The following is a 59,837-nucleotide window of genomic DNA, read 5'->3' as shown; positions in this document are numbered from 1 at the left end:
GTGCAGGGAGTTGACCAACTCGATGAGGGCGGGTGTCCGCCGCACTGGCAGCAGTCCCCTGAAGCCAGTGCATTGGCCGCCAGCCGGTCATGAGGTGGGCATGTGAGGGCCCCGGGGCAGCCCCGCCCCGCCATGTCCACTGGCAAGAAGGGGTGGCCGAGGCGTCCCTTTCCAACTTTCCAACGTGGGGAGGATGCGATCACACAGACAGAAAACCTCTGCAGATGTTTATTCTACTTCAAGTACAAAACCTACCAGTTCCACGTTCCAATGGATAGGGATATAGTACTCTGCACTATAAAATACAATTTACAGAAAATTCTATCAAGTAAACCTAAAGAAACACACCTGATTTTTACATTTGTGTAAGTTAGAAAAATTTGTGTTGTATGTAAAAAAACCTTCTCATCCTATTAGATGTTGGAACTCAACACCGCTTGACTTTGCCTTAACCTGGGCCTCTGGCTCACGGCACCAGCCTCCCAGACGGCTCGCCCTGGACGCCGCCCAGCCCACCGTCCCCGGGAGAAGGAAAGCTGGAGCAAGGCACAGTGAGCAACCGACTCCGAAGAACAAAAAAGACGCTCTAATTTACATTTGCAAAAGTAAGTTTATGAAAATATAAAAAAATTATCAAAGTGTATTTGTACAGTCAAATAAATTAGCAAGGTTTTCTCTTTCTCACACTTCAGAACTTGAAAAATACATAGCAAGAAGCAGTGCACTGCCTCACAGTGGATGCTTTCTACTTGCTAGTTATGGAACTAGTATCACTATTTTCCATCTCAGAGTTTATACAAATATTGTTTTGTTTTCAAAGACAAACTTTAAAATTTACCCCCTGACAAATATAACGGTTTAGAGCTAGTGCACTTTTCCTGGGACGGAGGAAGAACTGTGCAGAAGGTGAAGTTCAACAAACAAAATGTTCCTGATTACTAAGATAAAAGAAACCCCCCTTCAAAGTACACTTAATTGGTATATTTTCTTACCTTTAGGCTGGTAAAATTGAAACCCTTTTCAATAAATTGTTATTTAAAATGCAACAATTTGTACTCAAACAGATGTTGCTTTTAATCATGTTTTTGAAAAAAAGAAAATGTAAGGTGATATATAAAAAACTGAGCACAACTAAGAAACAACGTATTGTTTCCCGGTTGAAATTTCTAATCAAATCTGTTTAGGAAAAAGGACGTTCACCAAGCACACTGCCCTCCAGAGAGGCGGCGAAACCCGCAGAAACAGCTTTTGGAAACCTAGAAATACAGATGAGGTGTCAGCAAAGGTATGGCTCTCAGGTCCACAGAATTCCCTTAAAATTTACCAGAATCAAGTTATTGGAAAAGATAACTTTATAATCTGAAAAAGCAATATGCTTTTGTAGACACTTTCCCATTTCAGTAATTTTAAATGGAAAAATTAAGAGTTATGTTTCTTTAAAAAAGCATCAGAATTGTAAAGACGTGAAATTTTGTAGGAAACCATCATACACAAAATTACAGTAATTTTTGAAGTCCAGAATATTCTATTCTTCATCTATGTTCATAGCTATTTCAAAAACAATTTGTTCAGCACATTTTATGAACTTGGCTTTTAAAAGGAAGTGCCCAGCTGCGACCAGGCCTAGGTGTGGGCAGCGGGGTCAGTGACCCGCGGGGCCAGGGCCTCGGCCTTTGGGTCCCGAGTGCTCTCCTTGCTTTTGCTGCGGTCCTTGCGGTCTCCGCCTCGCTCATGCTCCCGGCCCTTGTCACGGTCCCGGTCTCTACTGCGAGACCTATCCCGGTCCCGCCTCCGGTCCCTGTCCCTGTCCCTGTCCCGGTCCCGGTCCCTGTTCCGGCTGCGCTCCCGGCTCCGGTCCCACTCCCGCTCTCGGTCTCTGTTTGCATTGCGCTCTCGGCAGGAGTCCTTCTCACGGTGTCTGTCCCACTCGCGGCCCCGGTCCCAGTCCCGCTCCCGGCTCCAGTTCCTGCTGCGCTCGCGCTCCCAGGGCTTCCCGTGCTCCCGCTCCCGACGTCGGTCCTCGAAGGTGCGGCCCTGCCGGCTCTCGGGCTGGACCTCAGGCTCATCCAACAGCTTCTCTTTGGGCCCGGTCTGGTTTCTGTACTCCGCGCCTTTGGATGGGGCCCACTGCGCCTCGGCCTCGGGGGCTGGTCCTGGTCCGGGAGCCCCAGAGGGCAGGTTGGGGGTTGGGCCCGCCTCGTCCCACCGGTCCTTGCGGTGCTGGGGCGGGTGGCTGGGCAACTCCAGCAGGGGTCTGGGCACCGGCTTCACTTGAGGGGGCTGGCCCTGGAAGTGGAACCGGGGAGGGACAGGCTCACTCTTGTCAGGAAAAGGCACAGGCCCCCTTGGCCCACCAAACTGAAGGGGTGCTGGGGCCCTCTGATTCGAAAATCTGGGTGGCGAGTTCACCCTTTGCTCTTCAAACTGCTGAGGCTGAAGTCCCCTGGGTCCTGGCATGAAATTTGGTGCTTGGCCTCTGGGTCCATCAAACTGATTAGGATGGGGACCCCGGGTGCTTTCAAACTGACTAGAATGCGGCCCTCTTGGACCCACAAAATGGCCAGGGGGTGGTCCCCTCTGACCCCCAAACTGAGACGGAGGAGGGCCGCCTCGGGGCCCTTTAAACGGGGCCAGCAGAGGCCTCCGTGGGCCTCCAAACTGGAAGGGGCCTGCACCTCTGCTTCCCACCAACGGGCCTTGTTCTGGTCCTTCAAACTGGGCAGGAGGCCCAGCCGTGTCATTGTACGGGGCGTCCTGGAATTCCCTTTTTTCCCCATGCAGATCCTTGCGTTCTTCAAATTGGGGTGGTGCTGCTCCTCTGGGTCCACCAGGGTGAGAGGGTGAGGGGCCCCTGTTGTCCCCGTAGGGAGGTGGCCCATGTGGCCCTGAGAATAAGGAAGGGATGGGCCCCTTCTGAGCTCCAAATCTGGCCGGCGGAGGCCCTCTTGCTCCATCGTTGTTAGAAATGATACTGTCTTCTGAAAACGGAGCCACGGGTCCCCGCGGTCCGGGGAAGCTGGGGCCATGAAGTCCCAATGTTCCAAAAGTGCGGGGTGCAGGCTCACGCTGGCCCTGTAACTGGGGCAGGGGGGTCCCTTTCTGTCCAGGTGGGGGGAATGGGTTGGCCCCCTCTCCAGGTCTGCACTGTGGGTCTCTGTCTCCTTCAGTTTCAACAGCCGAACGGTCACTTTTTTCAGCAAACAGGGCATTTCTTGGATCCTCATATGGGGACGAGCTGAAGGATTTGTCCTGAGATGCAAAAGCTGGGCTTGAAAATGGGTCCCTCCCTGCAGGAGAACTGAAATTGTGCCCCTCACCTGGCACAGAGAAGTTGGGCTGGAAGGCGGTGCTGGGCGGCGTGGGCAGCAGCACCTTTCGGGCAGGCCGGGCCAGGCCTGGACCGCCTGTCATGGGAGGGCTGCTGTCGGTGGCCGGCGGGCCCTGGCTTTCTGAGGGCTCACCTGGGAGGCCATCCTGCTTGGCTGGCAGGGTGGCCCCGTCACCTGGAGCCCAGGGTGGAGGGGTGGGCTCCTTTTCCTCCGGGGCAGGTACAGGCCCCTGACTAGTAGTGGCCACTTCACTGGGTGCTTCTCTGGTGGGCAGGGCATTGGGTGTGCTGCTAGCCGGGGCCTTCGAGAAGCTCTCACTCTCACTGCTCTCCGCGGCCAGGCGCCGGGCCTGCCGGGGATCCCGACTGTGTCTTGGGTCAGAGCCAGGGCCTGGCCCCTGACTGGTGGGGGGCACGGCTGGCCTGCCGGCAGCCTGCTGCTCTTGGGGGAACAGCTCAGCCTTGGGTAGTGAGGACTTTGGAGGCGGCGACATCAGCGCATCCGACACTGAGAAGTGGGCCATGGAGACCCCGACGGCGGCCCGCTGCTGCCTGAGCGCCTCCTCCTGCTCCTCCACTTGTCTTTTCTGCTCCTCGATCTGCTTGCTGAGCTCCTCTATCATCTTCTGCTGCTCCATCAGAGAGGGAGCAGACACGTCAGCTGCGAACCCAGCCGGCCTCTCCGTGGAGCTCCTGACGTCTGCACACATCCTGTTGGGCAGGTCGTCGATGGCCACTTTGGCTTCTTCCAAAATCGTCTCGTCCTCTGGGTCATAGGCCACCTCCTCCCGCTCGGTGGTCTCGGAGGCCTTTTCCATGTCGTGCCTTTTCCCTCGGTCCCCGAGCTGTGTGTCAAAGGCCCTGTCAGGACCGTATTCTTCTTCAGGGTCATAGGGTCTGTCGTCTTCCTCTTCCTCTATAACTTTCTCTTTGGAGAGCTGACCAAACTGCTGGACAATGGGGTCCAGAAGGGGCACTGCTGGCAGCTCGCACTCAGCCTTGGCCTTGGCGTCTGGGCGGGAGGTGGAGGCCGACTCCACAGACTCCGTGGCCGGAGGGTCGAGTGATCTCTTCTTCCCAAACAGCGTCTGCAGGATGTGCTCCAGCGGCGAAGCGGATTTCGAGGCAGAGGAGGCAGCGCCCGTGACCACTGCCGGCGCCGCTGGCACGGTGACGGCGTTGGCGGCTCCTGGCTTGAGGGAGGACAGCATCTGCAGCACCGAGGACGAAGCTGGTGGTTCTGGCAGAGGGGGTGGGGGTGGGGGAGACCCTGGGGGGGTGGTGCTGACAGCTGTGTCCCCAGAGCTGTGCTGATACTTGGGGGGTTTCTTCTCAGCTTGTGAGGCCGGAGGCACTTTGGGGTAGACTGCCACGTCCGCCTCCTCCGGCGCCTGCAGTCGGGCCCGCTTCTCCTCTGTCTTGTCTAAGTCTCCAGCATTCGAAGGACGTTTCATTTTTTGACAGATCACTAACCCAAGGATTATGTTTGGCCGTGGTGACTCAAGACCTGAAAAACAAAATATATGTGCAAATTTTAGAATCTAAATTCCACTCTGTCCTTCAGAGGTGAACTTTATTAAGGGCGGTAGTGGGGAATGTTTTCATAGGCAGAAGGCAGAAATTCTGTGCAAGATAAAATCAAGTGTTTGAAGGACTTACTGCAAAAGACAGAGAACACACAGGTGAGCTGTCTGCTGGGGAGCAATTTACCCCCAGATCCCAAACCCCAAACCAAGGGCCCAACTCACAAGTAAATTCACCCCAAGTGTCAGAATTTATGTTACAGATTTAAACTTATACATAACCCTTAGGCAGCAGCGCGGTAAAGGGTTGGCCCTGTGCCGATGGCACCATCGCTAACCAACCACAGGGAACAGAGCTCGAATGAGTCCGTATAGCTGTTGAACAAATCTTGGCTCTTGCTACACACCCTCCTGGCCTTGAACTCAGGAGTTTCATTACCTACATTAAGCTAAAGGTACTAATATTAAACATTTGATTAGGGACCAGTTCTATAACTCAGATATGTGATCAATAAAATTATAGTGATCAATGCAGTCCACTCCATTAGGTAACTCCATTGATAGCCGATGTGAAAATTACACGGAACGGGGAAAATGCTGCTGACCGAATGGCTAAAATAAGTGTTCTTGCAGGTTTAGAGAGACATTCCACGAGCACCAACTGATCAAGAGCTGTCCAACGCTCAGGCTTCGTAAACACAGGGCTTGGCGCTTAAACCCAGTGCTGAGGCCTCCAGCAAGCTGGTGCAGAGAAAGCACACCGGCGCTGTAGGCACAGCAGGTAAGTCATTCCTTCTTAAGAAAGGCTTATGCCAAACATTCCAAGTTGTGGCATGTTATTTCAGAGATACTAATATTTTATAATAACCCCTCCCCCCCATTCAGAGTAAATCCAGACTACCACAAGGAAACAAAAAAAGTCCAACTCATAAAGCAGTAATTTAGGGAGAAATGCCGCCACACATTAAGTTTGTTTCATGATAGCAGAATATAATTAAAAGTAATCAAAATGTACAAATTCAATTTATAATTTAACACTACCGTGGTACATATTCATGTTACAGTCTTACTTACTAAACAAGAAATCAAGTATTGTTTTTCCTATTGTATGACTTTAAAGACGATCACAGATCACTTCATTATGTAGTTCCGCTAATCTTCCTACATTCCGACAGAGACCGGTTGACAGGCTAGGCCCACGAGGGTGGTGGAGGTGCCCCCTGGCCCCAGGAGCAGGCATGCCAGGGCTGAGTGACCCAGCACAGACAGACTAACAATGCTGTGCTGCCCTCCCTGCTGCTCAGGCTGCCGTGTGAGCTGAGGTGCCCGCTGAAGACCTAACTCCCAGGACCTCACCCCACCTTCGTGAGAGAAATGGCTTCAGAGAACAGCCGTGTGTCGGGGAAAGAACGAGCTGGACAGAGGGAACAGGGCTGGAAGGTTAGGCAGACTAGAGTGTGAGTGTCAGTAGGCGTGTCAGTCTGTTTTATAATTAACATGAATCAAGATTATTTTAACTTCTCTGTTTTCATAGGCAGAATGTACTTATTGAATGTTTCACAGCTTATTCAGACCCAGTTTTGGGGTACAGTCAACTTCAATAGGCTGTTCTGGCCTGTCTGGACAATGGCCCCAGAGCTGCAGAGCGGGGGCACGTGCAGACACTCACGGAACCCACCAGGGGAGAGCCCTGGAAGCCTTGTCTCTAGGGAACCTGGCAGAACTAAAGGACTGTGCCTGGCCCCACGGGTGGTGGTGTGGGCAGGGCTGGGAGCCTCAGTGTGGGGAAGTCCCCGTGGCAGTCCACAGCATTGGACTGGTCACCAGCAGAGGCGCTGTGCCACCTCACAGGGAACAGCTCAACTTCTCAAGTGCCAACAGCAGGCTCGCGGCACCCATGAAGCTCCAGGTCAGAAAGCTGTGCTGGGAAGTCGCTGTGCTTCACCCAGGAAGCCATGGTCTCCAGCCCAGTGATGTGTACCCCACCAACTAAAATGTCTAATGGCTGAATATGCTTTCTACAGAAATAGCACATCCCACTCTTAAGAAAATGGTTTAGACTAACCTGTTGTCCTATTCAAAGGTAAGGTTATGGTAATATTTCTTAATATTTACATTCAGAAACAGGAAGTGGCCTAGAGATGGGCATCTAACAGCAGACAGACTGACTGCCTCATCTCAGTGCCCACACCTGCACGCAATCGAACAGCTCCAGAGTTGGGTGGGCATTAGTTTTGAATTTCCTCACTAATCCTCTCCAAGATGTGAAGTTTAAACTGGGCTCTCAAAATGTATACTCTTGTTTTGAAGCCGTCAAATCTTATCTGATTCACATGTTCATGTTACAGCTGCAAGAACGTTTGCAATGTAACTAGTTCTTTGGAAATATGATGCACAGGAACAGAAAATAAAGTTCACTGATCTGCACTGGGCCTTAGGGGCAATCTTTACCGAGACGGGTGCTCTCAGGGAGGTCACCCACTGCTGGGAGGTGGCAGCAGGCCAGCTCTCCCCACCCGAATGCCCCCCTCACGCAGCCCACTGTTGGAACATCCCCCCGAGAGAAGAGTGGGTGCTGAGAAGGTGCAGAACAGGGACCATGCTGGCTGCAGTGAGGAGATGGAGGGCTCCAGCCCAGGGCACAGGGGATCCGTCTCCACTGTCAGAAGCAGAAGCTGCTCTTACCCACCTCCCTGCTGAGGGTTGTGGAGGCTTCAATTCCTAAGTTGGATGGAAACACTGGGCAGTGGGGGTGGGGAGGGGGCTGCTAACTGGGCCATCCTGCATTCCCAGACAAGGAGTCCTGGCACCCGGGACCCTCCTCTGCAGGGCCAGAGCAACACTGATCTCAGACTGTACTGTGTGCATGGAGATAAGCCTGCTTAGCTGCTCGGATCCGTTCCCAGAGTGGTCATGGGAGGGGCAACCTCAGCTCAGCGTTAACATCAGATCACCCAACAGCACAGAGGAGGAAACCAGGAAGCCCAGGGACTGGGACATCTAGAGGCAGGTGCCACCGGACTTCCCGAGTCCAGACCAAACCAGGATCCATGTCTAGCTGTGTCAGCCACAGGATGCAAGAGGTGAAGTGGCAAGGAAGGAAGATGCCCTGGGGCCCCACATACCTCCAGCCTGGCACACCATGACAAGCTTAATTTTAATAACTGGCTCCTTAACCCCCAAACTATCAAAATGTTGCTTTTTAACCCTAAATCTGCCGGGCACACATCCCCCTCCATTGAAAATGAAAACCCTGTTATGGTCTGAATTTGTCCCAACACTATTCCCCCACCTGCTAGACAGAAAGTGTGGGAGTTACGCAGTGACCATCCTTAGTGTGACTGGATAGAAAAGACTAGGCACATACAGGGGTGGTGGGGTACCTGCCCCAGTCTACACGCAAGCACACACACACATGCACACACAGAATTCACACGACCTGTACAAAGCCGCTGGGCTCAGCATGCCTGAGTGTTGTCCATCTCCATCCAGGTGGCCCAAGCAGCACAGCCTGCACACCTGAGGCTGAAGGACGGAGTAAGTCATGTCGGCTTATGAAAAGCAAAGTGGGGACTCTGCCTCCATCAGTGCACCTACGACAGGCACAGAGAGCTACTACGTGTTCAGATTCAAACAAACAACAACCAGTTTCCATGAAATATACTTTATTGATTTCAGAGGAGAAACTAATACATTCGATACTACATTTGTCTCGGATCACAGTGCACATCTAGATACACACACAAAGAAATGCTTACCTGACGTTAAGTCACAGCATGTCCAGCTCGTTGAGAAAGCAGTGAAAACGGAGGACAGGGAAACACTATGGCTGTGAGTCTCTAAGGAAGGGTCCTCTCCGTGGAGTACTCGGAGGCAGTCCCTCCCCTCTGCCAGCACACACCTACACCTTAGGCACCAGGCTGCGCAACAGCCATTGCAAAGTGGAACCTGAGGCCTTGCCTGTCACTTGTGAGGGCGGAGTCCCAGCCTAGGTCCAGTCCTGCTGGGCTGCACAGGAACCGTACAAGACAAGCATCCAATCTGACGGGTCTTCCTTCACAAAGAAGCCCCAGGAGGTGCAGACCACCTGACCCTTGTCCCCAGTGGCGAAGCTCTCAGAGCCAGGGGCAGGGCTGAGCTAGCACCCGTAGTGGATGACTTCCAGCTGGACCAAAGGGCCCCGACTTTACAGCTGTCCTCTGAAATAACGCTGCCACATTAGGAAAATGCCACCGTCACACGAGACCGCCTGAGGACAAGTCTAAAGTACGCAAGGGTGAGAGCATCCTGGAACCTGAGCAGGCTGCTCACAGGGCTGGCGGGCGGCCAAGGGGCTGTGGACACAGCTCCCAGGTCTGTTGTCCAGAGCATGGCCGAGACAGGAGGCCCTATGAGAGGGTGGCCAGTGTGGACTTAACTAGATCTGAACTCGGTGTTGGGGCCGCCAGCATCTTCACTGGCTTCTTAAGTGTGGACAGCAAGAGCTCGTCACTCCACTGGGCTCCCAAGGTCAGGGGAGGGAGGACCCTGCACCTTCTATGTGGTGTGCGAGTTGGTCTCTCTGCAATTTCTCCACCCCCACAGCAGGCGGGCCCCACCCAGGCCTGTGCTTCTCGTCCTAAAGAGAACTGAGAGGGATAGAGTGCAAGGCCTCAGGACAGCCACCCTGGCTCGACACCTAATTGGGTGTGACCTCAGGTGAGTGACAACTGTGACAGCACAGGGCTGCAGTGGGGTCAAGGGTGCTCTGGTCAGGCCATGGGGCCAGTGCTTGCCGGGTGGCACGTGGTCACACCTGCTGGCTGCTCTGCTGAGGGACGTCACCACCACTTTGAGACTGGGCCTGTGCCTTCGAAGGATGCTCTGCAGAGATTAGCTCAGTGAGGACAGGGACCACCACGACAGGAGAAGCATCTCCACCCAACCGCCCACTGCAGGTGCACATACATACCAGACACACAGACACACGCACACAGGACACACACACGATACACACACCATGGAACAGGACACTGCAGCTGGAGTGAGCCATGTCACACTAGAAACACACGAAACAGGCAGGTAGACCCTGCCTGGAAGCGGGTTTTAGGTGATGTGAAGGGTATAAAATATATACATAGATATTAATGTATATATAAAAAATTTTACCAAAATAAAAAAATAACAGACTAAATTAAACAGGCTTGCATTAAGAAGCCCTTAAATTAGCCCTAGCCGGTTTTGCTCAGTGGATAGAGCATCAGCCTGCGGACTGAAGGGTTCCAGGTTCGATTCCGGTCAAGGGCATGTACCTTGGTTGCGGGCACATCCCCAGTAGGGAGTGTGCAGGAGGCAGCTGATCCATGTTTCTCTCTCATCAATGTTTCTAACTCTCTCTCTCCCTTTCCCTTCCTCTCTATAAAAAAATCAATAAAATATATATTTTTAAAAAAGCCCTTAAATCTTTAAGAGCTTACGGGCAAAACATGGTTAGTCTCTAAAGCCCTCGTCACTGTTTGTTCTTTATTATGGACGAAAAGCTGCGGGTCCTTTGGATGTCCCCCAGGGAGTGTCCAAGCCCAGGAGTGTCAGGTCCACCCGGCCCATCCCTAGTGTGTCTGGTGGTCAGCGCCCCAAACGAGGTGTTACTCAGGCTCCTCGGCCAAGTCAGTCTGCAGATGGGCAATGGGAGCTCAAAGCAGCACATGAGGCTGATGAGGGGAGTAGGCCCAGGCCCTGCTAACCCACCTCTGTACACAAAAAGGGCTCTGCACTAGGAGGGCTGTCGTGCTGCCCAGCTACATGCCCACTGGACCCGCATAGCGTGGCACCCGTGACTGACCGGAGGCTCCTCACAGGTGTCTGAGAAGTCAGCTTCTTTCTCTCACCTTCAGGGACACAGGATGCCGCCCTTCATGGTCATCAGGGAGCTCGCCAGCCGCTTCACCAAGGTTCTTTCTGCCACCCACCGCCAGGTGACATCTTTTTATCCCCAAGGAGTAGGAGAGGACACCCCGAGTGCCTGGCTTTTAAAATGTATTCAGCACGAAGAGAGCTTGATGATTTGTGTCAGTAAGTACTGAACCTTGGGTTACTGACACCAATAACCCCTTTGTGGACACAATTCTGAAATCAGGGCACAGTGAGCCACCTTGTGTTAAGTGTGTGCTCCAGCCAGGACTGGAAATGCCTGTGGGAGTGGGGCGACAGTCAGGGCCCAGCTAGCATAGGTGTGGTGTGAGTGCGGCATGTGGCTGCGGTGGGAGCACTCGCCAAGGCCTGGTGACGGGGCCAAGGCACGAAGGTGCCACGGTCTAGGCAGCCCCAGTGATGGTCAGAGGGTTCAGCCACCGCCTCTAGGACAAAGCCCTTCAAAGAGTATCACCATGTCTCGTCATCTTCTCGGCACTGTTAATCTTGGGGGACTTCACGGCCAAGGAGACGCGTCAATTTGGGCATCTTTCACCAGCTTCTTCTCAGGTTACAGAGCTGAACCCCCACAGACCATGTCCCTTTGGAATCACCCTCAACCCTCTGACAAGTCTGACTTTTTAAAGGTTAATTTGTAAGAAATCATTTAAAAGCAGCACTTTATAAGGAAGGAGTAAACACAAAGTATTTTGCAAAAGATGAAATAACTTATTAAAAATTAAACCTTGAACAGATTTTTAAGTATTTCTCAAATTTTTCTCCTTCACTACCTGTTCTTGTATCTCTTGGAAATGACTCCCTGACAGAGGCAGAGAGAGCCTCAGAGCGGCACCTGCTCACGTCCGGAGTGGGGTGTCCACAGAAAGCCGTGGGGGAGGCGGGAGTGCCCAGCGCGGTGAAGTGTTGCCTCTCCACCTCCCCCCTCCTGTCCTGTCCAGGCTCCTGGGCACCTGATCCGTCCAACGACCAAGGCCATGCAAGTGAAAGGCTGGGGGAATGCTGAGGGCTTTTCCCTTCACGAAACTTTTCTAAGACCATTTATGCCAATAATAAGGGTACTTCTGGTGCCACCCCCAAGCCTAGAGCTGCATTCTCCAGCTCAATGTGGCTTCATGTGACTGCTAGTTTCTGCTGCCAGACAGACAGTGGGGGGAGCAGTTACAACCACTGTGACAGCTCAGTAGGACTCGGTGCCAGGGCAAGGGGATGTGTGTGACCAGAGGTGCTTACCTGGTCCCTCAAAGGGCAAGAGCTTGGATGGAACAGGGTCCTCAGAGCTCAGTGGGATCAAGTAGAGGTCCTTGATGTGCCTACTGTTGTTAGCAACAACGCCAAAGCGGCCGCGGCTGCTAAAATAGGAGTAGAGAGATATATAGGCCACCTCCTCCTCCTCCGTGGCGGGATGGAAGCGGATCAGACACAGCTCCTGCAACACAAACAGGACAGGGAGCATTGGCCTGCGGTGCCGAAAACAGCATCGATCTGAACAAGAGAGACGCGGTTCTGACTTTGATTTCAGTCCTGTTAGCAATCGAGTGGCAGACAGAGCACAGGCTCAGGGACTCACAGCCGCGGGTCCTCGGAATAGCACCCACCTGTGGAGTTCTCATACCCAAGACAATCCATGAGCAGGGTGAGGTGATGAGCTACAGAACTCCCTGTGCCTATCCAACAGGAGGGCTAAGCTAGACTGGAGGGGGCCTGAACCTCTGTGAACCTGAGAAAAACGACCGCCCGGCCCCAAGAGCATTGTCCATGCAGACATGGCTGTGGCTAATCTCGGGTGCACAGAGGAAAGCCAGTCAACTCCTCCTGTGGCAAGGACAACGGAACAGAGCGGCTGCTCACTAACAATGACCTGCACGCACCCATGGTAGGTCAGTATCAAAACCTCAGCACTATAGCACTCCCACCCACCCGGACTCATCCAGCTCGAAACTTCACTTTGAAGGTCCACCTGGAAATACTTAGGAAGCTGACATTTCATATTAACCCATCGGGATGAGAAGTGAGGACAGAGCTGTGTTTGAACGGGCACCTTCTTCGGTGGTGCAATGAGCAGTACCTTAGACACAGAGGATTTGAGTTTGCCGACATAGTCCCACACAGTCCTGGGTGCGATCCGTCCACCAATGTGAATAGTGTCGGGCAGGTCCTAAACAAAACGCACTTTGTGTCAGTGACAGGTAAACGGCACTCAGAGGCTGATACAGTCATTTCAGGGCCCCAAGCTAGCGAGTCAAGGTTCCAAAGAAAAGGGTAGTAACTGTACCAAATGCTACAGGATTACGAGTTACCAAACCCATGGTGGGGGGTGATGATAGCCTTGTGCCAAACATGCCCGTTAGCTTTATGAAGACAGACTGCAGGACTGACTCCAGTGTCTCCAGAAATGCCTCCTGTCCAGGGCTCTGTTCACTGTTGTGTCACTGCACACCAAGGCAGGTCACACACTCTGAGTAAATGCCCAAGCTGAACAGAGGGAGGAGAAAGACCAACTGGGCTTCTTCACGGAAGCCAGGAGGCCCAATTTCTCATTGGAATTTGTGTCCAAGCGGCTCAACCTGTGGACTCGTCCATCAGTCCCCGCTGTAACTTCAGAGGTGCTCAATCACTGATGGCAGACTGTCCCACAGGATCAGAACGCCTGTGAGAGGTGTCCGCGCGCGCGCGCGCACACACACACACACACACACACACACACTCTCACTCTCTCTCTCTCACTTTCTCTTGGCTCTAACCTCACTGAGATAATCAAAACATCCAGAGACGGGGTAAGCCTTAGTGACAAACTTTGCTACACTCTGCATGTTAATAAATCCTTTCCAAATGGTGCTGAGTCGAGACAGAAAGAGGGTTGTATCTCCTTCTGGAGGGGACCGAGACGCCACAGTGCTGCAAAACAAAACCAGAGAAAAGGAGTAAAGCTCTTTGCACAAAGAACGTCCAAAGTGCGAAGATTTTACATATTACAAAAGTAAAAGTGAGTTCGGGCAGGTTTCAGTAGCTTACTTTTTCAAATTAACTACTTTAATCATTATGATGTAAACAGATATTCTGGTCAAAGAAAAACAAACTGAATATGAATAGGCCACAAAACCAGATGGCCACAAATTCAAATTTTCAAGATTTATACTTCTAAATGGTGTTAGGCACCTTAAATGTGGGCCATTGAGTGCTTTACACAACCCCCCGAGCGGCGGTGTTGCTGGATGATTGCAAAGCTGAGGACTGAGTCGCTCTTCCTGCCCCTCCCGTTACTCTACGAGAGAACACACGTGGAGACCGCACCTGACGCTTGGGGACGGCGGGACCGACAGCAGGTATCTGGGCTCGGGGGATGAGGATGGCTTGGCTAGTATGGACTTGGGCACCAGCACCGTGGTCACAGCAGGCTTGAGGACTTCTTGTTGTGGCTCTGCCGGGTGGGTGCTGCCTGGGAGGGCTGCTGCAGGAGTCATGGCTGTGCTCGCTGCGCTTTGTGCGGTCCTGGGGTCTCGGCCAGACATGGTGACAGTGGTGAGCACCGTGCCCCCACAGGAGGCTGGGCAAGAAGGCCCTTCCAGGGCAGAGGGCTCAGGCAGGCCGTCTCCTGGAGCCCCGGGGAAGTACCTCCTTTCCGAGAGAGCCTGGGACGCACTCTCTGGGTCTGGCTCAGAGGTGTTTTCAGGGAGACTTTCTGGCACCGCCTCATCTGCTGAGCTAAAAGCTGGCTCACAGGCAGAGCCGTCGTACTTGGATTTTGACTCTTCTTTCTTAGCAGGAGCTGACAATTTTTGTCTTTTTGGAGCTGGTTCATCTTCTGATGATGGAACCTGACCTGTAGCACAAGAGAGGCTTGGTTTGAGGGCACAGCCTGCCCCCAAGTAAATGACCATTTTTCAAGGATAAAGGAGCAATGTTCTAAAGGCAGGCGCCGACCTCACACGCTCCAAAGACCATCCGGCTGCGTCATGTTTTAAACTTGGGCTGAATACAATTGCTATACGAGGGTCAGCAATGTTAAACAAAAGCCTCCTGCACCTGCTTACCTGTACAAATCTTGCAGTTCAGGTCAAAGAGGTGGGCGCGGTGCTGGCCCGTCGTGTCCTTTAACATGCTGCTGAAGAGGTCCAGAGGGGGTGCAGCGCTTTTCTCGGGAACAGCACGTACTGACTCCTGCTCCTAAGAGGAAAAGAAGGGACACGGCGTGGGTCACCGCTTCCCAATCCGGCATGGGATAGGAAACCGAGCACAAACCACTGAGACAAGGCGACTGCATAACCCTAACCCACATCCTTACATCGGAGTCTGACACTGGGGGGGAGTCTTCCATGTCGGGAATGGCCTCCTGCCTGACGGCTGTCTTTTTACTTTCCTGATGCAATCTCGCTCTGGGCTCCATCACCTAAGAGAGAAGACAGCCTTAGTGAGCGCCCGCCTGCTCCCAGTGCAGCCTTTACTTCCGGGCAAGGCCAGCTGCTCGGGCTTCTGGCAGCCGCTCCCCAGCACTCACAGGCTTTGTCGGTCTCTCTTTCCACGTGGAAAGCTCTTTAGACACAAGTTCTTCTGGCTTCATTCTCACAAGTTTGGCCAAAGAGATTTCTTCACGCAGAACACGATGGAAGAGACCCTGTGAACAAACATTTTCATTCACTGGTTCAGGACAGCTGAGTGAGTGTCTCTAAGACCCAAGGAAGAGCATGGAGGAGACAGAGCAGGTGGAGTCCCTGCCCAGAGGCTGGTGACACAGGCCAAAGCACCGGACCCAGCACAGCAGGGGCCTCATGGTGTGCAGCCCCCTAAGAGCTCATGGGAGCTAACATGCCCAGAAAACATCGGCACTGGGCCTGTACAGCTGACCTGAGGCCCACGCTGCACCAACTGCTAAAGAGACCTCAGAGGCAATAGATCAACTCCAAAAGGTAATGTTAGGACTAAAAGTGAGAAGAGACCGCTCTGCCAGGGCTTAACAGGCAAGATGGGAAGTCAGAGCTTCCCTGTGACACTGCTTCTGAGCACAGGTGAGAGTTTAAGAGGTGGAGAAGTGGGCAACCATAAGCCCAGTGCAGGAAGCAGGAGCCACACCAGGCCAGAGTCCAGCCCGCTCTAACCCGTGGGAACAGCACTGCCCTCCCACGGCTGCTGTGAGAACCAAGTGCCCCCACCCAGGTGTGCACAGCACCTGTCCGAACAGTGAGCACAGCAGAGATCATCTAAGGCACTGGTCGGCAAACTAGGGCTCGCGAGCCACATGCGGCTCTTTGGCCCCTTGAATGTGGCTCGGCGTTAGAACCACGTCTTCAAAATAGACTCACCCAGGCCGAAAACTGACTTCTGCGCATGGGCCACGAAGTTTCAATCGCACTGTATGTGCGCGCCCACACGTGGTATTTTGTGGAAGAGCCACACTCAAGGGGCCAAAGAGCCGCGTGTGGCTCGCGGTTTGCCGACCACTGGTCTAAGGGAACCATGAGGATAGGCTGGCTCAGCTGATGGGGAATGACAATAATGCCCAAATATGGAGCTACCCACAAACTACCATAAGGAATTTAAATTTATTCTGGAATCAATGAAATGACGAGAAAGCAATTTTACAGCCACATTTAAGAGATGAATCTGGTGAACTACAGATGGACTTCAGGGAGCCAGTGAGGAAGCTAAGGGCTGCAGCTAAGGAAAGGAAGGAAGGAAGGAGGCAGCACTATTCCCTACACCGATGGCCAGTGTCGAAGGGAACAAAAATGCCTGTTAGCTTCCACAGAAAGGGCAGGAATGTTTCACAACGCCATGTATGGTTTAATGACGTGTCACTCAACTTGAGCCCAGAGGACACGTGCACTCTGCGGCAGGACGCCCAGCCCTGAACCATGGGCACACACCTGGTTCTTGGGGTCCTTGAGGTTGAACATGATGCTGCGGTACTTGCTCTTGTAGCGATTGTCAGTGACGTGGAAGAGGTTGAACATCTCTTTCTCGATGTGGAGTGCAACCTTCCCGACCTCGTTCTCTGTCATCATGAGGTCGTCGCTGTCACTGGCTCTAGAAGAGACAGAACTGTGTAAACCCTGAGCTTGCACTTCACTCAACAGCGGCAATATTCCACTTTAACAGATAATCAAGCACAACAGCCCACCTTTTCCACAAAATTTCCTTCAAGGAGCGCCTTATATTTTGCCGAATCTGTGAATTTGGCTGTGATGGGGTGGTGCTCGAGGCCCCCAGGCGTCCTGGGGCTGGAGAGGCCAAGGGAACAGATGTCACCATGGGCTTCCTGGCGGCTCCCCCCGAGGCAGAGGAGCCTGGCAGCTTTTTGGAAGTAGATGTGGTGGCACCAGGCACCAGCCCTGCCTGCTTGGTGGCAGGAACACTGCCTGAGGGGGCAGGCGAGGGCCATGGCCTCTTGGGTATAGTGCCCTTGAAGCCTGAGGGCAACTTCCTGATGGCTGGCTTGGGCACATTTGTGAAAGGAGGGGACTTCTTTGGAAGGAGACTCCGGGCTGCAGGCTGCCTGCTGCCCACAGCAGGGCCTGGAGCAGCCACTTTCTTCGGCATCGCAGCTGCCGTGTTCTCCGCCTGCCGGTCTTCCTTCATGGCTGCAAAGAACACACAACGTTAGTGAGGCAGGAGGGCACGCAGTGCACTATCAGGTGACATGAAAAGCACACTCGGCCTCAAACTAGCAAAACTTACCAGGCCCCAGCTGAGGTATTGGAAATATTGAGGGGAACCCTATGTAAAGTATATAATTTTTTTTTTTTAATCCTCACCTGAGGATATTTTTCCATTGATTTTTAAGAGAGTGGAAGAGAGAAAGGCAGAGAGTAATATCGATGTGAGAGAAACACATTGATTGGTTGCCTCCTGCATAAACCCCCGACCAGGGCAGAGCCTGCAATCGAGGTACATGCCCTTGACAGGAATCAAACCCAGGATCCTTCAGTTCGCAGGCCGACGCTCTATCCACGGACCCAAACCAGCTAGGGCCAAAGTATGTGAGTCTAACTCTAACCACTAAGCCGTACACACCTGAAACCAATACAAAGAAAACATGCCCCCCCCCCCACCCCAAATCATTTACCTTAAAATCCTACTAAGTATGAAAATTAAGGGATGGGTGGTGGGGGGGTGGTCACCAGACCTTATTGTATGAGACACTGATTTAGGGAAAAGGGTTGTAAAAGTAATTATCAAATTCAGAAATGGAGTGTAATTAAGGCCTCTGGCAATATTTATGATCGTGACCATACTTTATTTCAGAAAGAAATGCTTTACTGGCCCTCGCCGGTTTGGCTCAGTGGATAGAGCGTCAGCTTTCAGACTGAAGGATTCTGGGTTCGATTCCAGTCAAGGGCACAGGCCTGAGTTGCAGGCTTAATTCTCAGCAGGGGACGTGCAGGAGGCAGCCAATCAATGATTCTCTCTCATCATTGATATTTCTTTCTCCCTCTCCCTTCCTCTCTGACAATGATTTACTGTGAAATCAATAAAAATATATTTTAAAACAGTAGATTCAGAAGAGCACTTTCACTAAGAACTTGAGTACAATTTCTTTGTAAACATGACTTTAAAAAAATCTCTTCAGGATTGGTCACAGACTGCCTCCGGGCCCTTGAGGCTATGGAAGGAGTATTAAGAGTCCTTTGGGGGGAGGTTACCCACAAGTGTTCATTATTCTTTTGGACAAAAGTCAATACAATGCCATTTATAAAACACAGGAAAGTTGGCAGAAATCTGTAACATGGGAAGACTTATCACTCTTATACTAAGGTGACAAGAACAGATTGTGCTCTGATATAAACATTCTCATTTAAAACTACCAGTTTGTGCCCTGGCTGGTTTGGCTCAGTGGATAAAGCGTCGGCCTGTGGACTGAAAGGTCCCAGGTTCGATTCTAGTCGGGGGGGGGCACATGCCCGGGTTGTGGGCCCGGTCCCCAGTGCAGGAGGCAGCCAATCAATGATTATCTCTAATCATTGATGTTTCTTCTATCTCTCCCTTCTTCTCTGAAATGAATAAAAATATTATATTTAAATAAATAAATCTACCAGTTATATTTGATTATTGGTAAGACCGTAAATTAGCACTTTTAACCCAAACAAGAATTGTAGACAAAAGCTCAAAACATATCAAAACCCTTCAACTTGAACAAAAATTTTGACACCAGCACTTTTTATTTTAAAGAGAGCATGCTAAAGTATGGATTACATTAATCCTGTCAGGCCTTCATACTTCAGATTTTAGGGAAACAAGACAATTCTAAGACAGATGCCGAGCCCCTCAGTCCCAGGGGTGTGCAGCTGACCAAAGCCAGGTCGGCAGGTTTACAGATGGCCCTTGCTCCACACACACGCAGAATGGCGAGAACAGGTGGGCCCAGTAAGCGAGCCAGGACACCGACCAGGTCACGAGGGACCGATGTAAAAGGCGCCTCCTGTAGGTGTTTTTCTCAGACTACTGGCGCAGCAGCAGCAGTGAGCCTCTAAGACTCCCATACGTGCAAATGGGGCAGGGCTTCCATAGATGATGCTCTAGTGAGCTGTCAATCTTACCCAGGGATTAAAAATCAATCACCAGTCAGCCACCACGGCTCCTTCTAACTCCCAGCAAACCAGGGAGACGGTCTGAAATCGGGTGAGAGGCGAGACCCTTTCTCCAGGTGCCGCCCTCCCAGGTGTTCATGCTCCAGGGCCCAGGCAGACACCACCACCAGCTGTGGCCGCCCTGGCAGAGAGCCAGAGCCACCACCCGAGCACTTCCCGCCTGCAGCAGCAGGTGAGGCCAGTTCAGCAATGGGCTTTGCTAAAGGCACGCGGGGACCTCAAGTTCCTTCCACTTGGTAGTATGAATGAAATCACCCAATTTTACAGTTTGTGCAGCAGCACCACCAGGACCCAAAAGCTAGGACAGTGTTACAAGTCCCTTGTTTCTATCATAAGTTCTGACTTTAAATCCCATATTTTCCTCCCAAAGCCCTCACACCCCCTGCCTACCCCAGCCTAAGGTGGCTGTGCACCAGACCCCCAAGCTTGCTGGGGCTCCAGGCCTCAGCCAGCCCGCTTCTCCACCTGCCCTGCTTGTCATTACCCATGCCTACTGTCACCAAGGCTCACCTCTAAAGGCTTCCGTGCTTTGGGAACTGCGTTTCTAAATAAAGCACACTCCCAAGTCTGATAGAATGAGAAATGGGACAAGAACGAAGATAAAAGCATTTCTACGTGTCACTTCATCAGACTGAGTCCACATACCCCAGGAGGAGGCCACTTGGGAATTCATTTTTACCAGTTTGGATGCGGCTAAGGTTTGCAGCACCTTGCCTGCAGGATCACTCAAGCTCAGGTTCAATAACAGGGGGGGAAGCCGCAGGGGGGAGGGGCTGTAGCACTGAGGAGCCCGTGCTGCCTGGGTGTCTAAAGCACTGCCTGGCAGAGAGAGGTCACCGAGCACCAGGCAGGGAAGTCAGCTATCAGCAGTCACGGAGGAATGAACTGCTGACGATGAAAACTGGGACCTGAAACCAGTTCAGTCACTGCCTTTGACAAACTTATATCTTGCTGAGTATTCTAGTAGCACACTTTTAACAAACTCTAAAGGCCTGGCCGAGGTACATCCAAACACCTGAAGAGGATGCCTGACTGGAACACAGGACCCCCGCATGATGGGGCCTGGAACAAACCTTGTGGGACATTCTGTTTCATGCGACAAACTCGTATTAACTTCAAAAGCTCTGGGTCTGTCTCCAGATCAGAATCTAAGATCTGTACTTCTGGTCTAGCTAGCCTGTTTTTTCTCATTCAGGGAAAACCCACTGAGAGGTTACTTTTAAAACATCTCCCACACACAATTAAAATGACCTGTCACCCAAGAGTGTTAACAAGTAAACACAATCTACTTAAAAAGTAGGGGGTGACGTTCCTTAACCATCATGCTATTTCATAAAATTAGTTCCTTTTGTCTCTTGAAAGTCAACCTTCACCATCCTTTATCTGACCCCCTAAGAGCATAAACAGGTACCACTTAATTACTGGTAAAATGTCTGAAACTGGTGGACTCCAACAAGTTGGCCACTAATCTCTTCTACTTTGAAGAGACATATTTACAACCTGCAAAAACTTCCATGCAGCAACTGCTACACATTGGCACACGTGGCCCCACTGAAAGCTGGACTTGGGACATTCTGGAACGACAGTGGCTCTAGTGCAGTGCAGGAACATTCTCAGTGGCAGAAACACTGTTTTTGAGTAGAGCCAAAATCAAATTTGCAAAACCACCTAAATTAATTTCTACGTTGTGTATATCTTTTTGGAAGGGCAGGGAATATTCTGATAACCAATGAGGAAGAACCCATTCTAGAAAAGCAGCAGCACACCCCATGCTGGGGTGGTTTCAGGGGACGGCAGACGCCCCCATGAGCTGCTGAACTCCCTGCTGATCTGCAGTGGCAAGGTTGGCAGTATCAGGAGTGATTGCAGTGTGGGCAGAGGTGGCCCTGGGAGTGTGCCAGTCTGGGCTGTCCTGGCAGTTAAGGCGCCTTTAGCTCCCACTCTGGGGGCCTGCTTGTCCCGAGCTCCAGGCCAGGCTGACTTGGGGAGCCAGACACCTTAGCAGCTGTAGGAGACAGGGCTGCCCTGTTTCTACCTGCTGGCCACGTGTGATGTGAACGGAAGGCTGGGGTGAGGCCTAGTGTAGAACTAAGCAGGTTGGTGTTCCCAGGGACCGGTAATCAGCAACTCTCTAATTGGCTCATTTCCCAGTAAGCATGGAGCGAGGGGCCTCATCACACTGCAAGGCAGGCTGTGGGGCATTGCTGGCCTCTGGGTGGCACTGGCGGGCCTCAATGAAGGAAGACCGGAGGACACAGGTCTCCACCAGCACTGCTGCTGTCTCCTGCATGGAGACTGCAGACATCCAAATGAAATTATAGCAGGACTGCAAGTAAATATGCGGGTACACCCAACCAGCACAGGCACAGGGCCTGGTGAGAAGCCTTCAGAGCAATTGCATAATGCTATATATACCTCCTCCTCCTCCTCAATGTGCCAATATAATCCCCCCAAAATGATTGTCACACTGCTACCCAGATGGGCCTGCTTCTTAGTGACTGGCTGTTAAGAGCCAAAGAAATTAAGTGAGCATGTGGTGTGACAGTGAGCCAACCTTATAACAGGTGCAGGGAAGCAAATGGAGGCCCTGGCAGGGGTGTCCCCTCTATGGAGCTGCCCACTGACTCAGCACCCTACTCCACACCATCACTACCCATTGGGTCCCACAGCCACTCGGCAGTCAGACTGAGGCAGCTACCACTGTAAGAGCCGTCTCTGTAACAGAGCCAGAGTGGGGCCCGGAGGACACAGTGGAACAAGTGTGGATGTGAATTCTGTTCGTGGTGACTTCAGCTCTAGTTTCAGCTCAGCAGGGCCCAGGTATAATTACATTTCTCACTGCAACTTGGGTTTCCTGTTAAGATTCTTCCCCAAAATCAAGTAACAGCAAATCGTTTTGCTTTTATGCATTTGCTTAAATATTTTGAATTTTTCAATAAGTACTGATTTGCTTTTGTTAGAAAAAACAAATTCCTAGAGAACACGAGTGTAAGCCACCTCCCAGCTGCTGCTCAGACTGGAGACGGTTTATCATTAGGATGTCTCTAAAGAGGTCTGAATGGCTGTGGTTTGGGCCACAAATCTTTCTAGTTGACTTGTCTGATGTCCTATTTGGGTGATTTACACCTTATATGGAGAGCTGCCTAGACCTCTTCAAAGAAACTTGCCCAAAACCAAGTATGTATCTGGAGGTTAATGCCCTTCTTCATTTTAAGTCTCACATACAGGGTTTTGCAAATTCACGTTGGATTGACAGCATATGCAAGAACTGACCCAATTATCCTTCACCACTAACACTAGAATAATGTGATCAAGGCCTCGTGGGGAGCCGGGCGTGTAATCAAGAGGACGGGGCAGCCAGCCTGGCGGGGGGCAGTGGCCTAGGGAGCGCAGCTGCTGCTTTCCCGCCACCTCACACTGTCACCTGGCAGTCTCCTCACTTGAATAAGGCTACAGTTTAACCAACATCTGTGCCCAACTTGTTTACTACTTCAACCAATATGATGGGGGCAGGGGCATGAGACCTTCCCTGTGAACTCCAGGTCACAAAGGGTCACCTGAGTGGACACCCAGGGCAGGCGGGTGGCCGTGCAGATGCAGCGGCTAGACAGCAGTTACCTTGGCGCTCTTCCTGCCGAGCTCCTCCGGGTCCACCTGTGCAATTACAGATGCTCTTTCATTTAAACAAATGAAAGTGGCAAAACTTCTTATCCATCTTCTAAGTTTACGTCTTTAATTCTCAGAAGCTAAGAATATAACTATGTGCACAGTTTTGTGCCATGCAAAAACATCAAGAATAGTATTTTATGATTTTATACAAATAGACCCACAACTTGTGTAGCACACTGGAAGACCTGCAGCATCTTCTTCAAAGGGATACTTGGGCTCTAACACTGATGATGCCACCAGAGTGGCAAGCAGTATCAGATGGGCCCAAAGCTCCAAAAGGTCATAGGTCACTGAAGAGCAGGTGGAGGGATCAGGACACACCCTGAGCTGGAACTTTTAGCACCCCTCCCTCCCTTGGGGCTCCAGCACAGGGTGCTGCTGAGGGCTTTCATCTCAAATGTTTACGTTTATGTACATGAAACCTTTCCCCGATATAATTACCTGAATAGTTGGGTATTTTAATGTTATAAAAGTACAACACTGTAAAATACCAAAAGAATGTCACTGACAACCAAGAAAATTGCGGCTGTATGGAGAGCATTAAAAACAGTTGTCCAGCTAAATCCTTCATCAGTACAAGCTTTGGTTTTTCCTCTAAAGGGGGTGGGGGGTGGCTGGGGGGGAGGAGAGGTGGGGGAGAAATTGGTTCATATGGACGAAGTCTGGTTTGTCCCAGCCTCATTTTATTGCTACTGACAATCCTGGAAGAGACAGGTAAAAATGGCTCACGCAGCTGATAAAACAAAAGACCCCCCTGTCCCCGCTTTAAATGTCTACAAAATATACTTGGGTTCTAGAATCCCCCACATATTTTATTACAGGAAACTTGTTTCCTCTGATGATTTGTGATATATGCTCCTGGAGCCCACGCCATTAGTCACCCTCGTGAGAGTCCGTGTTCTCCATCCACTTCTCCACAGCTCGTGGACGATCTGCATGGCCACACAGGGACTGGGGGAAATGCTGTATCTGGGCAACATGCTTAACCAACCATCCGGATTTGGGTGTCCTGGTTCTCTTAGGGTTTTCCATTTTAATTCTCAAAGCTAGATGAAACTGTAGAAATCTCGTATTTCATTCAAAATTTGTTCAGATCCCGTGTTTTAAGTCACCTAATGAGACATTTAAGGAGCCCAAAATACTAGAATATGAATACCAGAATCCCACTTCCATATTCTAATAAACCTGGGGCATTTTACAAAAGAAAAAAAAAAGTTAAGCTCTCTCCATGCCTTAACAATAATGGAAGGCGAACCAATAGTAGAAATGAAGAGAAAAAAATAAAACTGTAGAAGCACAAACATGATTGATTTGGGGGAGAAATTAAACAATTGTTTCCACAAGCACAGAAAACCTCAAAAACAATTTAAATAAAAAATTAATCAGGAATGAGTGTATGTTAATTGCATTACCCTGAGAGCACGAAGGACCTACTGATATTTTCATGATGAGGAAGAGCAAACTTCGATGTGGTATCGGAGGGTCCCACACCATGTTCACGGACAGTTGTCCCTGCATCCACAATCCAGGTCGGCACAAGGACGGGAGAGGGAAGCGCGGAGCACTGCCAGGAGCAGCATACTGGCTCTCTGGGCTACATGAGGCTCCACATGCCCAGGCCAGTGTCCCAGCATCAGGTGCACCTGAATCTCACCATCCCAACACAGAAAAGCCCATTCGGAAGCCGGCCAGGGAGGCAGGTGGGGGGGTCCTCATGGGGCTGCAGGGTTGTGTGTGTGCTATAGCAACTGTGAAAGGATCATCTGGGTCAGAGGTAGACACAACTGCTACTCACCCGGACTGAAGTCAGTATTTTTCCAATGACCCTTTTACTGTCCCTCCCAATCATTTTTTGGGAAGATGACATTTCTGGGATAACAAAAAACAAAAAACGATCAAAAGCAACTCAAAAATGTCCCCCATGCACTCAATCAATTCTGGATATCCATCAGTTTTAACTCTGGCGTAGCAGTGTGCTAGGAAGGGTTAGTCATTAGTTTGTTTCAACTTTCTGTCAACTAAAGCCTATGAAGCTTCAGGGAGGAGCTGATATGGAAAGAGGAGGTGGAGAAGAAAAGAAAACCCAGTCTGTGAGCAGAGAAATGGGCCCCTGGTGTACTTCCCCTCCCCCAATTCCTTTCTTCTCTCAGGGTCACAGTGAGATTAGAGTCCAGGGAGAGAGCCATCCTGTCCTCACAACTCCGCACAGGTGCCTCAGAGCAGCTTTCCAGCTCTAGTCAACAGATGGAAACCAGTCACCAGGACCTTGGTAGATGTGCCCGTGTTTCCTGAGTCTGCGTCCTGTATCCTGTAATCCACTTAGAGCACAGTACACAGGACTCCAAAGTCACGGCTCCCATCAGTTCACACATAAGTGATGCATGTTTTTAGGTACGCTCTCAGCCTCTATAAAAGTGCTACTTCACAGGTGTGCTATAACTTGATGAAAATTTGAGCATGAAATTCTTAAACAATCTAAAATATATCAACTCATTTTAATACAGGTTAACTGTACTTAACAATGTATTCCTAAAATAAAAAATTTAGTATTACTTTGCAATTTACTTAGGTATTAAGGCCATTACTGTCTCAAAGCGAGCACTGAGTTACACATTTTCTAACTATACTAGCCCAGCGCCTACCTACAGGTACCCTCCCTCGGTGACCGTTAAAAGGTGACTAAAAGGAGAAAGCAGAACAGCTCTATAATCTTGGAATTCAGGCCTTTTTAACCTTTCAGTGCTTGAAAAAAGGGCATAAAACAGTATAAAAGACAGCACAAATAAAAATAACCTTAGTAATATAGTAAGATGTACCCTGCAGATCAATTTAATTTTGGTTAGGCTGAAAAACAACAAACAAAAGGTCCTAGTGCATAAGCAAATCTGGGATTTCCAAGACGTACTGGCAGTACCTCAACTCATTTTTTGGGGGTGGGGAGGCTTGACTTACAGTCCAGCATCCAGAGAAGTCTGGAGGCCCCTGGTGGAGTCTGCTTTAGGAGACACCTCGCCCACTTACCTGACACACACGACGCTCGGTGCGTGAGACCAGGAGTGTGTATATGTGGATATGTAATGTGTACTGAACATGAAAAATTTCTCTCAGCTCAGAAATCGTACTTTAGTTGACTATCAGTGCAACATCAATTTGCAGAAAGAGCTCCCAGCACACAAAGGAAGTGATGATCACACGTGCTAAAGGGCAGTGTGGAAACCTGCACAGCTAACAGAGCTGTGATAATGATGCACCTGTAGTGTGGATGGTGATGAACTTGGGAGTGCCGGGCAAGAGTACCTACTCATTGGACTTTGTTGGCAACAATACCAAATACTTACCAATGTATGATAATGAAAACAGATTAGACCTCAATTGCCAGGTGCCACATTCAACACTGAGGTTTGCAGAGCTTTGTGGCAAACAGGCTAAGCGGAGCCCCTGGGGCTCCCGGGTATTTGCTTCCATCCCTGGAGATGCAGCTTTGAGCTTGGCTACACCTCCTAGTTCTGGACAGTCCTGAGTGGACAGACATCCAGAAAGACAGGGAAGGGTCCAGAAGCCACCCCTAGGTGATACATACATTTATACAACAGTGACGGCCACAGGGCAGCAGTCTGTTCTGGCTTTACTGCATTGTAATTGTGGTCGCTCGCCCAGGATGGCGTGCTGCTCTCGCAAGTCGTTTCCTTCACAAGGACCTCAGTCCGAGCAGGGGCCACCACTGCCTTCTTCATGGCATTCTCTTTCTTGTCTGGAGCAGGTCTCTTGGGCACAGAAGAGACTTTAATGCCTGCCTGGATAATCAGTAAAACCCCAATTATTAAGGAGGTCAAAAGTTAACCTTCATTCACTTCCCTTTCTCAATGAAAGTGAGAACATGCTTAAGGTCACTCACGCTCCCACCCCACCCTGCGCCTGGGCACCACGCCTGCTCAGCACCAGGCCTCAGCAGGACTCACCACCAGCTGAGCCATCAGCATTCCACCGTAATGGCTGGGAAGGGCTTCAACTTCTGAGTGACATGAGGCCCAACACAGAATAACTGTCCTCCAGCTGAGGTGTGAGGCAGCCAGGTAATACAGAACAAGTCCCTTGAGCAGGTCTGGTGAAGAGGCCAGAGCCAAGTGGGAAGGGCCACTATGAGAGTGTGCCTGCCCACAACACAGTAGGAGAGGGCGACGCTGGGCAAAAGGCCGGGACCCACACGCCCATGCTCTCCAGCAGGCATCCTGCGCCATCACTCTTACTGGACACAGCAGTCGATTCAAAATTACCAGCCTTAAAAATCAGGCCATCTAGCCCAGCCAGTGTGGCTCAGTGGTTGAGTGTCCATCTATGAACCAGGAGGTCATGGTTCGATTCCCGGTCAGGGCACATGCAGGAGGCAGTTGATTGATGATTCTCTCATCATCTATTTCTATCCCTCTCTCCCTCTCCCTTCCTCTCTAAAATAAAAAAAAAAAAAAAAAGAAAGAAAGAAAAATCAGGCCATCTAGCCTTGGCAGGTGTTTCTCAGTGGTTAGAGCATCCGCCTGAACTAAAGGGTCTCGGGTTTGATTCCTGGTCAAGGGCATGTACCTCGGTTTTGGGTTTGCTCCCCTTCTCCAGTTGGGGTGCGTGTGGGAGGCAACAGTCATGTCTCTCTCACATCAATGTTTTTCTCTCCCTCCCTCCCTCTCACTCTCTTTAAAAGCAATGGGAAAAATACCCTCAGGTAAGGAATTAACAAAAGTAAATAAATAAAAGTTAGGCCATCTAAACGCTAAATAAGCATTCAACTATGTCAAGAAAACGCTCACAAGTGCAATGGGGCCATCCCACAGCCATGCCAACCAAAGCGAACTCCAGGAGGGCATGCAAGTGGGAGTCAAGTGCCTGTGATTCTCGAAACACCCTGACTCTTGACAAGTCACATGTGTCTCAAAGCCAGACCACCTGAGAGCCAGGTCTCACAGTGAGACAGTCTCGCCTCAGAGCCCACTCCCCAGCCCTGCTGGCTGTCTGTGACGTCGCTTCCCACATGGGCTCCAATGGTCACCAATACTTCTTGGGAGATGGCTGGCTTAGGAATAGCAGCCAGCTAGCTGCCAGGGTTTGCTTTACTGTGTCCATATTAGTCAATCCCTCAGCTAGAGGGCAGAGAAAAGAAAATGTGAGAATATATACTCACAGGTAATTCTGACAACAGGACTGGTGGAAAAGGTGGAGGACAACAGAAGAGGGGATGGCACCTGACTTCCATCTATGCCGCTTCCCCTATACTCTACAAACAAGCCAGCGAGTCTGGAACATGGGTACACTTAGGCTTTGACTGTTCCAATGGGGGTGGTGGTCTTGGTCAGCTTACCTGAGCGCCACATCTGGGAAGAACAAGCGTTTCTGGCTTGGTCTTGGTCTTGGTCTTTTCTTTGGGTTTTTGTTTTGGCTCCTTCCCTGCACTCAGGAACTTCATGGTGGCAGCAGCATGTTTCAGAATGCAGTCACTACTGCAGTAGACAGAGTCGGGCTGCGCCACGCTAGAGCACCCAGGCCCAATACACTTTGCGGCAGCAGGAGACTCTGTGACCTGCAGAACAGAACATGTGCCTTCAGACTTACCAATTCAAGCAGTTAAGGTACTTTGTAAAACCGCTATTTCTAGTACTGAGGGGACTGTTTTTAATCAAGAGATACTAACAGTATGTTTAATGTGAATAAAACTTATGTTTTACTTACTCAAAGCACAGGAATCGACTTCCCTGTGTAAAACATGCACCTTCTGCCTGCATGCCACTCGTGGAGAACACAACTCTGTCCCTTGCACATGTGCTTTCACATCCACAATTAGGTTCCCGCATACGGGATTTTTTTTAGAGGTAACTAAGATGCTTTTGGATTAATTGAAAGGGTCTGATTCAATCAGGCGAAAATGCTTCACAGAGAAACTGGGCCTGTTACAGGAGAGGAGACAGTGCTGCTCCTTCTGAAGAAAGTGGCCCTGTTGTGAGGGCCATCAGTGGCTGGCTCTGAGGGTGAGGGTGCAGGTGAGAGCCAAGACACCCAGTTAGGTTTGAATCCCAGATAAATACCTTTTTAGTATAAGCATGCTACAAAAACCACACAGGACACCTTCACAGACATGAAAGCTTCTGGACGTGTATCTTCACCCGCCCGGCCTGAGACGCTGGCCTCCATCGGCCCCTGAGATACAGCCTAGGACAACCCTGGGCAGAGGGCCTTAGCCAGGCCCATTTCTGACCCGTGGAAACTGAGCTAAGAAGTACGTGTTTGCTGAAACCGGTTTGGCTCAGTGGATAGAGCGTCGGTCTGCGGACTGAATGGTCCCAGGTTCGATTCCGGTCAAGGGCATGTACATTGGTTGCGGGCACATCCCCGGTGGGGGGTGGGCAGGAGGCAGCTGGTCGATGTTTCTCACTCATCGATGTTTCTAGCTCTCTATCCCTCTCCCTTCCTCTCTGTAAAAAAAATCAATAAAATATATTAAAAAAAAAAAAAAAAAAAAAAGGAAGTACGTGTTTTCCTGCCAAGTCTGTAGTTGTGGCGCTAGAAGCCTGACGTATCATAAGCTGAGTACGTCTGACGGTCAAGACCAAACATACAAACACATCCCTCAAATGTTCTTGAGCAAAATCTTATGTCTCACATTAAAGTACTTGAGATAATAGTTTTTCTTCTACTGAAGCCAAGTTTCACTCAAGATAAAAATTAAACGTACATAGTCTCAAACACACTGACACTAAAGACATGAAATTAACCCTTTGCACTCGCTTGCTTTTTTCTCGATTCCTTTATTCTACTCGGGATTTAATTTTTTAAATACCCCAGATTTTACAAAGCGCGGCAGTAGAATAAAAATCTGGAGTTTCTTTTCATACAAACTTATTTATTTGGATTTTTTAATATTTCAAATTATTGATACATTCAATACAATTCGACATACGAGCTGCTACTGATGCTAACCGTGTCGAGTCACACTCGACATCCGAGTGCAAAAGGTTAAGATGGCTTTTCCCACTTAATTTACATTTCTGTTAACTCTTCCTAATGACTAATGTTTCCATTGAGTACCTGCAGTACCTCACAATAGCTGTACTGAAGGCTCCAGTTCTCACTAACACAGTGCGGGGTGTGAAGGCAGAGACCCTTTCGACATGGTCATCTCACAGCCTTCTGCCTACCGGATACCTGCAGGACAGGCGGGGCACAACCAGCGGGGGCGCCCTCCCACCAGCCCAGCTGACCACACCAGGGCGGCTGGTGAAGGGTGGCTGGGACTCAGGAAAACTGGGAGTGAAAACATGCCCTGAGCAGGGCAATCATGAGAGCCCAAGACAGCTCTCCACAGCGGAAGCTGACAATCCATGGAAAACATGACGAAGAATCACAGCCCTAAAAACCAGCTGGAAAGAAGGACAGAGCAAACAGAGCTGTGGACAAGAACCAGACACTGGGCTGGGGGCTGTCCTGGCTGAGGTAACTTAAAACCCTAGTGGTCAGGGAAAGCTGCCACCGCCCCCCTCAGCATCTCCAGTGGGTAGGTTTCAGAGCACTATTTCTTGCTCTCTTGCTCTCAGCCACCAACATGTCACCCAGGCTGAGGAAGACCTGAAAACTTTGGGGCCATGGGGGCCACGGCCACAGCCACATTGGCGAGCACAGGAAGCACCCGGGAGGCCGAGGTAATGCAGGTGGCTTGCATCATCACAGGATCCACTTTGACAAATACCACCTAATAGGTGCAAGGCATCAGCACCTAAAGAGAACCCAAGCTTCTGCCTGTCAACCTTAGTCAACTGTGCGCCTTGGTCAGTGAGCAGACACACAAATGCTGCCAAACACAAGACAGGAGCTGCTCCTATTACTGACGTGGTGCGATCAGGCTACCAGAGCCTGGGAAAGGGGAGGCTCCCACAGCAGCCTGTCATGGTGGAGGCCAAGTGCTTCAGGAGAGCTGAGGAGAAGACTAAGGGTGTTAGCAGAGGCTGTGTCCTGCTAGCTTGAAGCCACACAGAAGGAAGTTCATTAAATGCTCACGAGTGCTTTTGGGGGGGCCGGGGGGGAGACCCCAAGTTCTATCAAGATGGTGCCAGTTAAGACGAGGGCACACTCACTTCAGTAACTCCAAGATGATTGTGAATTTGTTACATAAGACTCCATAAAGAACACTTAGGGAAAGACTCATTTTTAACAAGCCAGTCCATCAGTTCATTTAAGGAAAACGGTGAGTCAGCAGTAACAGTCTATGAGCTGGACGCGGAGTCCCACAGGGGCAGGGATGGGGAGGCTCACAAAGCACAAAACACAACCGCTTTCCTCCCAGCCCACCCCCATCAGACACGACGCTGCTTCTGGGGAAGCCTAAATTATTCCAAAAGAACCAAACTCCTCCCTCTTGATGTTTGTCAGCACAAGTCAGATCATCACTGAGCCAGGAGGCAATACTTACAGGCTGGAATATCTTGAGTTTTTTCTTGCCACTTGGATTTGCAGCCTTCTCAATTCTCCCCTTTATTCCTTGGTCTTCACTGGATTTCTGCTCTATGGTCCCAATACTCGTACAGTCAGTGCTGTCAGTGTCTGCAGGTTGCAGCCTTGCTTCCTGCTGGTCGGTGGTTTCTGAGTTAGGTTCGTCCTGCACCTGCAGAATGGTGCAGTTGGGGCAGATGTAATCTTCCCCGTTCCTTTCCAGGAGCCTTCCACGAGCCTCAGAAATGCCCACACAATCGCCATGAAACCATTCTTCACATCGGTCACAGCAAATCATAAATCTGAAATTGGAAAATAACCAGGAATGGAAACAGAGATACATACTCAATTTTAGACAAATTGGTTTCAACATTGTTAAAGAAATGCAAACGTACAGAAAAGTAGAGACAGGATAAAAACACAATACATTCTCAACATTCAAGCAAGTTCACTCAATCTTGTTTTGAGTAGAGCATTTTAACTAAAGGGTTCCTGGTATCCCCCCACCTCAGCTCAGTACTGTCTCCCCAAAAGAGCAACGCCTTTCTCCCACCCAAAGAACCAGACCACAGCTCCCCTACCACCACCAGAGCAGTGCCACCTGAGAGCGATCTCTGGGATGACAGTGGGTGGCAGGTAGTTTAGCCTTTGCCGCCTTGCACTCTGGCCGCTGACTGCACGTGGCTAGTGTGACCAAGGCAGTGAAGAGCCCCAAGTGGCTTACGGCGACCACAGTGCATGCAATGTATGGCTCCAGAGTCCCTTTAACAATGACTTGTTCATGTTTCAACGCACAAGTTGCTCCTTCAGCCCAGCTCCATAACCCTAAATCCGCCGCTTTTCTCACATGGATTTCCCTGAAGCCCGGGGCAGCCAGCACCCTCCGTGCCCATGGCCTACCTGTTGTTGTGAGGCTGACGGCATATGCAATAGAGAGCATTGGGGTCATACACCTCACACTCGGGCTTGTGCTTGACTGAGCTTCCAGGGTCCTCCTCTTTGACTCCCGGGGCCGTCCGCCCTTCTGACTTCCCCTCTCTGTCACTGCTAGCTGCCTGTTCAGCTGCGGGCTCTTGCTGGCCGGGTGGGGAGCTCTCCATGGCATCGGCCACCTCCACGTCCACAGCTTCTGCCGGGCCCTCTTCCCGGCGCTTCTTTCTCAGGCGACTCTGGACTCCTCTCAAGGTCCTATCAGCTGGCTCCTGTTCACGCTTTCTTCGTAGGCGATTCTGAAGTTCTTTCAAGGTCAATCCATCGCTATCACTATCGGAGGTGTCGTCCTCACCATCATCTCCTTTGGTCTTTGCAGATGAGGCTGGTCGTCCCTTACTGCCCGTGGGGCCAACCTTGGGCCCACTTTTACTGTCAGAGGAGCTCTCGACGCTCCCCTCAGAAGCGGTTTCGACATCTGTGACTGGGCAAGAGGTTGGCTCACTAGGGTCCTCAGGGGAGATAGGCACCGTCTTCCTCCCTCTGCGCCGGACTGTTGTGAGAAACTCCTCCACCCTCTCAGTCCGCTTTGGCTGCCGCCCACTGCGTCGCAAGGAGAGGCTCTGCTGCTGCTGGGGCTGCTGATCCACAGAGTCTAACTCCGCGTCCCCAGCGCCCTCTCGTTTGGCAATGGTGGTCCTTCGAAACCCCCACGTTTTCCTAAACTCTTTACTGGTGGGTTTGATGACCTTGGGGGTTTCCTCATGGCTCGGGTCACCTTTCTCATCCATACCTAATGGGGAAATGCAACCAAACCACAACCAACGTTAATGAGGCCACATTCCTTGGCGAGTGAGCAGTGAGGCACTGAGCTAGAGGAGACGGCCTTCATCTCACAGGAGGGAGACACCCACGTGACCACAGGAAAGGATCAACTTCCTACCCATGAACAGTGAAGGTGGGCGTTTAAGTGTAAAAAAAAAAAGTCATTTAGACTAGTGCTTCTTCAAGTGTGAGACATGAACTAATTCGAGGCGATTTTTGAAGAAAATTCTAATTGTTATACATCTAATATTACGAAGAAAAAACAGCTAGCAAATCTGTAACTTGGCCATTTAACTGGTGAGGACAAGGTCTTATAAAGCAGGTAGTGGGGAAATCTCAAACGAGCCACAGTCCTGGGCAGCAAGGACATGACCAGAACAGTGTTTGCTGCGATGAGAGGAGGCTGCCATCCCTCCCAGTCAGGCGGACTCTGCCTGCAGGGCACAGTGGATGGAACGCTGTGCCAGTCCTGGGCCCAGCAGGTGAGAATACTGGCTGCTCCTGTCCTGGGCTTTGGAGCCCTGAGCAGTCACATAAGAAGTCCGACCACCTGGCTGGAGAGACCCCATGGAGAGGCTGTGTGCTGGACCTGCACCACAGCCCAGATGAGCTCTGACTTAGTAGATACAAAAGGACGAGTTCTAGGGGTAGTTGTTATGCAGCAACAGATGACTGGGACACTTAGGAAATACTGAACCTTGGCTACCTTGAATGTGTATTTCTTCTCCCTTTCCCCTTTCCATCTAATACAATTACTGAAGGGTCATGCTTGTGAAAACGTTATTCCTATTTGAAAATAATAAAACCCAAAGAACACAGTATGTACCTTAAGAATTATTTTCCGAACTGTCCAGGCTTCAATCACATGTAAATGCTAGTGATGACTCAGACTTGACACCACGTTCCATCCTAGGGGAAAGACTGGTATAGAATGAAGACCTTCAAAACATAAAATATATAAAACTCAAAACCATATACAACTTGACTCCTTTCTACTTCCCACTAAATGCTGTCATCCCATTTCCTGTCCAGCTCCGCACACCCTTCACTCTAGAACTTGGCCTCATGCTCCCACCACTCAGAAGCTTGCAGGAGTGGCTGTGTCATTAGCATGTGTGCCATGGAGGACCACACCACTTCTGTAGTCACAGCCGAACTAAATTGGGGTCCTTCTGGAACTTCCAACAGAGAGTGCTCTGGCTGGTGACCTTGAGCAAGTCACAGAAATTGGCTGCATCCAGGAGGCAATGCTGACCTCATAATGCTGTGAGCTTCAATGTAAGAAACAGCACTCACGCTCCTGAGAACAGGGCTGCGCTCCTTCCATGTGCCGTGTTAGAGCTGTTATTACTAACCACACTAGTTACAACTGTTTGCCCATCTGGCCTAGAAATCTGACTCTTAGGATAAGTGTTCTACTCTTGCAAATCTACTTGTAGCAAACCTGAGGGCCACCTTAAAAGAGGATCAAGCCCTCATTTCATACACCATTCTCAATTCCTACCAAAGACATGAGGGATCTGAACCAGCCTTTGCCCACAAGAAGTGCAGGTAGCCCCAGGCCCTCCATTTCAGAGGGTCTGGGACTGGGCCTACGAAGCGCCCGCAGGGCTGGGAAAGGAGCCCGATCCCCACCTGCAGGGGGTGGTTTCCTGCAGGAGGAATTCTCCTCTGCAAGTACACTTCACCACAGAGTGAACGTATGGCGTCAAGTTCTATGCACTAATAAAATAACCAACGGGAAAATAATTGCTCTGAATAAAATTGTTATTTTTTCCAGTTTGAGCTAATGTGTGTATGGTGTGTTTTTTGTGAGTAGTCTTTTACATTTAAAAAAATATATATTTTATTGATTTTTTTAATGGAGAGGAAGGGAGAGGGATAGAGAGTTAGAAACATCGATGAGAGAGAAGCATCGATCAGCTGCCTCCTGCACACCCCCTACTGGGGATGTGCCCGCAACCAAGGTACATGCCCTTGACCGGAATCGAACCTGGGACCCTTCAGTCCACAGGCCGACGCTCTATCCACTGAGCCAAACCAGTTAGGGCGTCTTTTACATTTTTATAAGCTGAATGTGGGCACCAAAACACCTGTAAGTTATCTTTTTCAGTTGAATGCACACAAAAGTTTAGAAAAGGTGAAAAGAACAATTCTAAACATCATTCCATATTCACCTAAAAACTTCCCAGCTAAAGTTTAGGATGTTTGAAACATTTATAAATGTTACATTGTATCACCTTCTTTACATAGAATTCCACTTTAGAAATAGAAAACACAACTTCAAACTTTTAAGGATGATACGTTACCCACCGGACACTGAATGCTGGGACACCTCCAGAAGTCCTGAATTCAAAAAAAACCAGTCTGACCGTTGCAAGCACTTGGTCTAAGCAAACAGCCAGGCCTCAAATACTGCTGCCGCCAGCCACTGCTCACTGACGACTACACAGATTATCGTGAGACCATTCACAAGAGTGAGCTCCTAAAAGAAAGAAGATGGTTTATAAGTCTTAACTATAAATTAAACTAATTTAAAAAAAATTTAAAAACCTAACACCCCCCCCCCCGCCCCCCAAAACACACACCACAGTTCCCTTCCTTCAAGGACTTCTAGAGAAAATACTGTGACCACACAGGGACCAGGACAGGTGTGGAGCTGCCTGTAGGAGAAAACGGGCCCTGGTGGGGTGGGATGGAGAGGGCCACAACCAGTAATCAGGTGTCAGCTATTACCCAATCAATCCTATTTCTCAATAAACTCAACAGAGAGAGAAACAAAATATGAAAAGGCTGAACAACAAAATTAAATAATTATTTAAAAATCCTTAATTCTACATCTACACCATCATTTTAGTTAAAAAACCTGAGAAAGATTTTAAGACTTTATAATCAAGGATCAGAGTGGTACAGGTCATGTATTATATTAAAAACATCTCTCTTCCTACACTCTTTCGAATGAACGAACAGCCTCACTTGGTCTAAGCCCCACCAAACGTGCCTCAGTTCCCTGAGGGACCCTAAGTACTCTTTTGACACATTTCACAGTCTCACCCCAACCTAGGGGACCCACCTCACCTCGTTTCCTCCTAGCCTCACTCCAACTGCCTCCTGTAACTGTGGTCTCCTTAGTGACTCAGAACAAAGACAAACATTCTGATGTTCCTCCTTTTAAAGCAACAGTGACCATTTCACCCCATTAGTAAAATATGTCACCACAGCCACCAAATCTCTTAAATGTGGTGGTAAACTGGTCTCAAAATGAGGCTACAGTGGTTCAGAAACTTTACTTCTCAGAATAAACTGGAAATAAACCTTACTTGTATATTTCAAAACCCCAAGAACAAAATTTAAGATGTTCTCAGGAATGAAAAAAAATTTTAATTTATGTTACTCTGAAAGACCAACATATGTCTGGATTTGACTTAAGTGTTGAAAAATTCATCAGAAAAGAAAAAATCTAGTTATTTCTATTGAATGGAATGAGATAAATTCTATATTCAGAACACATGACATTTCAGACAATTTGGTTCACTTATTTGGACTTTTTTATATTTCATATTTACATCTATAGTCAAGTGCTAAGTTCCTAACACAATTAAGTGTATAACCCTTTACACCACAAAGAGAATAGGTCATAAACTTTCAATCACATCATAGTAATACAACTTTCCCAAAGGAAAAAATGTGGGCATTCCTGAAAAAGTGAGGGGGTGGTGGTGGTGGTGAAGAACCGTCATAAGCGCAAATTTTTTTCTCAGCTGAAGACTGCTCCCTTCCCTGCTGAGGTAGGAATAACTCTTTGAAACCTTAGGTTTAAAAGATAAACCTCAACAGCTATCAACCGCGGAGCCTGTGTACCTACAGGGCAACCCCAATGGCTAAATGGAATCCAGGAACGAGGTCCTCCGCTATCAAGGTCCTTGGAAGGCAACTCTCAACTTTTTGGTCCCAAGGCCTCTCCACACTCTTAAAAACTGAAGACCCCAAAGAGCTTTTGTTTATGCAAAATACATTGTTATTTCCAAAATTAAAACAAGAAACTTTCCAGGTAGTTGTGGGTGTTCTTTGCTAACCCACACCAAGCCTTGACTAGTAGCAGAGTCATAAACATTAGTTGCAACACAGAAACAGAAACCATATGGTCATCTGGATCACCAACTCACACAAGTCCAAGCGCAGCATGGTCCATCAGATGACACAGAGGACACACCTGTGCTAGTAATATTGGCACCTGTCTCCTCAAACAGCTTTAAACACTGGGAAGCCAACAAGCTCACAATGGCAGATAGAAGCTTTTCAAGATTCTAACCCTCATTTGAAACCTGGAATTTTATCGTTAGGAACCAATAGGACAGTTCTTTCCTTAAGACTCACATCCTTCATCTTCAAGAAAATGCCCGCCAAATGCCAGTCTGAAAACCGCAGCCTGTCAGCAGTCCTTTCAAGTACAAAGGCTCAGGTCCCAACAGCCCCCAGGGGCTCCTCCTGGAGACAGCCCCCTTCCCATCTGGGGTGGAGCAGAGGTGCTACCGCATCCTCGCCTCTTCATCACAGGGAGTGGTAGGAAGATGTACACTACCGGCTGAGATTTAATAACAATAGTCTTTACTGCTTCACCAAAGACAGTAAGGTAGACTGGCACATTAAAAAAAAAATTTTTTTTAATTGATTTCAGAGAGGAAGTGAGGAGAGTGGTAGAAACGTCGATGAGAAGAATCATCGATCAGATGCCTCCCGCACACCCTGCACTGGGGATTGAGCTGGCAACCAGGGCATGTGCCCCAATCGGGAACTGAATCATGACCTCCTGGTTCATAGGTCAGCGCTCAACCACCAAACCACGCTGGCTGGGCAGGCTGGCACATTTTAAGTGGCTGGTGCAGAGGTGGAGAGCACACTATAGGGTTTGATGTCAGCAACCGAATTTGCTTCAGCACCACCAACAGTTAACTCAGCAAAGGCAAACAACGTCAACTGTCACAGTGGAGAGTTTTTACCTCTTAATCCCTGGAAGGGTTTGGAGACATCCAGGGACCCAGGGACACAGAGGACAGACTCCTGTGACAAGGTATTTCTACCAGTGTAAGAAAACACCGCACCCGTGCACAGCACTAACACAGACGTGGGCTTCATTATCAGAAGGGACCCACCACGGCCTCCCACCAAACCTATTCTAAAACAACCCTCACTCTGCCCTCCATTCTCTACCTCTGTCAAGCAGTCAGAAGTGAATTTCTTAAAAACAAAAGCAGAAAGCCTGGCTGGTGTGGCTCAAGGGCTCTCTGTCGACCTATGAACCAGAAGGTCATGGTTCGATTCCTGGTCAGGGCACATGCCCAGGTTGCAGGCAATCCCCTGGTGAGGGCATGCAGAAGGCAGCCAATCAATGATTCTCTTTTCATCATTGATGTTTCTCTCTCTCTCCCTTCTCCCTTCCTCTTTGAAATCAATAAAAATACCCCCCAAAAGTTTTAAAAACAAAAGCATAAGTACCTTTCTAAAATGTTATGTGTTACTTACAAAACAACTACAAATGTCAGTGGTGCGACTGTGACCATGAAGGCCGACCCCACGACCACAGAGCACCCTGGAGGCCTGTTTCAAATGGTGCAGTGCTACACAGTGAAGAGACTCATGTTTACAACATGCTACCCAACCACAATGTGGATCCTACTCTCACAGCATGACAACCACTTCTTATCGAAGAGATTACCCAGTGCTGACCTGTCCCACCTGGTGGCCAAACCATGTTTGCCCAAACCTCATATCCCCAGGGACAACATTCAAAACTAACCATTTAAATTTTGAAACAATTCTGACCTGCCAGTCAGAAATTACATCCAAAAGCTACAACATAACCTCGCCATTATGGACTCTGATGACTCAGACTTTTTAATTCCGAGTCTCACAATTCAGTTTCTATTAATTGGGTAGTCACTAATGAGAATATACCCAGAAATTCCAACCACGCAGGATGTCCCGAGAGTGTGCCATTTTCAAGCATTGATGGTAGCCGCCCTCATCTACCCCATAGGTCCGAAGTCACAAACACTCGCTGCTCATCCACAGAACATGAGCATACCCTTGGGGCACGCGCAGGAGGCGATCAGTGGATATGTCTTTCTCAAATCGATGCCCCCCACCCTCCGCAACCCCTCACTCTCCCTGAAATGCAATGGAAAAACATATCCTCGGGTGAGGATTAACAATCAATCAATCAACCAATTGCCAGTTATCCCTGCTGGGCACTTCAAGGACTCCTTTCCCTCAATATCCCAAGTCCTGTAGCTGTTAATTGAGAATACAGTACCTGCCCAGCTAGCATGGCTCAGTGATTGAGCATTGACCTATGAACCAGGAGGTCATGGTTTTATACTTGGTCAGGGCATGTGCCCAGTATTGTGGGCTCAATCCCCAGTGTAGGGTGGACAGGAGGCAGCGATCAATAATTCATTTTCTCTCTCCCTCCCTCCCTCCCTCCCTTTCTGAAATCAATTTAAAATATAAATATAAATAAATACACACACACAGAATCCAGGACCCCCCCCCCACACACACACACACAATTGGCCACCCTACTGTGTTTATATCCACACTGTCTGTTTGGGCCCCAATTACATCTGTGCTGGACGTTCTTCTGGCACCTCTTGGGGGCACTGCTGCCAGATCCCAGTGCCCAGCTGGGGTCTCCTGGGATCACCCACAGTCCCCCATACAGGCCATTCTCACCCCATTTTCACTGCAGCAAGTGTTGTTGTTACGTATAATTAAAGGGTGTCCTACAACAAACGCCAAGTGCCATTTAACATACAAAACCAAGGGCCTCTCCCATTCAGGAATCTGTCTCACCTACAGGGCAGAGTGCCCTACAGCTCAAAGCAGTCTTCCTCCAACCCCCCTCCCCTCCAGCAGACACTCTGGCCTCACTTCAGGCAGTCCACTGGGGGGCGGAGGGGAGGTGTGCCCCGAAACACTTTCACCTGTGACCACAAACCAGCCTTTTCCCCAAAAGCAAGTAATGTGGTTGAGCCAATTTCGAAAATGCAAAGACATTGCCTGTCTTCCTAAAAGTAATTCATCCCCCCCCCCCATGTTAAAGTCAGAAGTCTACTATTTCTTAAAACTTGCACTTCTCAAAAGTAAGCACTCCTAACGGTTCTCAGTGTGGCCCTTAGGCTTTGGAGGTCTCCAAGGTCAAACTATTTACACAACATTAAGACATTGTTTCTGTTTTCATGGGTCACTCCTTCAGGAGTATTCTAGAAGCAAATGTGAAAGTCAAACTGCTGCCAGTTAAGCCAGACATAAAAGAGATTTGCAAAAAGGTAAAACAATGCCCCCTTTCTCATTAAGTTGGTTTTGTCTTGGAAAATAGTTTCCATAAAACGTTATTCATGTTAATATGCAAGGGTTTATTGTTTTACAATAAGTAAATGTCCCTATTGTAAATGCCAAATACAGTAAATATCAACAGACACAACTTAAACAAAAGCTCTCTGGGGTCCCAGTAATTTTAGGCGGTCAGGTCCTGACTTGGAACCCTCTGGGAATGGCTGACTCCTGGGGGAAGCTTAAGGGCCGCTGCCTATTGGACCACAGTGACCTTCCAGCCAGGAAGACTGCAGGGCAGGGACAGCACTGCTTCAGCAGCGGGCTTTTCTGGACTCTCCCGACTTTCCTAAACCAGCTTCGCATGACTGCCGAGAAGGGGCTGGTTCCAGTTAGGAGACTGCAGCGCCCACACTGACTGCCCCCAAGTTCAGAGAATGTGGCTGGAGAAACAGCAAAAGCCTATACTCAGGCCTGTGTCTCCTGAGCTGAGCTGCATCCCCTACAGGTCTTAGGGCAGAAACGATGCTTAGAGACCTTGTAGACAAGTTAAGAATTACTGTGTTTTCAGCTGGAATCTTCCTTTCTTTCCCCAAGATTAGCAGAGGCCAGTGTCTGGTTTTGGTTTTGGGGTAGTGGGAAAGGTCTAAGCTTAAATAAAGGTGTTAAAGAATAAATAACAGGATTTTCTGTGTCAATTTTCATGGACCCACACAGAGCTGCATCTTCACGGATAGAAAGGCATGCCCAGGAGGGCTGTCTTACAACTAAAGGGAAAACTTCAGATTACAATCAACAAACCCTAAGATTCCAAGGCTAGCGCCTACCTAGCCTGTGTCTCTCTGGGGTGCAGGGTAGCACCTCAGGGGGACCACTCAGCATTCTTGGACCCGATAAAGGCTGCCAGCAGTGCCCTCCCCTACTGACCGCAACATGACCCCCCCCATTGACATGTGGGCTAAGTCCTCAGGTAAGCAGGTTGGAGGCTGGGGCTCAATGGCTTTTATATCAGGATGTCCCTGGCTCCAACCCTAGCTGCAAACCTAACAGCAAGTTACCTCTCTCTGGGCTGTACTTTCCTGCCTGGGAAATGGGGGACAATTGTGACCTTACAGTTTCCTAAAAGGAAATTCCACCACGTCAAGACCAGTCAGGGCTCACAGCGAGCAAACATGCAACGAATGGTGGAAGTCACCTATTAAAATGACAATGTCAGGCCCAGCTGGCGTGGCTCAGTGGTGTTTTTGCTTTCTTCTTACTTTTTTTATATTGCTTTAATTTTCTATATATGTGTATTTATCTTTATAACCCAAATCATCGTACAGCTATATTGGGAAAAAGCCCCCGTTTACAGTCTTATAAAGGTGTATTAAAGTACCACCTAAGTGTCTGTATCAGCACATGAAAAACAAAATCACAGCATCTAAAATTTCATCTAAAATTTGATGCCCAAGGAAATATCTGCCTCATAAAAATTACACACAAGGTAACCACCACCTGCTGAAGTATGCTTTATAGTCATGGTTACAGGCATTCTTATTACAACACGTACAATTAATTACCTATTCAACTTGGTGTAACAATTTACTCAAAAAATAAAATGAGGCCTAAGCAAGAGCCACTACTCTGCAAATCAGGTGGGCACTGGACCAAGTGAACTCGATTTGACGGTTTCTAGCCCCCTCCTTCCTGACTGATGCCTTTCCATTAATTGTCAATCACAGACCTCTGTGATTGAATTAGCAAGGTCACTTAATGCTGGCCATAAAAAGGGTAATATTAGATTTCCATACACTGTAAGTGACTCCGCCACTTAAATAAGAAAAATGCAAAAGTCAAACTGTAAGGAAAAGCTTGCTTAGTGAACTTGCTGAGTCTACCAGGAGTATGAGAAATCAGGCCTCTATGGGACACAGTGCCACACTTCAGGGACCCAAGGACAACAGAGAGCTGGCCTGTGAACACAATCTTTACTCTGTAAGAGTCAAATGAAATCACTTGGTATCATGGGACAGACATATGAAGAAAAATCAGGTCCTGGAACATGTACTAGAAAGAACCAGTCCCTAGGCTACAGGGATGGAACTCCTAGGAAATTAGGCACCCCCTGGTACTTACAGTATCAACAGCAGGACCCACAAGCTCCACTGGGAGCCAAAGTGCCCACTCCAAAGCCCTTTCCCCACGTGAAAGCAAGCCCATGAACCAAGGCCCACCTGGAGCACCAAGCGTGCCCATCTCCAAGCCCCAGGGACACATCTGCAACAAGCTATTGTGATGCTCACAAGCACACATGCTATGAATGCCACCCTTTGCCAGGAAAGAAATTGGTAACCATGGGTACTAGCAAATAGTAAGGAAGAAAGAGGAGAGGCCAATTATACAACTTTTTATTTGTGCCCTTTTTTCTTATGAGAACAGAACTCACTTTGCTTGAAATAGCTTACATTTAATCTAATAGTAAGATAAGGAAAGGCTCTTGGAAAACCGGAAGTAAACAAAAGATACGTTATTCCTAAACTCATGGTGAACACAGGTAAGCAGAAAACGGTGCTGAGGAAATACATTCGGCAAGTTTCTTAATGGGGCCAGGGCTGGGTCTTCTGAGATGACTATACCGTGTTTACATCGTGGATCAGTCACAGAGACACGAGCAACGGGGCTCCAGGCTCCAGGGTGCTGGGTTGACAATACAGAGCCCAATGAAGGAGCTGGGATGACCTCGCATGTCCCCGCTAGGCTTGTCTACAGGATTGGGAGGGTCAACTTTCTGGTCACTGCTTCTGTCCTGGTGCCTGGCACACAGGATGCAATGAATATTCGCTAAATCACGGAATCGTTCCAAAGATCAGAGATCTTAGTTCCTTAAAACGCACAGCCGAAAGCACCTTTCTTGGAAGCATGTTTCAGCCAGGGCCTAATGGCTCCTGGAAACCATGGAACCAACATTTGTCAGAGCCCAGCCTGCAATCCTGGGCAAGCTCCTCCCCTGTACTTCAGCCTCCTGGAGGTCAGGCTGCACACAAAAGCACCCTTCTCCAAACAAACTGGCACTCGTGCCCACTGCAAGCCGTTATTGAAGCATAGTAACTACACTGCAACATTATCACTACTAATCGGAGGCTCAGCTTCCCCCGGTACCAACTTACAGATACAAGTTATGCGAATACACTGAAAAGATCCTAAAACCTCCTTTCTCCTCCTACAATATATGCCCCTTAGCACACGAGGCTCAAATCTCATTCCATCAGCGTGCAAACGACAAGGACATTGTTACCGACGGTCCAGGCAAGAAGAGTTCCTTCAACAGCTTGTCACCGCGCTGCTGTCACCTAAAGCCGCCCTTCCAAGCTCCCATAACGAGGTGCCAGCTCCAAAGCAGAAACGCTGACTGACTTCCTGTCTCTAGGCCTGGCCGGGAGCAGTGCGCGCGGGGACCGAGGAGAAAGCAAACGGATCTGAGCACCAGAGGCCAAAGTCCGGACGGAACACCGCGACACAAGTGTGGCCACAGACACCCAGCTGACAAGAAAAACTGAACACCGCCGCTTCCCGCCGGGGCGCGGACGCTGAGAAAGCGAACTGGTCTCTGTGTACCACACACCGCGCCGTCGCGGCGTCACCCTCGCTAGGGTCGGTGCTCGTCAAAACCAGCCGGTTACACGCAAGCCAACAGAACGTACCCCGGAACAGGCTCTGGAGCGAAACTTCGCCCCCCGAGACGTCTGGTTGAAACACAAACAACTCAACCCCACCAGCTCCACGACCACTGGAAACAGGCGTCCTACGTGTCAGCTTGCCGCACCGGGAACTTGCCAGGGTCCCAGGGCAGCGTTCGCTCTCTCCCCTTTCAGTACGCTCCCGCCGGGACCGGACCCGGCTCCCTCAGCTCGCGGGCCACCCCAGGCCCCCGCCCCTCCCCCGCCGCCGCCATCTTCCCTCTCCGGCGGGAGCAGGCCCGGCGCGAACGCCGCAGCTCTGGGAGGGCCGGGCTCTAACGCCGCCGCACTCCCGACCTCCCCAGAGCATGGCCCCGCGGCGGCCAGCTCCTCCGCCCGCTGCCCGAACGCCACTCACCTCCGCTCCCAGGCCTCTAGGATCTCGCAGCCATTTCCTCCGAGAGCCCCGGAACGAGCAGGCGGGCGGGGTCAGCGCCAGCCAACGAGATGTGGGGGCTAGAGCGCCCACCCGCCGCTCCTAGCGCCGGGTAGACGCCAGCCACCGAGACGCCGTGGAGCTAGAGAGGATACCCGCACCCTGAGCGGCGCCCCCGTGCGGCAAACGAAAGAAGGCCAGGTACAGGCTCCATATCGCGCGCATGCGCCCTGCGCCTTGAGCCCAAGGGCGAAAGCGGTGGTGGGGGTGGGGGTAGGGCGGGAATCCCAGGCTGCGAGACCACGGTAGACGCCCCCATCTCCAGGGAGCGTACAGTGGCCCGGTTCCTGTTGGCGGGCTCCTGAGGGCCAAAGAGCAAGGCGCAGGGCCCATTTCCCACCAGCCTGCGTTTTCAGTTTCTCCGGATTACAGCCCAGGGGGCCAAGGAGAACAGCGAGCCGCCCACGCACGCACGCAAACAAGCAACCTGGCACACCTGTCCATAGGGTTGGAGGGAAAGGTGAGACAGTTACTGTGCAGAAAGGGAAAGGGCTCTGGCCAATGCGCAACCCTCCACATGGATTTTCTTCCCTTAGTGCTGACTAGTGCACCCCAGCACCTGCCTGTCCCCAAATACTCAGTCGACCTCAGAGAGCAACTCCTGCTGCCTTGGGACACCGTGGACACTGGACATTTGCTCCAAGGGCAGTAACTTCTTGACCTCTGTTCCCATCACTTGCCCCTACAGCCCCACTTCCAAGTTCCTTGGAAGCGGGAACCCCTAGGCAAGAGTGGAAAGGCGCTGTGTGCAGTAAAGCGGCACCTGACACTACAGGGTCTCCCCGATGCTTGCATGTGCACGAGAACCGGAGCCTGGAGCAGGAGTGCTTTTTTTTTTTTTTTTTTTTTTTTTAATAAGGAGTGCTTTTTAACAGACATCTCTAAGGATCACAAAGCCAGTTTTCTTCAAAGGAACACAATGCAGCTAGTTTCTGCTTGTGTGATTCTGTTAGGCCCACCTTCATGGAATCTTGCAGGGATGGGCTCTATACTCTTCCATCTTGTGTCTTCAGGTTTGCCCCCAGGTAGGTGTAGTGGGAGGGTTAGAGGCCAAACAGATCGAGTGTAAACTGGCTTGAACAAGCATGGTGATTGATCTTGGGCAAGTTGTCTGTAAAATGGGGCTAGCCTGCTGGGGCACTGGGGAAGATCACAGGAGCGTCACTACAAAGGGCCCCTAAATGGGAGTTAGAATGGGGGAACCCCGCCTGCCCAGCCTCTTTAGTTGAGGATCCTTAAATGAAAAAATAAATAAATACACACACAAAACAAAACCCAGCAGCAATGTTTTTCTGCAAGTTGAGATTTTAACTTTGGGGTACAGTATAAGGCCAGGTACTTGGAGGGGTGAAGGGCACTTAAGGACAGGGCTGAGAGCGGACCAGGAAGCCTGAGGAAGCTTCAGAACGGGAGACCAAGGGGACAGCGGGAAGCCCCACTGCAGTTAGAGATGACCCTCACAGCCCTGGGCCTGTGCCTTTAGACCTCTCCCAGCAGGCTGACTGGGGCTGGGGCTGAGGGCGCCGCCCCAGTGGGAGGAGTCAGGCTCTCCCCCTCGGACCTCTTCAGGTAATTCCAGCCCACTTGTTGCACCTCAAGGGAGCTGCTTCTCACTGTGAAAGGGGCATTTCTGGAATATAGATTGGGTATTTTTTAGTTGAACTCTACCAACTAAGGAATACTTCCTCCTAACAAAATTACTTTAATAACCTAAATTTAAAAGTGGTCTCCAGTGTCTCAAATTCTTCCTTAGATAATCCCAATGCATAACAAAAACCCCAAGTCCTGTGGACTGGCAAGAGGAGTGGCTCAGAGGGCCAGAAGGGGTAGGAAACGTAACAGGCTTCCATGCCTCAATGGGGTTTGAGTCTTTGTGGAAAAATATGATTAGTGCATTACCAATACGGTCCTGCTACCTCCACACCTCATGGAAATCTATCAAAGCAGAAAAGATCTGGGATTCATCAGTCCCTCAACAAACTGCTTCCTGGCTTTCAGTCTCTTCTCACCCTGAATTAAAGCCCATTGGAAAGCAGGGTCCTGGTCTCAAATGAAAACCCTAAAGCAGAACACCGTCGGGATCAAGTGCAACCTTGAGAGCCCCAATCCCCCCTCTGAGGTTCTGCCCCTTTCCAAGGACAATTCAAAACTAGCGAGGCAGCAACAAATAGTTTTATTATTACTCTCACTTGGAATTCATAGACTTGGAGCAGCCCAGCAACATCCTGAGCGGGTGGGAAAGGCCAAGGTCAGACCCCTTGCGCCCCTTCGCTGGGCCTCCCTAGCCTCCACTAGCAGTTGGGGAAAGCCTGCCAGTGCCCTTTGACTCAGGGGTCAGGGGCTGAAAGGCTCGGACCTCACACACACCCTGGCCAGAGGCTCACTGGAGCGAAAGCAGTGGCACATTTCAGTGGCACTCGTGTTTCCTCGGCTGCCCCAGGCTGGACCAGGGGAAGGGAAGGGGCAATAAGCCCACCCACCCTACTCCAGGGCCCCAGGGTGCCTGATAACCCAGAGGCTGTGCTCTTAATCATTTGTGGAATTAAAATACGTGAATGAAAAGGTTACACCCACCATTCCCTGTGGCTAGAATATAAATTCCTAGGAACAGATAAATCTAGTAATTTTTTATAGCTAACAAAAGCTTCAATCACTTTATTTTTTAAAAACCTGATTTTCACCACTTTCAGTGTATATAAAGCCGGCTCTAACAAAAGTCTGCTTACATACCTGTCAGAATTGAAAATTAATTTCCAGGTGGCTATTTCGTGATTATCCAAGAGAGAATAGCCAGCCACCTCAAACCCCAGGAGCCTCCCCTTCTGATTAGCACATGAATCTCCCCTTCAGCAGCGACAGCTAATCCCAGAAGGCCCACCCAGAACTAGCCCATCCGCCTTCCCCACCCCTGCTGTTCAAAGCTAATGTAAATCCTATCAGAGGCTTACATCTCTCTCACCTAATCTAATGTATAAAACTGGTAGCAAAACCCCGGACAGATGGGTGTGTCTGTCTTTCCTTCTTAGCGTGGCTGCAGGTGGTTTAGACTCCGAGCCCCAAAACTGGTTGCCTTTTTTTTTTTGCTGGCTCACTAAAACAAAACGGTGAAAACAAGAAAGGTGTCTCTGGCGGAAACACCAAGAACAACAACAGAGGCTGAGCTCTTAGGGATTGTGAAAGTATACCCTAAAGGTTCTCATTCTGCATTTCAAAAAAATCAATATCCATAAATCATCCTTCCATAGCAGATTTTTGCGTTCCGAACTGAACCAACTGCTTCCAAAATGTAGAAACCCAAGGAAAAACAAGAGCGCCCAACTCTGTCTATAAAGGTGGAAGGTCAGCCACTGCCTTTTGTGGGTGTGCAGAGGAATGAGAAATCCTGGGAGCCTGTCAGACACAAAATTCCTCTCCCTCCAATACAAAGTAAGTACTCAAAGCATGAAGGTAAGATGATTTCAAAGTCAAAAAAGCCAAAATTTTGCAAGTGTTTTTAAAAAAAGGAAAATGTGGACATTAACTGAAAAATGTCTCATCTTCATTCAGTGGCGCCACCTCTGGCCAAACATCCGATTACAACATCTGGGCCATGCAAAAACAACCCTTAAAGCATATACAGATGTGGCCGTGAACATATATATTGCGTGCATTTATGTATATATACGTGTGTATTGATGATATATATAATTTAAATTTAAAAAAACGGGTCAACTCCTAAAACAATCTTCGTATTTCGAACTCTCGACCAGTCAGGTCTGAGGGGCACAGTCAACTCGAGCCACCCAGGGGTGCCGCCTGGGCCCCTGCGGGTCTGCAGCAGGGCTGCCCGTCCAATCCCCAGGCCGCCCCATTTGTTCTAGGTGGCACTATGCTGCACACAGTGTACGTTACAACATCAGCAGGAGTTCAACATTAAAATATTACTGTTGCTTTTACCCTTGCAAAGAAACTTATGACATAACCAGTGCCTTGGGACTTAATGGCACCATCCGTAACAGGAAATACATGCAGGTGAAGATACAGTGGGAGGGTAACCAGATCACACCCCCCCCCCCATTTAACCTGCCCCCCGGGGTCTTGGTTCAGCTAAGCATGGACAGAACCACCTATTAATAAAATGCTCCCTCGGGTTTCAAAGGGCCGCGGACGGGGCTGCCCTCCGCTGCCTTCCCGAAGCGCTCGAAATCGCTCCACCTCCCTCTCCTGCGACGGGGAAACCGGCCCTGCTCGGAGCCTGCATTCTTCTAGAGCAGACGGGATGCGACCTGCAAACCCCGGCCAAGGTGTCCGTGCGCCTCCGCGTCCCCCAGGTGCGCGCCGCGCCGCTCGGGACCCCGCCGTCGCCGCCGCGCCCGCCCGCCCGGGCCGGCGGGAGCTGACGCATCTGGAGTTGGTGCGCGTTCCCGACACGGCCGGGAACCCGGGCCGCCCCACAACGGAACGGGGAGCTCCTGCTGGCCGCGCTCGGGCGGCTCCTCCCGGGCCTGTGCGGCCGGTCGGGAGGAACCTCAACTCGGGGCGGCGCGGGGCCCCGGCGCCTGTGCCCCCCCGTCCCGTGCCCTCCGGGCTCACACAAACGACGGAAGGGACACTGGCACCTTCGCCTCGGACTCAGTCTAGCGGCAGCATTCCTCGCGCGAAGTACTCCCACAGCGACGCCTGCACAGCGGCCATTTTGCCCCGAGGCGGACGACGCCTTTTGACTCTCGCGCCAACCCGTAGAGCTAGGGCGCCGATTAGAGCGTTCAGCGCAAGGACGGAAGCTGTAGTTCAACACTTCCGGGCAGCCGCCGCGCCGCGCCCTGTCGCCGGAGCAGTTGATTGGCTGCCGGCTCGCGATCTCGCGATCTCGCGGGAAGAGGCTGAGGTCGGGACGGCTGCCGGTGCGTCTGCTCTCGCGTTCCCGCCCCGCCTCTGTCGCGGCCCCCGCCTCCGCCTCCCCCTGCCCCTCGCCGCCGCCCCTCCCCGCCCGGCCCGGCCCCCAGAGCGGCCGCGGAAACTGCGCAGCGCGGGAGGCGGGATCCACACGGTAAGATGGCCATGGTGGGCCCCGGCGGTCGGGCCGAGCGTTCCCGCCGAGCACGGCGGGGCCAAAAGGGGGCTGGAGAGGGGGTCGGACCTGCGCGGTGTCTTCAGGGGTCCCAGGTCCGAGCAGGTGTCAGGTCGCGGCTTGTTCTCGGGCGGCGGCGGCGTCGCCCCCTGGATTTGCAAGTCAAACTGCCCGTTGCTCCGGCCGAAGCTGCCCGGCACTGTGGTCCTACCGAGAGAATACCGCCGGGGCGGCTTGGCGTTCGGAACCAGAATACTGAGACACGGCACTGGAGATCGATTTTTATAACAACTGCTTCCTGCAGACACCGAACCGGCGAGAACGGACACTGCTGCTTGGGGGGCAAGTGCCCCCCGTCGGAGCTGGACTGTTTAGTTGTGTCTGCTGGAGTTTAGCTGACTTCTCCGAAGGGGTCGCTTTCGGAAGTCTCCCTCGCCGTCCGGGAGCGGTACAGTCGGTGTGGTTGCCCCCTGAGAACTGAGAGACAGGTGTCTGTACCGTGTGGGAATGAGAGTTTGGTCTGAGTTACGCAGTTGGCCGCGTCCGCGAGGGATGGTGTTTGAAGAACAGCGTCTCTCGGTTTTGTCTCAGGTGCTCTCTGAGTGTTGGCATCTCCCACGAGCCAAGACTTTGCCTTGTGTCCCTTTGCTTCTCTCCCCACACTGTCTCCCTGGGTGATCTGGCTGTCCCTACTTTCTGGCGAATGTTTCCCTAATTCATGTTCCAGCGCTGAGCTCAGGACCTGTAATCCAGGTGCCTGCTGGAGTTGCCTAGCTGCATGTCTGACAGGCAGCCCAAACCGGGCTTGCTCCCCAAACCTGTTCCTGTCCCAGCCCTGTCTCCTCACTGTGGCCCCATCCTTGGAGGGCTCAGCTTCAGTCTTCCAGTCGTCCTCTTATCCTACCTCGTTCAGTCCAGCAGCAAGGCCCACGGGTGTCCCCAGCACATCTGCCCCGGGTCCCTCTTGTTTGGGTGGCTCCTTACTGGTCTTCCTGCTCAACTCTCACCACTCTGCATTTGCTATCTTGTAATTTTTAAAAAATGTATTGAAGCATTGAGCATGTGCTTGCTATCTATAAAGCGGTGTTCCTGACAGGTATGTCAGCGACGAGAAATCAGTATTCCTAATGGGTATGTCAGCAGCACCGCCACCTCAGAAGCCCAGGTGGTTCTCCCAGGGCCAGCACCTGTCCACCCCTCCTTCCTGGTTGCACCTCCTGAGTTTCCCATTTCACGTGTATTTACTGCTAAAGCACATGTTATGCAGTTTGCCTTGTTTTTGTTCTTTACTAAGCTGTCTGCCACACTTGGGCCTCTGCTGCAACTTGCTATATTCATCAGCTGGTTTCTAAGAGCAGTTCACGTAGCTGTCTTCATTTATTTTAACCCCCTTAGTAACTTCTGCCATGTGAGAGCAGTCGATCCCGTCTCAGCAATCCCGTCTCAGCAACCTAAATCCAAATAGCTCTGAAAACCAAGTGTTTGCTTTTGTTTTTAACCTATTGGATGGTGGAAGCTGTTGAATGGCCTATATTCCCCTCAGCACTAATACCCATTTCACAGAAGAGATGATATTTGATAATGGGGTGCTGCCCCAAACCCAAGAGGGCGCCATGCCATATAGTGTAGACTGTCACGTAGGTTTTGTGTGGTCTGAAAAGTTCTGGATTGTCACACACCCGCCCAAGGGTTTGGAGCCTGGGGTTGTGGTCCATGCTGCTGTTGGATGGACGTCTGGCGCATGGCTTCCGTGTTCCTGTCATCTGGAACAGTGTTTCTGTGTGTGGCTTGTGTGTCTGGTGAAGGTGGTGAGTTCTTGAGGTCTGGTCTGGCGGGAGTAGCAGCTTGGGGCTGTGGGAGCACTTGTGTGTGGCCTCCTGAGGCTGCGGATTCTCACAGTGCAGCCTGCTCTGGCGCAGTGAGAGCTCGAGGTAACTCTGGGTCTTTGTGATGCTGGTGGCCTCACTTCTTAGTTTTTGTTGGTCTGGTGGTCGATTACCAGTTCCTCTTGAGTATGTGTGTCATAATATGTAATTCTTTGGGTCATACCTCTGGCAGCTGCCCTTTGCACTTTGGAGAGACTTTATCTAAACTCCCTCCTCAGCCTCGCTCAGTCCCACCTCAGATGACCTCTTGGTTCTTTGATCCCTGGCTCTTTCTTGCATTCATTCTACCTTATGAACACCAAGTCTTCTTCCTGGTCCCTAACCCTGTGCTGGGGTCGCTGGCCCTTTGCATGTGCTATTCTCCAGATTTAAAGTATCTTCCCACTCTATTGCTTCTTACTGTGTCACTGTGTTTATTTCTGAAATGATCACAATTGTTAGAGAATTCTTCACCAATTCCTAAAATATTTTTTCCCTGTAGAAATAAAGCAGAATGAGTTACACAGAAAAACCTGATGAAATCACGAAAGATGAGTGGATGGAAAAACTCAATAACTTACACGTGCAGCGAGCAGACATGAATCGCCTCATCATGAACTACCTAGTCACAGGTAACAGCCTGCGATCAGGATGCTGCAGATGCTCTCTTCTGTGTACTACCAAAGTTCCGTGTGCAGTTAGGTCTGTTCTGGCATTATATACCCAGTGTGAACATACAGATTTGTATATTATCGTGTTAAAGATATCCTCGCTTGGCTAGGAGGTCATTATTCCTGTGTCTGAAATGATCGTACCTGAGGCAAAAATCAATTTCTTTGGCTTTTTACATTTTTGTAGTTAATTAAGATCATTAAGAATGTTCTAAAGTACATTTAAAGCCCGAGTAATCTCCCCTGGCCAGTCTGGTAAATTATATTGCATCGTTTCTAGAAGGTGCTCAGCTCAAAGGAGATAGGGAGGGCAGAACCTATGAGGGAAACAGGTGGTCTGTAGTGGACACGCAGTACTCCGTGATAGTGGAAGGAAATGGCGGTTCTGCGTTTGGTAGGAAGCCCAGACATTTCCACAGGGATGAGTCTCCTTCCTGGTAGTTCTGAGGACCCCTTCCCCACCAGCCTCTGCTGAGATTTTTTGACAGGTGAGGAGGCAATGTGAGCTTGTGGCTGTGTGTGTGTATGTAGAGAAGGGCAAACAGGCTGCTTCGGGGTTGAGGGGGCGGGGGACTGTGGACTCAGTGGAGAGGAGGGAGTGGCCTGATCCTTGAGGCTGTGAAGTATTGCCTCACCTGGACCATACCTACAGCTGCTCTGCAACTGGATCTGAGGTTGCAGCCTCCTTCAGGGAGCCCACGCCAATATGTCTGGCTCCACTTTCTGTATATCAAGGCATAACCAGGAATTCACAAAGATATTAACACCCAGTCCCTGAGGAAGTACAGTTCATGTGAGGGTGATTTACTCGAGACGATTGGGCAGACAGCAATGAAGAGGCTTTGCGTTTAATATCTTGCTGACTTTCTGAGCAGTGAGGCCAGTTTTCATTTCCAGAGGGTTTTAAGGAAGCTGCAGAGAAGTTTCGAATGGAGTCCGGGATTGAGCCTAGTGTGGATCTAGAAACCCTTGACGAACGGATCAAAATCCGTGAGATGATCCTAAAGGGACAGATTCAGGAGGCAATCGCCTTGATCAACAGCCTCCATCCAGAACTGCTGGACACCAACCGCTACCTTTACTTCCACCTGCAGGTGAGTTTTGGTTGAGAGTTGTCTGCTCTGTGGATCCCTGAGAGGTGACTTGTGATGATTCAGAAGTGTCGGGTGAATCTGTGTTAATAGAATATCGTTTAATTTACGTGGGGAAGGGGCTTGAGTTAGCTGTTGTGTTACGTATTTCAGAAGTGGTTTCTTGCTGTTAAAACGCAAGTTTAATAACTCAGAGGTGCTAGAAAAGTGTCCTTTAAGTTGTCCTTTTGACTAGAGAGTAGCCTGGTGCCGCGGGGGGCTGCTGGCCCAGGTGTGGTGTGTAAGTCTGTGCGCCTTGGCCCCTGACTAGCAACAGCACCTGATCGAGCTGATCCGCCAGCGGGAGACTGAGGCGGCACTGGAGTTCGCGCAGACGCAGCTGGCAGAGCAGGGGGAGGAGAGCAGGGAGTGCCTGACGGAGATGGAGCGCACGCTGGCCCTGCTGGCCTTTGATAATCCCGAGGACTCGCCCTTTGGAGATCTTCTGAATATGATGCAGAGGCAGAAGGTAAAGAACCCTCGTGGGGTAACTCCCGTGCAGAGTGAGGGACACATCATGTCGGGTGTGTGACCCTGGTATGATAGCACCCGTTCTTCCTGGTGTTCTGTTCTTCATTGTGTGCAGCTAGGCGCAGCATGCTGTCACCTTACCCAACAGCACAGTGACCCTGCACAGTGTGGGGTTTCTGGGCACATGTATGACTTTGACTCCCCTGGAACCTAACTATTTACAGTCGTTCCTCCGTAACTACGGGGGGTTAGTTTTAGGACGCACCCCTCCCCACCCCCCACCCCCACCCCCAGTGGGTACCAGAATCTGTGGAGGTCCAAGTCCTTTGTATAAAAACATGTGACAATGCATGCAGCTGCCCCTCACATCCACAGATCCCAATGGTGGAGGTGCAACCCACCTTTGGGTATGGAGGGCCAACTGTGCTTATTGAAAAATCCACGTATGGTGGTGTTCAAGGCTCAGCTGTATCCAAGCCTCTGCCGATTTTTCTCATTTACCTTAGCCTTCCTCCTGTGTGTTTGGAGCCTCTTAGAAATAGGTGTCCTAAGTATTTTTTGTTTAAAATCCCAGACTTGTTTCTGAAGCTTCCTGTCCTCACTGCTGGTTCTGTATTCCAGCCAACGTGACGTCAGTCGTTTCCCTAAGTACAGCTGCCTGTCCTCCCATGGCCCTCCACTGTCCTTCAGGCCACAGCAGGCTCCCTGAGGCTTTGAGGATGGAGCTTGTCACCCCTGCCTGCTCCTTCCTCTTGCAGTTCCTCCAGCCTGGCTCATGGCACTGAACTGCCATCCAGGCCAGGTGTGACATTTGCCAGCTGGACTGTGAGCTCCCTGTGGGCAGGAATGTGTGTGTGTGTCACGCAGAGGGCCTCACATGTGTGTCAGTGGTTACGGGCCTCTGCAGATGGATAAAATGCGTGCTGTAACAGACTCTCTGGCTGCCTGGACGTGTCTTTTTCAGGTGTGGAGCGAAGTGAACCAGGCTGTCCTGGATTATGAGAACCGGGAGTCAACACCCAAACTGGCCAAGTTACTGAAATTGCTCCTTTGGGCTCAGAATGAGCTGGACCAGAAGAAAGTAAAGTACCCCAAAATGACAGATCTCAGCAAAGGCGTCATCGAGGAGCCCAAGTAGACCTGTGCGGGGACCCCTTGTGTCATCACGGACTCGCTGGAATGTCCAGCTTGACTGGGAGATTTTTACTGCAGTAGAGACTCTTGTCCCCCCTTTACTTTTGGGGAGCCCAGCACTTTTTTCAAAGGAATAATGACCCTTTTAAGCGCTGGAAAGTTTGCAGTGAATGACACCTTGTCTTCAGAAGCCTGGTGCCGACCGCATGCGGCACATCCTGAAGGTGGTGGCGCCTGGCGCTTGAGGTGTCCTACTCCTGAAGTGTTCCCTGGCCACTGCACTGTCCTGTTATGGACACCAGTGACCCCCCAGGCCCCCCAGAGTCTACGGAAAGCACTGGTCATTGTCCTGCTTTCTGAGAGCTTGTGGGCAGACGACACACGTTCTTCATTCTCCTGTCTCCGCGTACAAGTTGCCCTTTCGCCTGGCTTTTGTTTTTTTCATCACAGAGACTATATAAACTTGTAAACTCTAACTCAAAGACTTCTTGTGTGTGAGGGCATCGAGTTTGGTTTGTTTTCCCTTCGCTTTGGGTTGTGTGGCTTTGGGGGACACGTGTGTGTGAGGGGTGGGCTGTGTGTTTTTTAATTTTTCAAATATATATTTTGGTGCTGTCTGTGGTCAGAGACTCTTTTTTGGTGGGTTAAGAAACCATCTCTTCTGGGCAGTTCTATTGAAAATAAAAGTTATGCTTTGATTTCAAGAATGACCGAAATGCCTCTAAAAAGTCTTAATCATCATCGCAAACAAACCTGTTGTTTTCGGGGCTTGGTGATGGCAGTGCTTTCGTCTGGTCCTGAAGCTGGAGGGCCACTTGCCCAGCACTGTGAGGGGACACCGTGCCCTGAGGAGGTGGAGGCCTCAGCTGGGCATGCGGCTGGCCTGGAGGTCTCGCACTGCAGCCTCGTGGTTTCACCGGCTCACACCAGCTGGTTCTGTAGGCGTCTCAGTTCTGTGCGCACGTGTGTCTTCTGCCCAGGGGTGGAGAGCTTGGAAGTGGCGGCCTGTGTATTTGGGGACACACGAGTGCCATGGGATTCAGAACAAACAGCTTCCCCCAGAGGCTGAGGTTCCCAGTGGGTAGAGCAGTGGGCAGTGTGGGCATCCTGGTGGTTCTGTCAGTCAGTCACAGACTCGGAGGTCAAATGCAGTCACCATGGATGTCCTAGCCTCTGCCTCACCCACATGCCACTTGGACATTTCCACTCTGACCGCTTCACTAGTCACGTTTCACATTCAGGTCATTGATACTTAACTACAGCAGAAGCTAGAAGGCAAATGCTAGGAGAGAGAGAGATGAAACTACATTTTCAGAGATGCACTAATAACTCAGAATAGTCTTCACCACCTTTTCTTATTAGTGTATCTAAGACGGCTCACGTGCGTGATTACTACATCGTTCACTCTGATGGTGTCTTCGTGTGTGAGGGCCAACGTGTGTGGCAATGGAAGTCCTGACTGTAGTAATTACCCAGAAACTCGGATTGTGCTGTTGCATTGGTCATGTAAACGGGTTGTCATGAGCTGTAAGTTGATGTGTTGGCATTTTACTAAGATAAGGAGTTTATTAGCCAATGATGCAGACCAGTGAGCCCGATGGGGAGCTCGAGAGAACTCAGGTGTTGTTCTTGCCTTTAAAGGGCCTGTTCCCGTGGCCTGCTAGTGGACTGGCATGTCCTGCGGAGGGAGCAGCTCTGCAGACTTGGCTGCCTGCCACCCTTTTACAGTCTCCACGCTGAGCCAAGCCATTTAGAGGTGATGAAGAGGGAGTCAGCCAACTGTTCTGCTTTGTCTCGTGGAGCCTCGCTGTGGTGTTCATGAAAATGTAATGCTTTCTGGAAGTGCCTTGAAATAAATAGAGTTGGAGAATGTTCTGGTTTTCTGTGTTCCTGGTAGGACGTCATGTGAGGAATCTCCCCAGTTTGGAACCTTTCCAGAGCACAGGGATGATTACAAAGCAAGTGAGAACTAACATGTTTTGCCATGTGAATGAAGGTTTCCAGGTTTTGGAAAAGGCACATGTATACCAGGATGTGAGATGGAAGTCGGCCTGGCATGTGACTACGCGAGGCCCCGGGGACATGGAGGTGCTGCCTCCCATCCTGTCCTGAAGACATGTCAAGAAGATAGCTTGGGGACGGTATTTCTAAGGCAACGTGCCGTCTTTATTTTCATACTCTGTACACTTAGTTCAGGAGCATGGCAGACCAGCAGTCTCAGAAAGAACCTTGCGTGTTTCACGACGTCCGGGACACTGAGGCAGGACTCCCCCTAGGCCGTTGGCGGCAGGTCTCCGTGTGAAGGAAGGGCGGCAGGTGGCACGGTGGTCTGTCTGCGCTCCTGCTGACACCGCTGAGTCAGGCACAGTGGAATCCTCACTGGCTGTTGGCTTGTCCTCACAGGGCCTGTCCTCAGCCTGGAGAGGTGTGGTTTTGATGCGTGCTACTCTGACACCTCGTGTGTGGGGCGTCTTTTACACTGGGTATGTTTTGTTTCAGAAATGCGTACAGCTTTCTCGGGTTCGCAGTAGGTTGTGCTGTTGCATTGGTCATGTAAACTGGAGAAGCCGTCACCTTCCGTAGCACTCTCTACATGTGACCCTGAAGTTCCATTTTGTTCCTGTAGGCATGTCCACGCCCAGTACCTTTTGTAAAAAATCTTTTAAAAAATATATATTTTTCTTGATTTCAGAGAGGAAGGAAGAGGGAGAGAGAGAGATAGAAACATCAATGATGAGAATCATTAATCGGCTGCCTCCTGCACACCTCCCACTGGGGATCGAGCCTGCAACTTGGGCATGTGCCCTGACCAGGAATCAAACCATGACTTCCTGGTTCATAGGTTGACGCTCAACCACTGAGCCACACTGGCTGGGCGATGCCCAGTACCTTTTGAAAAATGCAGAATAGGTTGCTTTTGCTGCCTCTTATAAACTTTGTAGTAAAATTTTTCACGCTTTTCTCAGAGTGGTCATCCGAAAAGCTCTCTTTCTTCCATAGAGATACTCTTACAAGAATAAGAATTAAGTGCAGCCGAAACCGGTTTGGCTCAGTGGATAGAGCGTCGGCCTGCGGACTGAAGGGTCCCAGGTTCGATTCCGGTCAAAGGCATGTACATTGGTTGCGGGCACATCCCCAGTAGGGGGTGTGCAGGAGGCAGCTGGTCAATGTTTCTCTCTCATCGATGTTTCTAGCTCTCTATCCCTCTCCCTTCCTCTCTGTAAAAAAATCAATAAAATGTATTTTTTTAAAAATAAAGAGTTTAGAGGTTTTTTTTTTTTTTAAAAAAAAAAGAATTAAGTGCGGTCTGATCTATTGAGACGTGGTGGGAAGGCTGTGAGGAAAGTGGAGTTCCACAGCCTTTCTGTTTGGCTGCTGCTCTGTCCCCACTTGGAGCAGCACTGTATCATGTCTCATCTGTGTGTATCTGTGTGTTTGTTCGTGTGTGTCTTGTCTGTGGGTGTCTGCATGTGTCTCGTCTGTGCACGTCTGTGTGTCTTGTTTGGAATCTGTCGTCTGTTCTCTAGAGTTCTGGCACTTACCATAAGGTTCATTTTTGTGAAGGAAGTAGAACTATTTGGCTAGCCCACTGCATAATTTTAAGCTGAATTGGAATATCCCAAGTAAGTTTTTTACTTATGAAATTTCCAAACATTTAAGTATCAGGGTGGCTGCAGCCAGCCCCAGGACTTCTCACTGTAGTGCTCATGCCCATGTCCCCTGGGGTCAACTGCACCTTCCCAGGTGAAGGAAGCTGTGGGATGCCTGAAAAAACCTAGGGTGGCCCTGGCCATTGTGGCTCAGTGGATAGACCATTGGCCTACAGATTGAAGGGTCCTGGGTTCGATTCCGGTCAAGGGCACGTGCCCAGGTTGCGGGCTCGATTCCTAATAGGGGGCGTGCAGGAGGCAGCCTATCAGTGATTCTCATCATTGATGTTTCTATCTCTCTCCCTTCCACTCTGAAACCAATAAAAATATATTTTAAAAATAATTTAAAAAGAAAGTGAAGCCACACAGCCAGCGAGGATTCCCAGATTCCCACGCCAGGGCAGGAGGGCCTGGGAGGGAGCAGGGTGAGGGACGGCGCAGGACCCACTTGGCCACACTCGGGATGTGGCGCGTCTTCAATCTCGCATTGCTGTCATATTCTTGGGATGAAACAAGTGTCGAACAGCAGTGCTTGGAACAGTCAGGTAGCAGTGCCTCACCAGCTCTCAGAATGAGCTGCTGCAGGCCTCCATGACTCCCTCATGGAGGACCAGTATCACACTCACCATGTCTCACCATAAACTTGGTCTTTCTGGTTGCTGGTGAAATTGTACACAGTTTTGTTCTTGATCCTCTCAGCTCCAAAGCAGGGTGCCCCCTCGGTTCACTCGAATTGTGTCTGGAGCCAGTTCCTTACTGCTTCCTCTTACCTGTCCACAGTGCAAGAAATGCCATAGGTTACCTTCAGGAGGTACTGTGCCCGTTGGGCTGCACTGGGGGCAGAGGTGACATGGGGGGAGGGGCATGGGGGAGACACAGGCTCTGGTCTGCTGAGTCTGAATTTTACAAAAGCTGTGCTGGTTGTGGCCCTGGAGCTGGGCAGGCAGTTATAGTAAGGCGTGAATTAGCCATAAACCTTTATGGCTTGTCTCCTGGCAGCAGAAAGTAAAGGAAGAGCCCCAAAGAAGGAGGCAGAACCAACACCCTGCTAGTACTGCTCGTCACCACCCTCTGCCCTCCTCTTGCACACCAGGTGCTAAGCCGTCTCCTGGAATTCTCCACACCTGAACCTCAAGGGCAGTTAGG

General features: G+C 50.3%; 2 protein-coding genes across 9 annotated transcripts; one reads left to right on the top strand and one right to left on the bottom strand.

The window, feature by feature from the left end:
- Positions 1 to 305: 305 nt before the first annotated feature.
- DIDO1 (death inducer-obliterator 1) lies at positions 306 to 49,455 on the bottom strand. 7 transcript variants are annotated; one of them, XM_079785156.1, is made up of 17 exons: positions 49,319 to 49,455; positions 35,547 to 35,718; positions 34,060 to 34,172; positions 32,379 to 33,201; positions 31,459 to 31,780; positions 28,360 to 28,578; positions 26,593 to 26,806; positions 16,877 to 17,336; positions 16,623 to 16,782; positions 15,257 to 15,373; positions 15,044 to 15,148; positions 14,793 to 14,925; positions 14,053 to 14,581; positions 13,503 to 13,656; positions 12,827 to 12,916; positions 11,992 to 12,187; positions 306 to 4,835 (listed from the first exon to the last, which is right to left on the bottom strand). In XM_079785156.1, exons 4-17 carry the CDS (start codon positions 33,197 to 33,199, stop codon positions 1,624 to 1,626), a joined length of 6,732 nt encoding a protein of 2,243 aa, XP_079641282.1. In that variant the 5' UTR covers positions 33,200 to 33,201; positions 34,060 to 34,172; positions 35,547 to 35,718; positions 49,319 to 49,455; the 3' UTR covers positions 306 to 1,623. The 7 variants fall into 7 exon arrangements, with proteins under 7 accessions (XP_079641282.1, XP_079641283.1, XP_079641284.1 ...); XM_079785157.1 differs by having other exon boundaries at positions 49,293 to 49,434; XM_079785158.1 differs by lacking the exon at positions 49,319 to 49,455 and adding an exon at positions 44,643 to 45,332 and having other exon boundaries at positions 35,543 to 35,718.
- Positions 49,456 to 49,574: 119 nt separating this feature from the next.
- Positions 49,575 to 55,655, top strand: GID8 (GID complex subunit 8 homolog). Of its 2 annotated transcripts, none has more exons than XM_079784738.1 (5): positions 49,575 to 49,749; positions 52,138 to 52,267; positions 53,204 to 53,400; positions 53,708 to 53,905; positions 54,872 to 55,655. In XM_079784738.1, exons 2-5 carry the CDS (start codon positions 52,150 to 52,152, stop codon positions 55,043 to 55,045), a joined length of 687 nt encoding a protein of 228 aa, XP_079640864.1. In that variant the 5' UTR covers positions 49,575 to 49,749; positions 52,138 to 52,149; the 3' UTR covers positions 55,046 to 55,655. The 2 variants fall into 2 exon arrangements, with proteins under 2 accessions (XP_079640864.1, XP_079640865.1); XM_079784739.1 differs by lacking the exon at positions 49,575 to 49,749 and adding an exon at positions 49,762 to 50,361.
- The last annotated feature ends 4,182 nt before the right edge of the window (positions 55,656 to 59,837 follow it).

This window comes from Cnephaeus nilssonii, assembly GCF_951640355.1.
Source record: "Cnephaeus nilssonii genome assembly, chromosome: 11".
In the NCBI taxonomy this organism is placed as follows: Eukaryota; Metazoa; Chordata; class Mammalia; order Chiroptera; family Vespertilionidae; genus Cnephaeus; species Cnephaeus nilssonii.
Note: the sequence above shows the minus strand (reverse complement) of the source record. Positions and strands in the feature narration are given on the sequence as shown.

What these genes read in the sequence shown, in the direction of transcription:
- DIDO1 (XM_079785156.1), bottom strand. Translation starts at nt 33,199, where the DNA reads ATGGATGAGAAAGGTGACCCGAGCCATGAGGAAACCCCCAAGGTCATC. An exon ending in AAGGAAATTTTGTGGAAAAG is followed by an intron (nt 16,783 to 16,876) that starts GTGGGCTGTTGT and finishes TGTCTCTTCTAG; the next exon opens with AGCCAGTGACAGCGACGACC. An exon ending in CCGCCGTCCCCAAGCGTCAG is followed by an intron (nt 13,657 to 14,052) that starts GTGCGGTCTCCA and finishes TTTGTTTTGCAG; the next exon opens with CACTGTGGCGTCTCGGTCCC.
- GID8 (XM_079784738.1), top strand. Translation starts at nt 52,150, where the DNA reads ATGAGTTACACAGAAAAACCTGATGAAATCACGAAAGATGAGTGGATG. An exon ending in ACCTTTACTTCCACCTGCAG is followed by an intron (nt 53,401 to 53,707) that starts GTGAGTTTTGGT and finishes GCCCCTGACTAG; the next exon opens with CAACAGCACCTGATCGAGCT. An exon ending in ATATGATGCAGAGGCAGAAG is followed by an intron (nt 53,906 to 54,871) that starts GTAAAGAACCCT and finishes TGTCTTTTTCAG; the next exon opens with GTGTGGAGCGAAGTGAACCA.